Source organism: Lepidothrix coronata, unplaced genomic scaffold, assembly GCF_001604755.1.
Source record: "Lepidothrix coronata isolate B3197 unplaced genomic scaffold, Lepidothrix_coronata-1.0 Scaffold147, whole genome shotgun sequence".
In the NCBI taxonomy this organism is placed as follows: domain Eukaryota; kingdom Metazoa; phylum Chordata; class Aves; order Passeriformes; family Pipridae; genus Lepidothrix; species Lepidothrix coronata.
Window position 1 is genome coordinate 1,200,783 of NW_016690327.1, and position 69,025 is coordinate 1,269,807.

A 69,025-nucleotide genomic window follows, 5' to 3' on the forward strand; every position below is an offset into this window, starting at 1 on the left:
GTTCCCGGGTGTTATAAACGAAGCTGGTAATCAAGGATTCTTAGCAGCAAGGCTGTTTATTCGATAAGGAATGAGTAAAACAGCGCTGGGTGCCAAAGGGAGCCTCAGCTTCACCAGCACACACTTCACAGAGGGCTTTGCAGCCCTTTTATACGTTTGTGCCAGGAAAGTTACCGCCCAGTTTCGTTTTCTGGGTTGTGACGTCACTTTCGTTTCTCAGACCCTTGGCTCTTTATTGGTGGTTTTAGGTGTCCCTCTGGAGTTGAGGGACAAAAGCTCAAGTCTTCCCTTTCTTGTCCTTTGATAACCTCTTTCTTTACACATCCATGTTTACCCGTTACATACATAAGCGGTGTATTTTCAAGTCTTATTTGCCTATAGTGATATGTTTGTCAAAAGCATAACTGCATAAGCATATTTAGCGGTACACTTTCATTGCATATTTGGCAGTTTGAATAAACACTCTTTATTGACACGAATCATCGCACAATTCCTCACACGGGGGTCGGATCCTCGGGCTTCCCCCGCGGGGAACGCTCTCCCCTGTCCCCTGGAGGGGACGGGAGGTGCGGGGGCCGGGGGGCTCCTCACCCCTGTGCCTTCCCTGGCAGCTGCGGCTTCACGGGGCGTTTCCCGAGCAGGTTTGGGACCGGCGAAGCTGCGCGGTGTTGATGAGGAGCCCGGGCAGTCTGAGCAGCGCTGGGACTTCCACCGGCGGGCAACGGAGCTGCCTCCGCTCCACCGGGGCTCCACACAGCCTCAAAAAGCAGCCAAAGCCCCCTTTTGCACCACCCCCCCCCCTCCCGCTCCCTGCACCCTCTCCTGACCCCGAGCCCCCTCAGGGCAGGACAGCGGCAGCCCCCGGGGCAGCGAAGGTCAGCGGGTGCCGTGGCTCACGCGCCGCTGCAGCTGGTTGAAGGGGACCAAATCCAGTTGCAAGTTGATCTGGTTCCTTTTTACCAGCCCCAGGGACGCATCGTCTCTCCGGAGGCGCCGCCGGGACGGTGCTGGTGATGTGGAATCCTGGCGTGGGGGTCCCAGCCCAAAAATACATACTTCTTAACATTCCATAACGCCGGCCGACTCCATATGGGCATATGAAGAAGTATGTAGGGTTGGGAGGGAGAGGTGGGCAGTGCGGGGCTGGGGCTGCCCGCTGCTCCCAGCCGTGCCCACCAGCTCCACTGGGATCCTGGAAGGAGCAGGAAGGATCCAGGAAGCACCTCCTGCCCACTCCCAGACCCAGCCTCGGCCCCTGCCCGGTGCAGCCCAGGCAGAGGCAGGGCTCCTACAGCCCTGCTGTGCCCGCAGCCACTCTCAGCCCCGGGCACGGAGATCCATGTTCAGAGAGCGAGGCAGTGCCACGGCCAACGCCTGTGCCTCGGACCCAGAGCCCCTCGCCGGCCAGAGGATGCTCAGGCTGCTGTTTTGGGGGGCAGCTGCCCTTTGAGGGTGGTCAGATGCTCCAGGCTGTGACAGAGTTTGTGGCAGTGGGGGCACCTGTGGGGCTGCACCCCCGAGGAGATGGGGGCACAGCCAAGGGCCGTGTCCTGTGAGCCCAGGCAGGCCAGCACGCACGGCAAAGGTGGGCACCTGTGCTTGGAGCTAATTCCACAGCAGGGGCCCCCATCGGCCCTGGCTCTTGGCTTGGCAGGGATCACCCCTGCTGCTGCTGCTGCTGCTGCTGAGCTGGGTCAGGATGCACCAGCTCACCTTCCCCATCACCCCACACCACCCCAGCACCCCCCAGGACCTCCCGCACCCCACATCCCCCTGTCTGTGTGCCAGAGCAGCAGCTGCAGCTCAGTGCAGCTGGGGCCAGTGTTGGGGGAGACCCACCTCCCACAAACCCCACCCTTGCCCAGAGGAGGACCTGGGGGTCTGGGCCCTCCGCACCCCCTCCCCACACCACAGCTCTGGGCCGGGGAGGCTGGAGATGCCTCTGCCCACGGGAGGGAATTCAGCTGAGAGCTCAGGGGCTTGAGACCATAATGGGGCTGCAGGGAGGCTCCCTGGCCCCAGCACAGTGTGGCCAGGGCAGGGACAAGGGCAGGACATAGGGACAAGTGTCACCATCACCCAAATGCACCTTCACCCCAGTGACCTTCCTTCTGCTAAATTTGCAGCTGGAGAGGGGCAGCAGGTACAGGGAGTGTCCTGTAAATTTGCAGCAGGTACAGGGAGTGTCCTGGGGTTCCCAGGGCTGTCCCCTGGCAGGACAGGGGAGCAAGGGGTGCCTGAGGGGCCCAGCCCCGAGCAGGAGGGATGTGGGGCTGGCCAAGCGTGGTGTGGCCGTGACTCAGCGCCGGGAGCTGTGGCCACACGCGCCGCAGCTCCTGCAAGGAGCTGGTGGGTGCCAAGTACAGCCTCACGTCACTGGCCCCACTCACAGCACCCACAGGCAGCAGAGGTGCTGCTCAGTGGCCCTCTGAGCCACCAGCTATTGCCATGGGGCACAGAGTGGCTGCCAGCACAGCCGTGGTCCCCCCAGGATGCTCTGCCAGCACCCCAGGACCTTCTGCATGGCCAGTCCCCAGGGATCAGCCCTGGGGATCCCAGACACGGCTCCCAGGAACCAAGACAAATCCCCACTAAAGCAGCAGTGGTGGAGCTGAGTGTGTCTGGCTGGACCAGCAGCCCTGTTTCCCCCAAAAGCAAACTGAGGGGTGTCCTGAGGCCAGAGGCTGCAGAGATGCACCCCCTTAACCCTTGGAGCTGTGCCGGCCCTGCAGTGCAGTGGGATGATGCCATAAGGTTTTTCTGTGGAGGTACCGGGTTCCAGGGACTGGTGGGGCTGTTGGGGTGCACTGGGAGGCAAAATCCAATGGCTGCACCCAGTCCAAATCCCGAAAGCCAGGGCACGGGGTCAGCGCTCCTGCCTCCCAGCCCAGTTCAGCTCCAGTCACCTCGGCTGACCTTGGCAGCCTCCCAGGACTTGGTACTAGAGGTACCCCAGCCCGGGGGGGCCACACAGCACCATCCTGTGGCACAGTTCCCACAGCCCTAGGCCGGGCTCTCCCAGTGACCTTGGAGGGCTGCACCCAGCTCTGCTGGTGTTCTCTGCATCTCGGGCTCCCCATCTCCCCCAGCCCCACCACCCCTCCTTGCCCCTGCCCTGTCCCACAGCCCGGCTCTGCCCCACTGCCCTCTCTGTGGCCAGACATCCCAGTCATCACAAGTCCCTCTGCAGTCTTGGAAGTGCCCCATCACTGCAGGCAGCCCCGAGTCCTCCCCAGCCCCAGCGCTGCCCTTGGCGGCTGCAGAAACGTCCCCGAGCCGAAACCCACCAGAGAGCAGCCCCTCTCCCAGGTCTTCTCTGCACCCTCACGTCGGCCGGCAGCCCCCGACCTGGGCAGCCCCCGACCTGGGCAGCCCCCGTGTTCTCCACCTGCCCGGGAGCAGCTCCCTGTCCTGGGCAGGGTGGTTTGTGGGCACAGGCGTCTGACGGCCTTGCAGGGGGAGGCAGAGGAGCCGGGGGGCTGCCGGGGCCGGCCGTGGTGGCACCCACGCGCCTGCAGGCACCCAACAACCCCAGCCTGGCTATAAAAGGAAGCGTCTTTTTTCCCCGCTCCGCCGGCGCCGCGTGTCCGGCCGCGCTCTGCAGCCGCTGCCTCGCAGGGGCCCTTCCAAGTTTTCCCCTCCAGCACTGCCCCCCCAGCCGGCTCCCCTCGCTCATCCAACCCCGGCAAACCCACTGCAGCAGCTGCTCCAGCTGCCGAGGGGCTTAAAACATACCAAGAGGCCCAGCGAGGAGGAGGGAGGTGGGTGTGAGGGGAGCTCTGGCACAGGGTGCCTGCGGGAGCACCCCGGCTCCCGTCCGGCCGCCCCTTCGCCTGCGGCATTGCCCGCCTCGGGGCTGCGGGGCCCTGGTGCAGCCGGCCGTGCTGGCCAGCGCTTCGCCCCGTGCGTGGCCGAACTGCGATGCCGAGGTGCCCAGGAGTTGGGTTTCCCTTCCCGCCCCATCCCACCGGCGTGGGGTGTCCCCGCGTTGCGTGGCCGAGGGCACCCCGGCTCCCTGGGGAGGGGGTGACCGGCCCCGCTGCCGGGGGGCACAGACGGGCCGGGTGCTGCCCACGGAGCCGAGCACCCACCACCCAGGACCCCCCTGCAGCCGGGGGTGCCCCGCTGCCCCCCCAACGCCACAGCGAGTTGCTGCTGCTCCCACTCCTCCGCCTCCACCCGGGCTGGCCCCAAGCAGAGGGGGGCTGCGGGGACCCCCACCCCGGGATGTCCCCTCCCTGCCCACGCCGAGCCGCTGCCGGAGCCGAGCAGCAGCAGCCCCGGCCCCGGCCGGGCTCGCTGAAGGTTAAACGTGGGCGGCGGGGAAAGCCCCGCTGCCCCCCGCAGACCCCGCACCTCCCGCCCGCAAGGCCACTCACGGTCCTGGAGGTGACACCGGCCGCTGCAGGCTGGGCTGGCGGCAGGGGCTGCGGTGACACCCGGCACGAACACGCCGCTTCCCCGCTCGCCTTGACTTTGCCACAGGACTCCTCCGGCTCGTCCGCAGGAGCTTTGCAGCATCCTCCAGTTCAGCGGGAGAAGTTCCTCGCCAGGGAGGGAGGGAGGAGGGAGGAGGGATTTAAGGCAGACCCTGCCTGGGATGCAACGTCTCCGGGTGCAGTTGAAGCCCCCTCGCTCTCTGGGCACCCCGCAGCCCCCTCCTCGCTCGTCCCATCCCGGGCTCGATGTCCCGGGATTGGTGTCCAATTCCGGGGATGCTGTGTGAGTGATCTCTGCTGAGAAAACCTCTCCATCCCGGACAGGGCATCCAGGGCTGCCACCGGCATACAGACAGCGGGCCACCTCTGTCCTCTGCCACCTGCCCCACGTCCCCCGGGTGCCCAGCGGGGGTCCCAAATCCATGCCCCGGGGGAGCCGGCACGCACCGCTGGGCCCAGTGACAGCCCGGGGCAGCTCGAGGGCAAAGCAGAGCCCGTGGTGTGCACAGGAGGGTGAAACCTGTCACCACTTCAGCCACAGGAGTTCCCCAGGGCCAGGGGGACCCCGCAGGGATGTGGATCCCCGGGCTGCCCCAGGCCACCCGCTTGGGGCGTCCCCAACACCCTCGGGGCGGCTGTTCCAGCATCCGCAGCCGCAACGCCCGGGGGTGCAGGGCTGCTGTGCCCACCCCGGGCCCCGCCGGTCCTACCTCTGCCTGCGGAGAGCTGGCGGGGCGAGGGGGAGCCCCTGCCCGGGGCTGCGGCGGGGGCAGGATGCCGGAGGCACCTTAGCGTGGTTCCCAACGGGAAAAGCCGGGACCGGCAGCGCGGCATCCCTCCCGCGGCGGTCCCGGCGGCTCCCTGCCTGCCACGACGCCCTCCCCAGCCCGGGTGCGCTCTGTTTGCCTGCTATTTTTGGCAGCCTCCTAAGAGCTCCTCTCAGGCTATTAATAATGAGAGTGCGAAATTCGTTTGGCCTCTCCTATATAAGGAAAGGTAGAGGCTTAGAGGCAGCTAAATATACTGGCGCGTGCGGGAGCGAGCGGGGAGCCTTTGGCACCGCGTGTGGAAAAGAGATTGTTTGAACAATGGAAAGACGGACTCACCCGGCGCTCGGGGCCCCGTATGGACCAACGGGATGGACGGAGGGTGACGGTGCCCATGGGCCTCCACCGCAGCACCCGCATGGCCCCTGATGCCCCTCGGGGCTCTGCCTCGGCAGGAGGAGCGGCGGGAGAGGGGAGGCGGGAGTAGGGATGCTCTGCAAAGCCCCTGTCCCGAGCCAGCCACGCTCGCCCCAAAATGCCTGTCACAACCTCCCTGGAGCAGCAGTGACCCGGGGAGGGGCGCTGGGTCTGGGCCCGGCCAGGAGGGACGTGCAGGGTGCTGGTGCTGGGGAGCAGGTGGGCTGTGCTGGGGTCACCAATTCCCACTGGGACACGGCCAGCACAGGGTCGCTAATCCAGCAGAGCCCCCTGCAAATCCCAGCCTCTCAGGGCAGTGACCAGCGCTCCTGCCCGGCTCTGGGACAGCCCCGGGGGCACTGCCGGGGTGCCAGCAGTGCCACAGTGTCCCCAGCTCCCCAGGAGCCACCAGCACCCCTGCAGTGCCCTCTGCTCGCAGGGGCTGCCACACCCTCGGCACAGGGATAATTAAGGAGCACATCGTTACCAGAACCGTGTCCCCCCGTGGCTGCTGGGGACACGGGCGAGGTGTGGGAGCTCCTGTCGGTGCCGAAGACAGGGAGAGCCCAGCTGGAAGAGGGAAAGCAGAGTAATCCAGGGAATCCTAATGACAGGAAGGCGCTGGGGAGCCGCGCCAAATCCACACGGTCGGAGCAAGGACAGCACAAGCAGCGGGGTGAGGATGAGTGCAGGGAGAGGAAAAACTGTGCTCCCCTGGCTCTAGAAAGAGCCTTCTGCTTGTTTAACTCCTCCTAGCCCTGGGTGCTGCTGCGGGAGGGACAAGTGGTGTAGCTGCAAATACAGCCCCAAGCTCCCCAGTTCAGCCCTGATGCTGCTGATGTTTTGCTTTCCACTGGAACCAAGTCTTTGGTGAGAACCATCCCGCAGATGAAACTGGAGAAAGAAGCAAAGCTGGGCAGCAGCAAAACATCTTCCCTGTTTATTTGCAAGAAACATTTCGTTTTAAAAAAAATTACTTTTAGTTTTGAACCAAAGTAACACTGTAATCACCAAACACCGTTAATCAAAGTGCAGACAGGTTGGGCAACCCCAGCTACGCAGCAGGATGAGGAAACGATTTAACAGCAAACTATTTCAGAACCAGAATTTGCCCCGAACACCTTCACCGGCACTTGAATATGTTAAAGAAAACAAAACCGAGTGAAGCTGATGGTTCATCTAACAGATGTCTCAGCCTTTAACTTCCACTCCTGGGTAACTTGTAGCCGGTGCCTCTAATTGTGGAATCATAAAGCATAGCAATGCAGAACCTTCCCGAGCAAGGTCAGGCTCACAGCGCTCGGGGAAGGAACCACCAGCGACATCAGTGATGCCAGGGGAGGAGGGGACGGGCAAAGGGATTCCTAAATCCCACAGGGGCTTTGTGCACACACCTGGGCAGGGCTGTGCTCCCAAAGCACCACAGCAGACAGCCCACCCTGGGTGTGGGAGTCCCACCCAGGGCCAGAGATTCCCACCTTCAGCCTGGGGGGTCTCCTCGTCCCCGTCAGCCCCACAGGTCCTTGTGCCCCCCGAAGTTGGTGTGCAGAGCTGCCTGTCCCTATTTCTGAAAGCAAGGGCTTGGTGGCACCAAGGATTAACATGTGAAGAGGGAAGAGGCTGCACAGTCAGTGAATACCAATGGGAGCTCGAAATCTAATGGGAGCTCGTGCTGTGCTGTCACAAACCTGCACTCGGTGATGACAAGTGACTACGAGCTGCTGGGCACAGAGGGAAGACCACAGCCCTCCCCAAAGCCCAGCCCTGGGTTGGGGTGCTGCCCCTCAGTACAGCACCCTGACCCCAGGGGCTGTGACCCCAAGGTGAAACACAGGGATGAAGGAAACAACTGCAGCCGAACAAAGGTGTTGGAGGAAACAGCTGCACAGATTTTAATTCCCTCTCCCATAAGCAGCCAGGCTCGCTGGAAAGGCCACCCTGTGTCTGCTGTGGGGGGCACTGATCCCTGAAGCAACCAACACCTGATGGCTGAGCCCCCACCTGCAGCCAGGGGTCCTCCCCAGGACGGACCTCCCTGGGACGGGCAGGAGGGATGGGCTCAAAAAGCACAAGCCCCCAGAAGAAGAACCAGCAAGAGCCCAAGAGCTCCCCTCTACCAGCACAAACCACGCCCAAGTGCAGCCCCAGGACCACACCTGATCCACCCCTGCAGCTCCAAACCCTCCTACTCCCACTGTTTGTTCATCTTACACCCAAATGAAGGGAAATGCAGTGGGTGGTGTCACCCAAGAGTTAAATGTGCCACGGGACAGCCAGCGCTGGGCTGTGCCCTCTGAGCAGCATCCCAGGGTCAGCCCTCCCTGTGTGTGGTCCCTGGGGGAGCCACAGGCTCCAGTGCTGGGCCTGAGCAACAGCTGATTGCCCCAAAATCAAACTGAGCAGCAGCCACGATACATTCGGCGAGGGAACGTTCCCTCACATTCAATAGTGTTTAATCTTCATCTAGAGCTCAACACAAATCAGTAGTGCAGCAATATAAATACAACTGAGGAAGTTAAGAGCCTTTTGGCTTTCATAGCTCAAAAAGGAGAAGGGAAAAAAAAAGAGCCAATGAAACAAGTTCCAGTTTTTAAATTAAACACAAAGAAAGGCAATGAACTGCCCACCCATCCCCAGAGGAGCAGTGGCATCCTTCATGCCAGCACGAGGCTGAGTTCTGCCCCAGGACAGGGGTGCAACTCATGACAGCAGCACAGTGAGATAGGGGAGCAGGAATGGGAAAGGACCCTCCCACACCTGCCCTTGGGCCCAGGCAGCAGGGACACGTGCTGCTGGCACTGCCCACTGCCCTCGGGTACCCAGAGTTCCCTTTTCCAGCACTAAAGGACACCACGTGTGCTCCTCACACAGGAGCACACAGGGCTCTGCAGCCACAACACCACGAGGCAAGTGAGCTGCCAGCCCCAGGGAGCAGCCAGCTGGGAACTGCAGAGATGTGCCTGGGATGTGCAAATTTGAAAGGAAAAAAACAAACCACCAAACCAAAACCCCAGAGTATACAGTGTGTCCTAACTGAGATATGGTTACGGGCCAGCCCCACGGACGGTTTGGTGACCAACAGCAGGTGCTGGGGCCAGGGAACATCTCACAGCTTTGGAATGAAGCCAGATGTCGGACACAGGCACCAAAGGTGGGTGTCCACCCCCCCAGCTCTGGTACCCAGCAGGATCTTGCTGCAGGAGGGGTCTCCCAGCCCGAGCAATTACCACAGGTCAGCTTTTCACATCTGAGCAGGCACCAAGGCCCAGCACTCCCTGTGAGAGCGGCCTGACAGTGATTTAGAGCAGCCACAAACCCCCCTCCTACCTGCAAACTGACGGAGTGTGACCATAGTGTTTACATTCCCCTTCCTCTACACTCCAACAGCAGCCAAGTGCATGTGAAAGGACAAGCCTAAATTAAAATAGTGCTTAAACCATTAGGGAAGGTGGGAGTAAAGGAGAAGAAAGCTGCTGGACAGTACAAGTAGCCCGTGGTTGGCTACTGGAGCCTGAAGGGAGCTCAGAGCACAGCTCAAAGCCTTGACCTTCCTTCTCTGAGGAGCTCCCAAGGCAAGCGAGCTGGAAGTCCACAGGTGCTCCCTCCACTGCAGTCTGAGGTGGGCTGGGAGGGCCCTGCACATTCACAGTTGCTCCAAGTGGTTCTGTCCTGCCGCTCTCCAGATGCCAGCTCTGTCCTTCTCCAACTCTTCTCCTGGGGTTCACAGTTGCCTCCTCCTCCCTTTGATTTCCCTTGAAGTTCAAATTCAAGTACAACCAGTTTTAACTGAACAAAAAGAAACCCACGAAACCGAAGTTATTTTCTGTGAAACGAGTTAGCAGCGTTGTCCCGAACAAACCGGCCTCCAGAGGCCCTGGCAGGGTGGGGATGGGAGCAGCCTTCCCTGCTGAGCTCCAGCCCATGGCAGCCCAAGGGGAGCTACAGGATTTCCTCCCTCTGGCTCTTGGGTTTGAGTGTCACTTGTCCGTTGCGCAAGGAGCCGTTCTGGCTGCGGAGCAGTTTCCCTTTTTCCCGGTCAGGCCACGTGAAAATGGCTTCGTCGCTGTCCAGTTCGGACTCCGAGTGCATCAGGCTCGTGTTGAGGACCTGGGCTTTCTGCCTGCCACCTTGAAGGAGAAACATCCCCAGGTTAGAAATGCCTTTAACACCTTCAAACCACCTCACCTCACTCCATCCCCTCTAAGTCTCCTTTTCCCATCACGTCCAAGAGGCAGCCGAGTCTGACTTTCCTCTGCGTGTCTCTTATTCCCTCCGATGCTGAAGCCAAAGTGATCCTGTTTCAGACACTCTGGCATGTCAGAGGTCACAATGACACTCCAAGCCAGCACAAAGCACAAGGAGCAGGTAGGAAGGCAAATGCTGTGACCAGAAGGGGCTGTGAGTCCGTGTGGGAGCTCTGTCTCCCTGACCTTGCTCGGGGCATTGCCTAGAAAACGCTCCGAGGGCTCACGGCTGCAGTAAGAGAATATGCAGGTGTGTGAGGGAAGATCTCTGCCATCTCACTACCCTCTCTACTCTCCTCTCTGCTGCTCCTGCCTGCAAGGGAAGAGAGATAAATTAGCGGGATGAATTTAGATTAATGCACAAGGACAGGAGAGAGACATTTACTTATATTGTCAGCAGAGGAAATATTTAAATTTAGCTTTTCCTTACTGGAGAAATGCAACGTTTCCTCTGTTAGTAGAAAGCTCCCTGGACATATCTAGCAGGGAAAAAGACTTTAGTCAGCAGCCAGCCTCGGAAGCAGCAAGATGAGTTTAGTTACCAGAGAGCAAATGGCAAGGCACATTTACTCCACTTATTGAACAGTGGGCTCTGAGGTGACAGATGGTCTGATGAAAGCAGAGTTGGGTGCTGAGGGAGGGAAACACCCCCGGGTTTCCTTCAAGGGTATCCGTGTTTGAGCAGCTGGGACAGCCCGGTCCTTGGAGGAACAGCTGATCAGCCTGTCCCTGCAGTGCCCTCCATGCTGCTCTTGGGCACTGCTCCCTTTGCTGGAACACCATTAAATGGGATAATACCAGGATGAGCAGTTATTTTCCACTAGCAAACAAGGATCAGGGACTCTCTTCCACACACGGTTAATACAACCCCTCCTCTAAACAAATCCAGGACACACTTCAATTCAAAACACACACTTCAGCAGCTGCAGTGCTCCCTGGCCCTTGGTGGGGCTGTGCTTGGTACATCCTTTCCCACATTTCCCTCCTTTCCTGGTCAGTCAGCAGGTGACCACAGCTCGGTCAGGTATCAGATAAGAACACTCCAGCCTGAAATAACTCCCTGATCTCTGCAAAGCACTGGACAAGCACTCTCAGGACAGCAATGCAGGCAGGAAAACGCTGGCTAAGTACACTGAAGACAAATCCTGGCTCTCTGGAATGGGCCAACGGGCCTGTAGCCACACGGAGCACAAAGAATTCGTGGGTCTCCCTCCTAAATGCACCTGCTTACTGGAAACTACAGCATGAACTAAAATGGGAAATTTTCAGAGCCCGATGCTCACAAGGGCAAGAATAAATAAGTTTATGAACAAGTCATTTGTGGTGGGAAAGTAGAGGGGCAGAAATAAAGCTCACTCTCTCCAGTTCAGGTGTTGGTCAGCTTAGTGAAATGCTTAGTGCCACTGGATTCCTGCTTTGCTGTAGAGCATGGCCAGGGAATTGCATATTGGCATGAAGTGAACTACCAGAACCCAGTGGAAAACTTTAAAGCAGGAGAAGTTACAGTCAAGACCCAGTTTTGGGCTTCCTGGGTCAGGCTGTTCTGCACAGCTTAATGCATCCACTTACCACTTCTGTGATACCAAGTGGAGACATCAGGACCTGGCCAGTTTCAGCCCCAGTTTCCAAACCCAAGATTAGATGACTTCACTAAATACCCCTTACACAGATCTGAAACAAGCTCTTAGATCTTCTGAGACCCCTCTGTCAGTCCCCACATCCCATTTGTTTCACTCTGTGATTTTAAGTCCACCGAGGAAGAGTCCTCAGTCAGCACTCTGGAAAGTGCTGAGCTCTTCCCTCTCATGTTTTACCTGCTTTGGGATTTGGTTTTAACTCCAGGCTTTCTTGATCCGTTGCATCCAAAATCTTGTATTTGCTTTTTCTTTTGGATTTTCCTTTCCGTCTAAAGGGGAAGTAAAAGGAATTAAGAGCCAGTCCACTTCTGAAAGAGCCAGAAGAAAAACAACCCTGATCTTCAAAGCTAAAGCACTTGCTATTTAGGATTATGCCCACATTACAAAGTGAAACATTAAGATGTTGCTAAGTTGCACATTTATAGGTTAATCCAAATTTTGCTTTTTAACTGAACCCAGAGTTCTGGGACTTCAACGTTTCACTTGAAACACTTAAGTGACAAACCCCAACACCCCAGGGCTCAGCAGATGACCCACTGGGACAATGGCTTTGAATCTTTCACCTCCTACTGCAGCTACTTGGCTCTGAAGCAGGGATACAGGGGGGGTTATGGCCTCAGTCCCACCTCTTGCAACAGCAGATCACCATCCAGGACAAGATTCCAAGGGCAACCACGATGACGAAAGATGCGATGATCACATACAGCACACTCCACTCTGAAAGCAAAACCCCAGAGATAAACACGCTTTGGCACCTCATCCAGTTGACAGTGTGCATTTTAGGGGACTATTCTAGGGAAAGAAAAGGCAAGGCCTGACCCTTTGCAGAATTAGAGGCTGGGATCCCTCACTGAAGCACCACCAGCTCCCCCTGGGAAACCAGAGGCTGGAAATCCAGCATATGGATCCTCACCAGACAAGTTTTAGTGTGTGTTGACTTATAAAATTTGCTTTCCTTTGGCAGAAAAGCCTCTGTATGGGCATGTCAGAAAAGAGCTGAGCTTTATACAGCCAGAATGGACTCAACCCTTAGTGAGTCTTCACAGGGAGGCTCTGAGAGGAGTCGCTCCCCAGCCAAGGAACGAGCAGTGAGAGCAGGCAGGGGCCGTCTCCTCGTGTGGGCACCACAGCAGAGGAACTGGGACACAGCAGGAGCCTGTGTCCCTGCCCACCCCGGGTTTCAAACCCTGCCTTCTCTCCAGAGGTGCCATCCCAGGGAGGCTCACGCACCGCAGTTGCTCTCGCCGTCGCCCATCTGCACCCGCAGGAAGTTCTCCATCCAGAACGGGTCACACACGCAGCGCTTGGTGAAGGAGTCGCAGCGCCCGTGCTCGGAGCAGTTCAGCTGACAGGCTGGGGACCAAAACCAGCAGGGTGAACTAAATGACTCACAGGCGAGGCAAAACCGGGACAAGACAGTTCAGTACAGCCCAGGCCTGTAACACCGGCTTGAATCCGGCCCCTCTGCAGCTCAAACACAGCCCAGCCACAGTCAAACAATAAATCAAAACATAAAGCACCTGGGCCTTGTGCCAAACTAAAATGTCCCACTTCGCCAATGGCACAACACACATTTTGCCCGATAAATCCTGATTTTCATATACAAGTCACAGAATTCGTGTATTTGTCGAGTCAATGTTTTTGAACAAGGTTTTGATTTTCCCATTCAAACCCAGCCCGTGAGACAGACAAGAGACAAACAGATCCTACGAAGGGACCAAACAGAACTGAGAAGTGGCTTTTGAAGACCACAAAATCACAAAATCAGGAAGTACTGAAAATAATTACTTTATATAATTTTAGTTTAAAATCTCTAACTGATTAGCAAATGATCCTCCCAGGACTGTGCTCATAAAAGATAAACAGTGCTAATGTAAAGTTGTAAAAAAAATGACAGAAGGGAAATGTTTCCTGCAGACTGATGGGTGTGCTGCACAGGAAATTAGAGTGTTCACAGCTACCAAGATGGGCAGTTTATTGTTTTCAGGATGACACTCATTTCAGTGGCTGTAGTCCATTAACACTGTTTTAGTTTCATAAATATCAATCCACTTTTGGTTTTGTGAATTCTTATCTTCCCAACAACGCTACAAGTAAGCACATATAATAAGCTGAATGCTGAATATTGATGAAAAACTGATTAGTTTATAGTCTAACAGACTTATTTTCCTGTTTCCCATTTACTAACACGAAAGCTCCTGCAGTGAGTGCAAGTTTGTGTGGGACGTGTGTGTTTTTAGCACCCACGAAGGTCCTTATTCTGTCAGGTGGCTGAGAAGAAGGGAAAAGACATGAGTGTGTCCCCCAGAGACTCTCACTTACTGACTGTGTTAATCTCCAGGGCCCGGAAGATGAGGAAATCCGACTGCTGCTTCCGCAGTTCGTTCTTCAGCGTCCAGGCCACCTCTCGTCCTTTGAATATCTGATGGGGAGGCTGGTTCTGCACAAAGAACACCATCTTCGTGCTGGAAGACACACAGAAGTGACTATCTGCTGCTTCTCCAAACAGCAGGAGGAGAGCCACACTCCCCAGTCTGTCATTAGAGGGACTAATTCAGAATCTCATATTTATTTGAAGGCCAGACTTCTGACTCTATTTGAAAGCAATAATAGCAGACCTAATCCTACAGCAGAAAACCCTTCAGGATATCTGATCCATTCATATTTTCAAAGCCAGGGTTAGACTGTTTTTTGAGTTTGCACATCAAGCACATCTTTGCATGTTCCTACTAAGCACCAAATCTCTAAACTTTAAGGTCCTGCCCTTTTCATCATCTCCTCCCTCCCCCTCTGTGGGATCCTTAGACCTTATTACACCTGGGGGTTTATTTACCTGCTCAGCACAGAGCTCCAGCCACTGGCCTGGTCATGGCAGAGACAGAGAGATAATATTACAACAGAAAGTGCTGGCTCCTCTGTTCTGAGCTCTCCAGGTTTGCATGGACAATGAATTCTGATTTCCCAGCCACATCAGGCCACGTGGACACGAAGGAATCGATACATCTCTGCACTCAGGGAAATGTGAAGTAACAGCAGGTTTATTGCTGACTTGCTGCAGGACTTTAAGCATGTCCCTTAAATCTTCTTCAGTGCTTTAGCCACCTTAAAGCTACTCCACTTTCAGTAAAAACTAAGTGCAATATTGCACTTATTTCAACAGCCTGCCACTGGTGGCTTGTTGCCACCATCCAGGCAGGCAACATGACCCTGACCCACAGCCCTGCCCAGCAGCCAACCTCCATGTGTTTAAAAGAGATGCAGTTTACTGTAAGCCAAATAGCAACCAAAATTAGCTTTCCTTATCTCTTCAAACAAAAAATACACCGGCTTTCAACATTTTTTTGTACATTAGATTGAAGTAGTTGTGTAGGAGGCAAAGCTAATGTAGAACTAGTGGAAGGTGTCCCTGCCTGTGGTGGAGGGTTGGAATTGGATGATCTTTAAAGTCCCTTTCAAGCCAAACCATCCTGTGATTCCATAAACTACCAAGTTAGCATGAAGGTGAGGGTGAAAGGGATTGTTACACACCATCTCTGCTCTGGGGTCAGTGTTCCACCAAGCTCCTGCACTAGGCCCTATCTCCAGTTATAAATCACAGCTGCAGAACATCCTTCAGACATTCTCCACAATTCTCAAAACCAAATCAGATTAGTTCTTATTTTACAGGTTTGAGGGGAAAAGACATTAGCAGCAGCAGTTTTCAAGGACAATGCACCATCTCCAGAGGGGAAAGATACTCAAGACCTGCTTGGCAACTCTGACCTGAGCAGGAATATCAATGTCAAGCAACAACTCCACACGTTCTGATTGTCCTAACTGCTTCCCCAGAGGAAAGAGCCCTTGGTTTACCAAACCCTCTGTGCACCCTCCCAGATGAATCCCACCTTTGCTCAGTGTAGGGCTGGATCTTTTGCACTGTGATGTCTGAGTCCAGGACCCCCAGCAGCACCCCAATCTGCCGGATGAACATCCCCTTCTGCCGCTCCGTCAGCTGGCTCACGTTAACATCCAGGATTATCTCCACAAGGTTGTTTTTCCTGGGATCTGGGGAGAGCACAGATAATACAGATCTTCAGAGTTTCTATTTAACAGCCTGGGTAGAAGGCAGGTTTTTAGTACCTTTCCAGAATGTTTCTGGTTTACACAGCAGTACAGAATGGCACTGTAGGGAGGGATGCAAGCCTGACTTTCACAGGTAACATCAAGCAGTGAGAGTCAGCCCCCAAGAACCACAGGAAAAGAGAATCACACCCCCAAAGCTTTTGACTTTTACAGTTCTGAGCTGGACTAGACCATACATTTTAATCCCAGTACACTGTATCCAGAGGACTGTAGGCAAACACAGTACAGCACAAACCCCAGACCCACCAGGTTTGACCTCCACTGTGGTCCTTTCCACATCACTCTCTCCTTTGGCATCTGTTACTCTGAGGTGAAATGTGTAGGTCCCTTCCACCAGATTGGACAGGAGGAGGACAGGATGATGGTCTGAGTTATTTAAGACCTCCTGGAAGGCAGAACAAAGTAAGTGTGAGGAAATAAAGGATCAAACTAGCCTTACATATATATATATATATATATTAAAAAAATACATATATCTATATATCTCATACTAGTGATATCAGGATATCACCACAAGATAACAGCGCAACAATGAGCTTTACATTTCCTCAGGAGCTGTCAGTGCCCCCTTGCACTGACTTTTGTGATGCTTTACAAAAGGAACCTCACCCCAGCTGCAGGGCTGCCCTCGTCCCGTGTCCACAAGTAGCTGACAATCCCCTTGTCATCAGAGGACTTGGATCCATCCAACTCCGCCGTGTTTGTGGGCAAGGTGATGACAACGTTCCCAGCGATCTTTGCAACGGGAGGCTTGTTTATCTCTAAATAAACAGAGAGAAAGATCTGGTTATGCCCAATCAGAAATTACTGCACCAGATCTCCCGTGTAACCCTGAAATCCCTGTCTGACCCCAAGGAAGAGAAGGGAAGCACTGCGTGATTGAGCTGAAGGTACATTTCCTCCAGAAAAGGCAAACCTCTGACCCAGGGAAGTCCATTTCAGTGCTCTCCACATTATTTTCCTCCATTCCTCACTCTTACTGTGCCTCTGAACACAGGTTTTGCTGAACTGCCCAGAGACTTGAGCTCTGCTCGTGGCTGACGTACCTTCTTTGACGATGACGTTGACGGAGCTTTGGCTCTGCAGGTTCCTCTCATCTTTCACTGTCAGAGTGAACTCATATGTCCCAACCTGGAGGCCTGTGACAGTGGCAATGCTGCTGTTGGCATTCTCCAGCTTCACACCATCTGGACCCCTAACCAAAGCACAGGGGGGTTGTTCAGTTTTTGACCTTTTTCAGGGGTTTTGATCAGTTTAAACTTTGCACAGAGCACGGGAGGCAGCCTCACTCCAAACAGGAGGTTCAGGCTCAAGCAGAATTTGTGGGGATGCAAACAGACAGATGGCTGGAAATACAGTGTCCATGACAAAAAGCAAAATCATGTTCTCCAGTTACAGCAAGATAATCCAAAGAGTAAGTGCAGCATTCAGAGCAAAAAGCATAATTTCTGGTGGTTTAACACAAAAAGTGGTTCGTTCAGAAAATTGGCTCATGAACTGCACAATGAGTCAATTTTGTAAAGAAAAGGTGTAGAACAAAAATAGTCCTTCATTTATAAGAGCTTTGCACAGACTTTGCATTAGCAAACAGAAAAAGCTACTCAAGTTGCTCATAGGCTTTTTTCTGAATTCCCTAAAGCATTTCAGGGAATTTATAGTCTGAAGGGAAGCACGACAATGAGAAGAGAACGCTGCAAAAGCATCAAACAAACTGCAAAAGCATCAGTTTGGAGGCTCTGCAGTTCTTGGATTACAAGAGTCAGTCTCTCCATGAGACCAAGATCAAATTCCACTGCTGTGAAGAACATGGCTGAGCCACAACCACAATGAGAGTGGGAGTCAGGCCTAGAGATGAAGGCAAAGCCATTTCTCATGCTCAAACAAAACTCCACCTCTCTGCAATCAAACATAAATCCTTGTCTCATTCAGGTCACTGGCAAAGCTTGTCAGGCCCAATGTGACTGGGACTGAACACAAGGGAGGTGTGTGGGGGTGTGTCCTGTTTGAAATGAAAGATTTGGACACACAAGAACATTCTGGAAGGTGACACACACCGTGTTTTCTCCCAAAGAAAGGAGACTATCTTCTGGTCATCCGAGCTCTTGCTGCCATCTAGAGTGGTGCTGTCCACGGGAAGAGTCAACTCTTTATCTGGACCAGCATCTGCCTTTGGGGGCTTGTTGTTCTCTGAAAGAGGATGGGATATTTTTCATACACATGCCATAAAGGTGGAGCTTTAAACCCCTCCATTAAGAGTTTTTGCCATGATCCCCAGTATCTCTCTTGCCCACCATCTCCTACTTCAATAGTGAGGTTTAGAAGCAGTGAAGAATTCCAACCAGCATTTCATTCACACACGTGCAGTAAAATGAGACTGAAATCTAGTTATTCTGAATTGTGCTCTCACTCTCTAAGCACTGCTCCACTCTTCCTGCCCCTGTCCCAGGACCTAGCACTGTGGGCAGACACAGCTGCTTGGAAACACAATCCTGCAATTATGGTGGGATAACATCAACTAGATTACACTGTGTAAAATAAGAGAACAGCCTAGAAAGGCAATATTCCTAGAAGCTTTCTTTAGCTCATTTAGCAGCAATATACCAGCCCAGAATGGTCCTAAATTAGAGCAGCTTTTCTGAAAGCAGCACAGAGCTACCATAAGATCTAGAGTTTGCTGGCAGATTGCTGCTCACCTCTAACCCTTGGAATGGAAGCAGCAAAGGCAGGGAAAGGCAGCTTACCTGGCTGGACTATCACAGTGACCTCTGCAGTGGACTGGTGGCCAGCAGAATCAGTCACTATGAGCTGGTAGGTGTAATCACCTTCCTGCATTGCAGAGAGCTGCAAGACTGGTGTCCTCACCCCCTGAGAGAAAACATATTCATGGATTAAAAGCAATTTTCACTCAGAAGACTCTGATTCTAAAATAACTATTACCAGCAGATTCCAGGGGGTTATTACCAACTCCTGCTATGGGGGCAGGAGACTGTGCCACTTCAGCATGCAAAGCTCTTACAGCTGAATTTATGCACAGCTCCAAGGACACTGCTGGGGGACATCACAAGAGTAATGCCATACAGGCATTCAGGCCTTTTGGGATTCAATAGTTCCCAACTCCAGCAAAACCTCTGGGGAGCCCTGTGCAAATCCCACACACTGTGAACCCAATTCATGGACTTTCTTATTCTACACATTTGGCAGTAGTAATAATCTTTAAAAGAAAAATGATGACAAGGAAACAAGTTCCAGCATGTACTGTTGAGGACTGAGCAGTGTCTGGGCAATATCAGCAAAGTTTAGACTGCAAGATTCAATCCAAAAGTTCCCATCTCTCTCAATCCTCGTTCTTCAGCAGGATTTAAAACTGCACTGCTGAAGAAAGGAAACAGGGTGCCAGTGAAAACCAGTGGCTAGGCTGGTGCACCAGCTCAGCCAGGAAGCCAACACCAGCTCCATGTGGATTTAATTTTAAGGACACATTTAACCACCACGTGCTTGCTTGGTAGGATTATGAAAGCCACTTGCTGACAGTCAATTAAAAATGGTTTGATCATAAGTAAAAAGCCAGCTAGTGAGCAATCCAGGTGGAACAGAGCAGACCTGCACTGACCTGCATCTCCATGACCTTGCCCTTGCTGTTGGGGCTGAGCAGCCACTCGTAGCTGACGATGCTGTGATCGTCCGTGCTCTGGTTCCCGTAGAGCGTGATGGAGTTCTGGGGCAGGGTGATCACCTGGTTGGGGCCTGCATTTGCCACGGGGGGATAGTCCACTGCCTTGTTCACAGTCAGGTTGGCAGTGGTGGAGTTGCTGGCACCATCTGAGTCCACGACTGTGAGACTGAAGAGAGGGAAAAAGAAAAAGCAGTGAAGGGTCGTGGTGAGCTCAGTACACAGCGCTGGCTGGGGTTACCTCAAATGCAACACAAGAGTCAGGACTTAAGATACTTTTAAAGGCAGGATAGTAATCTTTTTCAGGAGTGAAAAAAACCTGTAGTTTGAGGCCACTTTGCTTTTTCTGAGTAGAAACTTCCCCCAAATGCCCAGTTATCAAGCCTCAAAATGATGCAAGAAATTCAACAGTCACATCCATCTCCCACTTGAAATCCACCAAGCAGTTCCAAGGTGAGACACAGAAGTTCTTTACTAATCCACAAGGGGCCTGGACACAGCATTTCTCCCCCCTGGTAGAATGGTAGCACAAAATAGAACTGTTTGTTGCTAAATCTAGATCTGAACATGGATCTGATTGGTTCACATACCAACTGCTCAGAAGAAAACAGTGTTCAGCTATAGGTACACTGGTTTATTTCAAACAGATCTACTATGCAGTGATGGACATCACACCAAAACGCAGGCCCAAAGGAAAAACACAGAAACAAACACAAAAATCAGCTGCTATCTATTGCATAAAACCATTAGGCCTCATTCACTTATCTGGGCCAAACACACTGCATTTAAAAACTGGATTTGAAGACTGCATTTCTTCCTAAGCCTTTACCCAAAGAGTTTAGATTTGACATTTCAAGAGACATTTTGCAGCCTGACAGACCATTCCTTCCCTTCTGCCTTCATCTTAAACCAGGGCTACAAGTTAAGAATAAGAAGTAGCTGGACAGCTTATCTCTCCTGAAGTGAAAAGCAACAAAACTCTACCTGAAAGTGCAGGAGCAGAGAGGACATCACAAAATGGAGTTCTCTCCCTGTTTTGTGCTGTTTGTTTTTTTTTTTTTTTTTTAAACCAGATGAACACTTCAGGGATCTCATCCATTTTACTTTCAGGAGATGAGAACTGCTGACTGCCAGGTGTGACCTACCTGAAGGTGTAATTGCCAGGCACCAGGTTGGTCAGTGTGAGGATGGCAGTGTCACTGGAAACCTTCTCCTCCCGCAGGGGACCCTTCAGCTCTTCCCAGTGGTAGCTGACAATTTTATCATCATCAGTGCTCTCTGTTTTAATTATGGAAGAAAACACACATACAAGGAGCTGGAAAATGCTGCTTCTCAGACCCCACATGGTCAGTCTCTACTTCAGTCCTGGGCTTAGTGGGCAAAGGTATTTTTGGTCCAAGCTCAGAGTCTCTGTTATGCTCAGACACCCAAACTGTAACAAATCAATGCTGGCTAGGGGTCAGACAACCTGAATTTATTTCAAGAAACTCCTGAAAAGCTCTAGTGTAGGCCAGGATTACTGAAGGTGATAGCTCAGTAACTAACATGTCTGAAGCTCAACGCAAGAGCCCAGTAATTCTGACGGGCAGTAATTATTTTTTTATTCTAAGCAGCAACCTCCAGAGCTTTTCCTTATTTAGGAGATTGGCTCAGGCCAGTGCTCTTCAAAAGGGAACACAGAGAGGTGCTGTTGTGTGTGTTCCCCTCTCGTGGCAGGACAGGCTGATTCTTTTCCCTGAACTGTGTTTGGGAGTGTCACAGCTTGTCTTAAACAAAGGGCCAGCCCAGAACCAAACACAAACCCAGCCTTAAAGCTGCTCCTAAAGCCGCAGGTACTCACGGCTGCCGTCGATTAGAGTGGAGATGGTTGGCAGTGAGATCTCCTGGAACTGTGGGGACACGATGGCAACAGGAGGCTGGTTCACCCGGGGCTCTGCAACAACAACAACAACCACCCAGCTTCACCAGGGCACTCCAGGCCCATCCCGACAGACAGCCCTGCCAAGGAGCTGCACAACTATCGGCGACTGTGATTCATGCTCTCAGCAAGTTCTACACCAGCCTGGGCAATCAATGCCAGCAGAAGGGATTTAAAGCAGCAGGGAGGTGAACTGCCACCACACCAGTGCTCTGGGAAAGGAGGCACTGCATCAGCTCGCCCATACTGGGTCAAGCAGTCCAGTACAGGCCATTCTAACAGAGCAGCACTTGCAGCTTCTTGCCAAAGTCTGGCTGCTGCTCTGAAAAATGAATGGTTTTGCTGCATGCTGCCAGCTGCAGGGTCACTGCTTATAAGGAAAGGATCATTCACAGCACCCAGAAGGCCAGCCATGCACTCCTGCTAATTTAGGGAGTGCAAGAGCCCTTCTTTGCCCACAAAAGCGGTAGAAAAAGAGTTGTTGAAGTGTGCAAAATAAAGGGGTTTTACTGCAACCTGTGGTTGTCTCTTTACACAGGCCATCTAAAGAGTGAGACAGTCAGCACAAGCTCCTGTATCTCCATCAGCTCATCTCCAAACCACGTCTTACAGTAAGGAATGAAATTTGACTATGGCTGGAAATGATATTCCTTACTGGACAGGGAAGAAAACAACCTCCAAAGGAGCTTCAAAGCTCTGGCTTCCCTTCAGTTTTCGCTGCTGCTGCTGTGAGGTTTTTGCCAGGTTGCAGGTAGTTTTTATGGAAGCAGTGGCCCTCCAGGGTGAGGTGTTTGCTGAGCACTTCTGTGTCAGTATTTCAGCTCTTTTATTGACTGGCAGGCCTGATGCAGTACAGCAGAAATAGCTGTGTGTTACCAACAGCTTCCCATCTCAGGAAATGACTTAATAAATATATATACACACTGAGTTGAGAGCACAATGAATTTTCACTATGTTAAACCACAGTCCAGTTAAATAAGCAAACTCCATGACACCAGTGTCATGGTTTGCCAGAGACAGGTGAAGTTAAGGAAAGATTCAGTCCCCCCACTCACTTGGATTCACTGTCACATTCACATATCCCTCTCCGTGGGCGTTCTCCCCGTCCACGACGACTTTGAACTCGTACAGACCAACTGTCAGCTGGAAGCAAACACAAAGGATTATTTACCTACAGGTTGGGAGCACCTTGTCAGGAGCTGTGGGAAGGTCAAGTTCCTGTGCTTTGGCACAGGAGCACCCAAACAATTATCCTTCAGCCTCTGCATGCACAGCAAAGGATGGTTTCCAGGCCAAAATGGTATTACACGTGTTTTAGTTCACAATGGCCATGCAGAAAAGACTCATATTTCTCTCTGCCATGGGATTGTCAGTCAAGCTTTATTTTCCAGCAACAACAGGCAAACAGAAGAGAGATAACAGAGATTAGTTCAGGTTGTCTGGCTACAGGGATCTGTACTAGCAGATTGCATTTGAGATGAGAAAGGCAGCATGTAAGAAGAAAATCTCTTTTTGTGTGTTTTTATAAATGAAAGTGTTTCTTCTCTTCCTTCTATGAGCCAGTGAACCCTTCCCCACTCACTGCTGAGCCAAAATGAGAGGGGGAAGGACCAGGTGCTGGCCAACAATCATGATACCCTAAAGGTTGAAATCCTGACAGAGAGAGAGGCACACTCCTTTTGAAGGGCTTTGCTCTGCATGATATCCTGACTGAAGCCTGTAGGTTTTTTTTACAATGCAGCAGAACCCAAGATGCTCAAATACAGAACTGTATATTCCCAGTACTAAAGTCATTTCCTTGTTAAGAATCCCCGTGTGCAGGAACTGGCAACCCTTTCCCTTGTGGAGCTTTTCTAAGGGCAGAGCCAGGGACATGCTACAGGATATTCCACTTATTAATGGAAGCAGCAAGTTCCCTTTTCAGGGGGCAGTACAAGGCTCAGACCTAACCAGACCAGCACACAGTTCCAGGAACATTCCCACCCCTGTGTCCCTGCTAAATTGTGCCATTTGTGTGCCTTGTCACACTGCTTGTAGGCAGCTTGTTACATCCTGAAATCAATCGATTCTTTCCCTCGTGCCAGATCAATCTCCTTTTTTTAAGAGCCTTAGAAGAGGGCTCACAGTCAAATGTTGGCTGCCTGCCCATCATGCAATTTCCTATTCATCCTGAAATCCCATACAAGTCTTTTCCTGGCTGCCAGGGTCCCCATCTCCTCCACTTGGCATTTAACACAACAAGATACGAAGAAGCAAAAGCTTTACCTTAGACAACGTCAGGGTCTGGGAATGCTTCCCTGCCATTTCTCCACTGTAGTCTTTTGGATGAGTAATCAATTCCCACTCATAGGAATACGTGGTTCCTTAAGAAAAAAAAGGGCCAGATGTTTATTTTCAAAGCCTGCCTTTGTGCCATGCTAAAGAACTGCAAAGGTATTAAACATTTACAAGGCACATTCTGCTGCACTATGGAGAAATGAGACAGCTTGGAGTTTGGGCTGCGGCTATTTGGGAATATACCCAGGAAAAGAGACAATCTGTGCTTCTAAACTCATTTACTCTGGAGCCAAAACCCATCTTTCAGCCTCTAAGGCCATAAGGAGCTTTGGAACAATCACAGCTCCAGGATAGTAAGAGAGAAAAGCCTTATCACGCCCTCCAATCCTGCAGACACAAAGTAACACTGGTTTTGGAACGGGAATGAATCAATCCCTGCTGCTGCACAACACAACCACACCTGCCTCTCCTCTGCAGCTCCCACTGCCACCGTGGGCAGAGTTAAGATAAGAACTTTACAAACACCTGCCAACAATTTGCATGATGAAATGAGGAGTGTACAGAAGTGTGTTCCTCAGCAGGCCAACCCCCCAAAGCAGATTTACCAATCCACCAAACTTGCTAAGACAGCTCAGTTCCTAGCAGCAAATATCAAGAATAGGTGCTGAAGATCCACTGCTTCCTCACACACCACTTTACAAATGTGCCATCTCCCAAACCTAATGATTTTGTAGCCCTTTCCATTTCTTTGTCTCACTCTTTCTTTAAGAGGCACCACGGGGTAAGAGCAGAGAACGAAAAATTTCTACAGCAAAGTGTTCCCTGACAAAAGACATCTTCAAGACTGTCCTTATTTAATGCTGTATGCAAGGCCTGTTTTCCATCTCCCATTCCAAGCCCCCAGCAGGTTCCCAGGGAAGCCTTACGAGGTGGTGGCTCAGGAAGCACGAAGGCGTTCAGCTGCACTTCGTTCTTGGGCAGGGTCACCTCCACGCTGTCTCCAGCAGAAACCACCAGTTCCTTCACAGCTGACAGGGACAAACACACAGTTGGAACAGGAACAGGAAAGAAATCACATGCATGCATAAAACCACTCTGGTTTCAGAGTTTATGGAATAAAACCCAGCTAGCAATGGTGTATTTTGTAAACATCCTGTCCCCCAGTACAGCTCCCGTTTCAGGGTTTGCTCTCCTTGTTAATCCAAAAGGGGGTTTATAATTTTAAGAGAAGCCCAAAATTATTCAGTCATCTCTCTCTTTGCAGATACTGAAATGTGACCCTCGGGCCCTGCAGAGGGGAATCTCTTCACCCAGTCCAGCAGGATGGGGAGGGTTTTACCTGACAGGTTTTTGGCCCAGAACTCGGCTGCAGACGCAGCAAGACAAACACTATTTCCAAACTGCAATTCCAGAGCTCCATAAATATATGAAGAATCCACAGCATTTCTTTTCTGAAGAACTGCTTGAGGGCTAAGAGAATTTTTTAAAACCTGCATAGCTGCCACACTGACTATGAAAGCTCGAAAGACAAACCTGGTCCTTTTATTTATATTTTCTTTTCCACCCCCGCTTAGGAATTTTCTTGCCATCCCATTTCAAATAAGCTGACAGGTAGTTTGTTTCAAAAGACTACAGAGTAACCTTGAAAACTATGGCTGGTGACATACTTTTTCTGCTTTTTATTAGCATTAAGGTAACCAGAAAGTAGAACACATTTCTTCTTAAAAGTACCTCTCAGCCTCCTCAGCCTCTGCCTCCCTTCCCAATTGCTTTATGTTTGTCTTTTTATTACTGGGCTTGGGAATTATGCACAGAAAACAAGAAATTCAAGTGAAAAAAGCTGGGGAAAAAGTCCTTAAACATTTAGCTTTTCTTCCATCTTTATTATCTATTAACTATCTACTTATCTATTATCTACTTCCATGTTCATTAGCTACTGGAATTAACCATCTCTTTTTCCACCCTCAATTATTGCAGACTGTGGGACATTATAACTCCATCAGTCTTTCAGCCACAAAGAGTTCCAAGGCAAAAAGAAATCAGATCTCAGTAGGAAAAAATAAAACCAAAACCCAGGTAAACAGACAAAAACCCTTGGAAAAACTGCCTTTTACATCATCTTTGCATGGGTTAGCAAACCCAGGAGACCCTGGCTACGTTACTCTTCCAGCACAAGGCAATGAAGATGTTTAAAGTATATTTTCCAGTTTTAACTGGGGTAAGCCCTTAAAAAAAAATATTACTTGTTAGCACAAGCAGCCAACGAGCTTCCTACCAAACACATCTCTGGATTCAGTGCTTCCCTTACACTTTCCATTTGTTCCCTTGTAAGGGAAAGGAACCCTAAATTCAGAAGAAATTCAGCTGTGAATACTTCAGCAAACTGGATTAACTGAATTCTGAGCCACCACTCGCCCAGCACACACCGTTCCCTGTCCATATTCCATCCCTACAGGGAGAGCTGGTGGCCTGGGTGAGGGAACAGAGCTGCCAAAGAGCATTTTGGCTTTCACACATTTTCACCAGTCTGTTTTAGGAAATAGCAGTGTGAACAGAAACATCCCTGTGCTGCAGAGCAGAGTGTGGGCTGGGAGCCAAGCACACTGTTCTCCACGGCTGAGCTGTGCAGTGACACTCCAGGGACACAAAACCATCAGTTACCCCCCTTTTGGAGCAGACTTGGAGATTCCAGCTCGACGTGATCGACAGCAGCGTGCCAAGGCTACCCGAAAAACACTGCCCAGGACTCTGCCCTGCCTCACCTCTCAGCTTTCACTTGGGGAATTAAGACATCCCCACCACTTTCCTGCTGTCCTCAGATGCAGATTTATGACGCCCAAGTCCCATTCCCAGCCCTCAGGAGTTACTGGAGCTGACACAGGGATCTCAGTGCTTTCTCCAAGGTACCAGAGTTACCTCCTGTTTTTCCACGCTGCCACAGGTTGTCACCAAACCCTCAGGAGGTGACACCTGCTGCAGCCCTGCGTGTCCTCACCTGGCGTGGTGGCAGCAGTGCTGGGGGACACAGCAGTGCTGGGCTGGGCTGTGGGGACACTGCCATTGGTGGGAACTCCACTTGGCACAGAAGTAGCTGCCTGAGTCTTGGCTGTGCTTTTCACTGGCACGGGGCTGACCGTGGGCAGTGCCCCGGAGGGGTGAGGCTGGGCCACAGCACCATCCCCGGGCTGCCCAGGCTTCTCTGTCTTCCCTGGGGATGTCAAGCCCTGGGCCACAGGACTGGAGGACGTAGCCACCACTGATGGTTCTGGTGCAGATGTTCCTGGGTGGACCTGTAGAGGAAAAAGTTGTCTTATTTTGACTTGAACATCAAACGTCAGTTCTAAGTTGCCCTTCACCTCCTCCACACTTGGGGAGGCTGAAAAGTCCCTCATTGTTTTTTCCCAGAAGCAGGATTTTTTACTGCTTCCTTTTCTGAACTGTTTCTCCATGTTATGCCTCCACAGCTAACAGGACATTTCTAGCTCAGCTGAACACCAGTTAACACCACATCTGACTACAGCAGTACCAAGGCTGTTGATGTGGCAAATACAACAGAAGATCCATGTTCAAAACTGCAGCGAGTGGAGCCAAGAGAACAGAGAGGTGGGATAAGACAGACCCCAAAAACAGGGACCAGGAACTGGAGTTCATTTATTTTGGCTGTGATCCCCTTTTCCCAAAGCTGTGCAGTTGGCCAGCACGAGGCAGGAGGATTGCAATGGCATTTTTATGTAATAAGGGGATCGTTGCAGCAAGAGGAAATTTATTTCCGAATCCCTCTTCAAAGCAAGGTGACCCAACACAGCTCCCTGCCTGCAGGCCCCAGGAGATGCTGCTGGGCCAGGGAGTGCAGCAGGAGGGCACAAAGTTTCCTCACGTCCCCACAGGATGAGCCACTTGATTGAAAATGATCAGAGTGGCAGCAACAATTTCCTTTCTTTCATCAGAAAAGTCCTGTTACAGTACCTAGCCCCATTCCAGTTCCTTGCCTGACAGGCAATACTCTTGACAATTTACCCTCCACCACGAAGTCCATGTGTGTAGCACATTTCACTGCTCTAACTCTATTTTGAGAACATCTGCTAAATATTTAAAATGGAGCAATTTACCATCTTTGACTCAGAAAGTGCTTTGGAGCTGAATTTCCCACCACTACTCCCCATTAGAGGAGTGATCAAAAGCTCATTTTGGAGGAAATACTCTCAAGCTTGTTGGCACTCAGTCCAGGAAACAGGAACTGGGAAAGCACTTGAGCCCATGGTGGGCAACATCCTGGTCAGTAAATGGGCTGGGCTTTAGAAAACACTAAATGTTGGTTGTAAAAATAAAGCCGTGGTGCCCACACAAAGAAACCACACCAGGAGCAGCAGGGAAGGCACTGAAGGCTTCTCTGCAGGTTTGTTTTTTCTTTCAGCCTTGGGTAAATCATTTTCTCTTGCTATATTTCAGCTCACTTTCAGTCTAAGACTTTAAACCAATTGTTTGATTACCATCTGAGCTTCATGAAGCAACAGACCAAACATTATTTGTTAGTATTACAGACACAAGCTGTTTTTCTTTATTTGGTTACTTGTTAATGGGCTTCCTTTAACAAAAGTGTGGATTCTCTGGAATCCATGCAGGCAGAGTCTGGCAGGCTGCCCTGCATGGGCAGCCTCAGGGCAGCTGGCTGTCCCAGGCTGTATCATCTTCCACCCACCCTTAACTGGCCAGCTCAGGGGACTGACTCCCTTTCACCAAGATAAAGCTGGAAATGGCCGCAGGACGAGAGGGGAACAGCCAGGCAGGAACTCAGACACACGAGACAGAGTCTTTAGGAAAGGCACAGGAGAACATCTCCATGATTTCTCACCACTACAGAACCTAACCCTTTTCCTTCTCAAGAATCAACCCAGAAGGGTCACAAGAAACACAGACACCACACTGGAGACCCACATCCACCCACTGGCCACAGCAGAGTCCCCTCTTTGCTTGGTAATATTTCCAGTGAGCTGGAGGCCTCCTTAACTCACTCCTAATGCCTAAAACCCCCCACTTTACAGTTAAGAGAGATCCTCTTCCTTCCAAAAGTCTCAGGATGAATTGACAGCCAAATGTCTGTGGAGAGCTGGAATTAGATAAGCTTTGCCTGGGGCAACATAACAGTCAAAAATGCCTCTAATGCTTTCGAGCTGAGACATTTCTTATCTTTGCTCCATAACTCGGAATTCTTTAAAGCAAAGAACAGGATTTCATTCTTGGGGATAAACAAGAAGGAGACTAGAAGTTTGCCAGCTGTGCTGTCTTATTAGCTTAGAAAATAGAGAGGAGTAGCACATTGGCCTGAGTGAATGTAGACTGTTGATTCCAACCCCTAAATGCCTTTGGCCTGGGACAAATGACCTGATCTCCTTTTCTAAGAGTGCTGTGTCTGTAAGATGGACTAGAGTGGGATGTGCATCAGAACCCACACTGAGCCTAGGTTATTTGAGAGAAAAATACCTGTGTGCCAGAATTTTCTTTTTTTTTTTTAAATTTAAATGGGCCTGGTCTGAATTTACAAAATAGGCTCTTTTTCAGCTTAGATGGTTCCACACCTGTGAAGACACTTAAGACACAAAAGTGTGGGTAATGTCACAAACCAGCAGAGTTAGTGCTGGCAGTGAAGAGAGACCTTTCCTTGTTCCTCCTGGACTAAAAAGCACCCAGCACTAGCAGGAATTGTGACAGCAGGAGCCCAACAGGGGGTTTGATGTGAGGGCAGGAATGAGCTCTGGCTCTGTTGCAACACTCGTGGCTCCAGCCTTTCCCAGTGTGCCTGCAGAGCTGCTGCAGTGCTGCTGCAGCCCTGCTCACCAGCAGTGCTGCACTTCAGTACTTCTCCCGACAGGCTGTTAAATGTGCTGCTATATTTTAAAATTGACAAGTAATTCTACAACGAGGCAGAAAAAAAGTGCCTGGAAAATGTCACTTTAAAGGAAAAGCAGAGATTTCTCTTCCTTAGTCAAAGGCTGATGATGCACTGTGGTTTATCCTGGTTCCAAAGCAGGGGTACAGTAAAACCACAAATTAATGCTCACTGCACATCAGCAAAGCCACTGTGGATGGCTGAGGAGCAGAACTGCAAGAGCAAAATTAAACCCACAGGGCAATGTTTTCCCCAAACTTTCCCTTGCCTTCTCCCTGAGTCTGTAGGAGCAAAGGAAAAGATTTGCCTTCCACACATTCAATGCTCAGCAGCAGCAGGGGAGAACATGCACATTCATTTCTCTCTCCCCTGTCAGGGAGGAGTTAAGAGCCACTTTGATTTCAAATGTCCTTCCCACTTCGGGTGTTTGATGCTCCCAGGTTCGAACAGTCAGTATGATCCAGAACTCTCCCCATGTTCCAAACCTTCCCAAAGAACAGAATTAAACACCCAGCATTCACCTCCGTGGGTGAATGGGCTGAATTCTCCTGATGTCAGTGTGTGTGTAACTTTATTTTGCCCCATAACCAACCCAACTTGGAAAGCCTCCCTCCTGCCAAGGCTGGCTGTGTCCCAAGAACACAGCTTCCAATGTTATATCCTTGGCCTAAATTAAACTGCTCCTGGATCAGGAGTGCAAGGACAGCTGCAGAGCTGGCTTTGTATCTTGCAGGTAAAGTTGGATGGTTCAATAATCCAGGAATTAGCCCAGGTGGATATTTTAATTCTTCCACCTCCTCAAAAACTCTCTCCTAAACCTTAAAAATCTGACTGCCTGGAATTCCATCACAGCCAATATATTTTAGTAAGTGTTTATTTTGATGAAACCTGCATTTTGTTAAGAGATATGGACTTTCTTAAATGCAAAAATCACCAGGGAAAATAAAAACCTTTCCCCAGCACACATCCAACAGTGCACACTAACGACAATGGGAGCACTCCCTAAAGATGGCAAACCCTGGATACTCAGCAATATTCAGAAACTGATTATTCCATGTAATTTAATATTTGCACCCAGTTTACTAGACAGGCACTGGACAGTAATAAAACAACTCAAGACTGCAATGCTGACAGGCAGGGAGATAAAACAGCCATTACCCAAGAGCAAGAGAAGACATCTGAGAGTGGCTGCCAAGAGACTCCTCACACGTGTAACAGCTGAGAGAATGGGGTCACCCTGCACAGCTCAAATATTAGCAGGAGGAAAGAACAGGGAGGGTGGAAATGCTGCAGCGTTGCAGGGGAGAGAGAAAACTGAGCTCTTGAGTCAGCCCCAAGTGCTGTGGGGTTCTGGAAAATCAAACATTTGTGAAGTTTTAGTGCCTGATTTCACACAGCACCCAGGCTGCCCTGGAGCTCTGTCCCTTGGCTGCTGGCCACATCCTGCTCCAGGGTGGTGGCTCAGGCCAGTCCCAGCCCTACCTGCAACCAAGGTTTGAATACAGGAGGAGAAACAAATTCAGTCACATCTCCAGAGCCAGAGGCATCAGGTTGGTACAGTGTCAAGTCCTTGAAACATGGTAAAAGCTATTTAAGGAACAGTTTCACCAAGAAAAATTCTTTTTACTTCACCACCATGAGTGCACGGGCTTTTTTGTACGATAAGGCTCAAAAAGTTACTTACAGATGTAAAAATACAAACATCACTTAACAATTCAAATGTGCCAAATTCTCTTCAACATAGAGATTTACTGGCTTAACACCGTGTGTGTCTGCAGTAGAGACTAAACTGATTTCATTCACCCAGTGCCAAGGTAAGCTTTGTTGGATTTCAGAAACTGAAGCACTCTTCAAAAAGAGAACAAAAAAGTTGGCAGTAAGAGGACAACTCCAGCGAGCAGACTGACATCAAAGTGCACTGGGAGCTCATGCATGAGTCTATAAAATAATATATTTAACTGCCTCATTTCAGCACTCAAAGGAAAACAGCTTATTTTATTGTGTGGGGCTAAAGAGGTACTTTTACAGGTAACAGTTTTTAACTCCCAGACACTTCCCACTGGCATCACATCCCACCTTTTCCTTCTCCCCTGGCAAGCATGTTGTGTCTTTACACAGAGGACAAGCATTACTATGGACCCCATCTCCCCTCACCTTCCCAAAGACAACTTATTCCAGATAAGAAAATGGGGGAGGGGGGGAACCCCACCCTCAAAAAACCAAACAAACCCCCAAACTGTTGGCCTGGCCTTGTTGACAGAGCACAGGTATCCCGAGAAGGTATCCCAGCACTTGGGCACTTTCAAGTCAAAGTCTCCCTCGAGCCAGACAATTGCCCCAGGCAGCCCCAGCAACCACACTTACCTGGGGCACGTCACCGTCGCCATCCCTCGACCTGTTCACATTATTGCTCTTGGGAGGGAACGGGCTTTTGGGGTTCTGCTTTCTTGGATTCTCCCCATTTTTCAGCAACTCTTGCTTCTGATTTTCTTTCTCAGGAGCAGCTCTGGCTGCCACTAAGTGCCTCAGCACCTGATCCTTCAAGTGCTCCGCTTCGCTCCGGCGGCTGCGGGATTTGCTGCCCGGTGCTCCGGCTGCAGCCTCGCGGCTGGAGCTCACTGCTGGATCCCTGCTCAGGAATTCCACCCTGCCACCCGCCAGGCTCCGCTTCTGGAAGGATCTCCGCAGTCCTTCCTTGTCCCAGTCCAACCGCGTGTGAAACAAGGTCTTCGCGTCACCTTCCATTCGAAGGTCTGACGAGCGCTCTGTGCTCTTTGATTTCTTTAAAAACACCAAAGCAGAGTCCGACAGGCCGGTCCTGTTGGGCTGGCACGTGCCAGGCACAGTGCAGTTCACCTGGATGCACATGTTTTCCAAGAACCAAAAGGCATCACAGGTGGGGCGCTGGCAGCAGGCGGCCTGGCAGGACTGCAGGGTGTGGAACCCTTCCAGAAGCTGCAAGTGGTGATCTGCCCACGATCTCAAACGGCCACCAAGCAGGATCTTCCCCGGCTCACACTTAGATCTGTTCCACTTTGCTTCTGGGAAATGGAGGGAAAGACAAACACACAATTCTCAGTCCTTCAAAGCAGTGGACAATGGATTCTCATCACTCGTGCCAAGGGGAATTTAGGGCACTGGAGTAACGTGGTAAAGAGGGTTCAGGAGAGGAAATGGGGCTTCTCAATCTACATCTGGCCTCAGGATCCAGTAGTTACATGAGGTTTTAAGCAACAATCTGCTGCTCCCACCTCAGGGACCACCACCCTTCCCCACAGCAATGGAGCTACAGCATCTACAACAGAACTGAAGACAGAAACACTCCTGTCTCAGAGGAGACCGAGGCACGGGTTGAGCAGGCCGAGGTCACACAGCAAGTTCAGAGCCAGAAACTGAACCCAGAATCCCAAGTGCAGTTCCTCACTCTAACCAGCCTTGCCTCTCTGCCTAAAGCCTGCCTTGAAGAACTCTGGAAACAGTGGTACAGGTTTGCTACACAGTACAAAGGCATTTTTAACTCTTCCATGCTGATACCTGAGAATTTGCTTGTTTTGACTGAATTTGCTCCACTCGGGAAGTTGTTCCACCTTCTAGAACAGGGGTCTGCAAGGCACAGCCTCACCACCTGCTCCACCATAGTGTTTCCCATTACAAAACCCCAAATATTTGACATAATTTCTATTAAGAGTCAAGTTACTCCAGGCCTCAGCTCTGCAGTAAAGCAGCAACTGCTTTGCATACGGATTTTTTTTCGTGGCATGAAAATTTAGAGTGCTTGCAGGGATCAATGGATTAAAGGCTTCCAAAATTCAGAGCTCTGCAGATTAAGGACTCCCTAAAAATAGCCTAATGACCTATGGGACTGTTACACTTGTGCTGTGTTCAGCATCCAAGGGATAATAGGTCACTGGAAGATTAGTTTACAAACCATGTGGCTGGACTGGGAGTAGTGCAGCTGGAGAATATTGCTCCAGATCTGGCTCCCTGCCTGTCAGGAACGGAGTTCTTGAACACAACACAAATGGGAAACTATTAAAATAAAAGTCTGAATTTAAATTGTAATATCCTGATTGAGAATGCACTCAGCATCAGTAACCAAGTCATGGGGGAGCAGACAGGGAACCTCACACCTGAAATGTTGGACTGACAGTCCCTGGCAGCCCCGTGTCACAGGCACTGCCAGGGACACCCACCTGGCACCAACATGATGGGTCTGGAATCAGAAGGGAGTATGGAATGTGTGTACACACCAAACCCACGTGTATGTACACACACACACTCTCCACACTTGGAGAAACAATAACAAATACAAGAATAACACCATTCCCCTTAATTTCAACAGGATCTTATCCACTCAGACTCAGTTTTGCCTAAAAACCTCACTTTCTGTTAAAGGTGAAGCACTGTCCCTAATATATCCTGTGCACAAGGGAAATGTGCTGCTTCCCACACCCCTAAAATCCCTCCTCCTTCTCAACTACTGCTCATCCATCTCTCCTCAGATGTCAGTCTTGGCTCACACTCAAATTAAGGCTTGACACAGAGTCAGTGAAATTCAGCAGCAGTTTCTGGTACCAGGCTTAGAACTGGAGCACACACAGAATGGGGCATATTTAAGAGAAAAATGTTCCCAGAGAAGATACCCCTTGTGGGAAAATCACTACCTAACACAAGTATTATATTTATTCCTTTAAAATGTAAGGCCTGAATCCCCATAAGCATCTCCTCAACGTGCCAGAGCCACGACTTAGCCCAGATGACACAACAGTACCACGCTGAGAGCATTCTGCTAAAACAAGATTTGAATAATATTTTGACCAGATTTCATTTCCAGAACTCTGCTAATGCCCAGCTGGGATGTGTTTATTTGAAATTAGCCAATATAGTTTCTGAATTGCTGTACACAGACAGCTTAAAACTCAAATAACTCTCAGGAATGACTGAACCGAAGAGACAACTCCCAACACGCCAGCCCAGCATTCCAGAAGTGCATTTTCCACAGAACTACACGGATTTTCACTTCTCATTTTCAAGTTTCATGGTCTTTGGTGGGCATCAAACATTCAGACAGCTCTAAGTGCCACGGCAGAAGGCAGAGCTCCTGAATCTACACTTGCACTTCATCTCTGGAGAGTAGGAATTTAATTTAATCTCTGAAAAGCAGAAATGTCCCCGAGGACGAGTTCCCCCCTAAGCCCAGCACCACAGAAGTCACAAGACACACAAACTGTGGGTGTGCTCAGTCACTTCTTCATATTGCTTTTGTCCTATCAGTGCAGAAAACACTGCTCTTCCCAGGAACTCAGGAGTTCCTGTCCCAGGCACGCAGCTCCCAGCTCAGCTGAACAGCAGGGGAATGGAACACACGGGAACAGCTTCTATTAATAATCTCAGGTTCACAGACCTGCTCAGGCAGTTGATCCTGCCTGATATCAGATTAATGATTAAAGACTCGACTCTGTGGACTTTTTAAACCTGCCCCACGTCAGCCAGTTATGTCAACACAGCTCCCCTTGCGTAACTCCAGACGGCCCCGCTCCTTCCTAGGCAGCCACAACTCCTCCTCAGTTCCACAGACTGCGCTGCCTGAGCCACACAAGCAAGCCCAAAACAACAAAAACTCTGCAATGGAAAAAGTGTCCACATCAGGGCAACTGTGCCCATAGAATTATATTTATTCCGGCACACGCAGCGGCCTTAATTTAACGGAACTTTCATTCATTTAAGGGTTGGAATTGATGATCTCAGAGGTGTTTTCCAACCTTAACGATTCTGTGATTCCTGGTGTTAACTCTCCCAAGCAGAACAGCTCTCAAACACACCAGCATGTTCTGAACACCCTCTAGGAGTGACACAGGAGCTCCAACTCTGAACTTCCAAGAAATTACTGAGGACAGGAAATGCACACAGGACAAGGTAACACACACCATCCAAGCACACAGTGCTCAGAACCCTTTGCTAAGACCAGGAACACAAATATGTCTTTCCAGGTACTAAATAAGCTTATTAAGGTCACACAGCTGGTTAGCTTAATTAAATCTGCCACTGAGAACTGTCCAGGAAGGTCCAGTGAGACAACAGGGATGCTGCAACAGTCTGTAGAACACGTCCACATCACTGGGAAACAAAGCAAAATCCCCTTCCCAAACCAAACACCACACAATCCATTAGGAAAACCTCCATCCAAGCCACTAACTTGGTTATTTACTTGAGCAGGAGGTTGCTTACTCAAGTTTGAGCAGGAAATAAAAGAAACAAACAGAACCATTGCCTGAAGGCAAATAAAGATTATTGACACACTGTGCCTGGGGAGAGAGTTAAACATCTGAGGGCCAAAAAACATTCCTGCCTTTCGAAATTGCTGTGAGTGTTCCTTAGAATGTTTTCCAGATAATGCTTTGTTCCATTTGCAAAAAAAATAAGGTCAGGGAAAGCTCTCTCTGAGATATGGGCTACACTTTAGAGAGCTCATTTAGTAACTGGTAAGGGTGAGGTTTTGACTGGTTTTGGTTTAAAAAAAAAAACAATGGTTTTGTTTTTTCGTTTAAAAAATCAATTTTAAAAAAATCAAAAAACCAAAGCTACAATGTTTAACAACAAACCATTTCACTTTCAGAATATTTTAAACGAGTGAGAGGGATAAATATCATAGAGAACCACATGCCCAGTCCCAGAGAGAACAGCAGACTCACCTGCTGAGGAGCACAAGGCACACAGGCAAGTGCACAGGCAGAACAGCTGCACAATTCCCAGCTCCCTCACAACTCTTCCCAGGCAGTGTCGTGACAGGAATCGGGCGCTGATGCTGGACTTGGCTTCCAACCTCTTCTCCATGGCCTCTGTGGGCAGCAGCGGGGTTCTAGAAACACAGAGGGCATGAAACACAAACCGTCCCCTGGCAGCTGAAGTGCTCCTTCACAGATCCAGCAGTCTGTGGTGGAACAGGAACGTCTAATCTGCTGTGATTAGTCCAGCTGCTGCTAAGGAACTATCAATGTCTGATACCAAAATGAAATCTGGGCTGGCACAGCTCCCAGCGCTGAGTGCAGAGGGCCTGTCCCTTGTGACTTCCTGCCCCAGACCCCACTTTTCCATCTAATACCACAGTCCCCTGGATTGCAGGCGGGCACCGGGGAAGTTTCAGTTTCAAACACGCCCCAGGAATGGAGAGAGCAGCAGCAGCAGCACGAGGGTAACGCAGACAAGCCCAGCACATCTGCCCAGAGATGTCACCGAGTGTGGTGCTGCCCGGTGCCAGCCAGAAACAGGGACCCACAGCCCTGGTTTGCTTCTTATTTTGCTCCACAGGGCAGGGATCACCAATCGGCCTTTCTGATGCCAAAGGCTCTTTTACAGCCTCGGATGCTAATAAATGTGTATCCCCTCTTTGAGGTACCAAAACATTGATTATACCATAGGTATTAAATATCACCTGTTTTTAAAGAGTAACGGAGCACCATCTGGCACTAAGCTGGCATTAAACCTGCCAGCTCTGAAGAATCCAGAGGGAATGCTGTTACAGGGAATGCTGTTACAGGGAATGCTGTTACAGGGAATGCTCTAACAGCGAACCAGACCCACCAGCGCTGCTCAAACACAGCGCCTGCTACACCGCCAGGAATCTCACTCAGCAGGGCAGGGACGGGCACGGGAGCGAAACTCCACGGGGGGAGACGCGAACTCGCGGCCGCTCCGCCAACAGGTCCCCGAGGAAACTTTCCGACCCCCTCCAGCCCCCGGTCCCACACCCGCCCCGGAGCCCCCCGGCCGGGCCCGGGCCCCGCGGGAGGCGGCAGCGGGAGGCTGGTACGTACCAGGGGCTCATGGCGAGGCGAGGCGGCTCCTCGGCGGCTCCTCAGGCGGGCGCCGGGCTCCGGGCGCGGCTCCAGCGCGGCGGGCCCGGGGGCAGCGCGGCCTCCCGCCCCGCGGCCATGGCAGCGCCCGCGCACCCTCACCCGGAAGCTGAACCGCCACGGCAGCACGGCTGGGCCCGGCCGTGCGCGGGCAATGGAGGAGCAGTGCCGGGGCCGTGCAGCCGCCGGTGCCGCCGCTCGCTCCCCCGCCGCCCTCCCCGCCGGCCCCGGTGACACCGGGCGGGGCGGGTGCGGAGGCCGCGCAGCCACAGGTGATTTGCCCACAGTTCGGCCGCGGAGGCGGCGGCTTCGGGCACCGCCCAACAAGGAGGCCGGCGGTTGGCCGGCGGTGCGGGGGCGGCGCGCGGATTGGCTGGAGGGGCCGCACGCGGCTGTGGGCGGGGCGCCGCCAGGGGAAGGGCAGGAGCCGGGAGGGGAAGGGCTGAGGGGAGGTTGTCGGGGTTTTACCCCATCCCCTTCCTTCAGCCGCTGCTTTCCGACCATGGCCTCGGACTCCGGGGACGGGCACGCCACGCTGAAGCGGTGCCTCGGTGTGCTCAGGGACGCGAGGAACGACAGCGAGCAGTTCGCGGCGCTGCTCCTGGTGAGGAACCGCGGCATCGCCTCGGGGGCGGGCAGATGGGAGGCCCAGTCCCCCACTGGACACCGGAGTGCCCGGGAGACGCGGGCGGATGGGGATTGGGAGATCTGAGCAAGCTGCGTCAGTGCCTTGGGATTCCCAGGAGCAAGGCGAGGGAGCCTGGCCTTGGCCTGGGTGTGCAGAGGGTGGGTCAGAGCTGCCACACTGGAACACCCTGGCAAACCTCTGAATCAGCGCCTGGACCAAGTGCCCGCTCAGGGGATGCTTCCCTGTTCGAATTAAAGCTGTTCAGGCCTCTGATTTGCCCGTCCAGTCCTGTAAATGTGCAAACCCTCCTGCTATTCTCACTCTCACCCCTGCTTTGCCTTGCAGGTGACCAAAGCGGTCAGAGCCGGGGAGGTGGACGCCAGGACCCGCCGGCAGATCTTCGATGCCATCGGATTCACGTTCCCAACCCGGCTGCTGATCTCGGGGCAGCCACCGCCCGGCTGCCCCCCACACACCTTCCGTGCCCTCGGCCTCACGCTGCTCGCCTGCTTCTGCACCGACCCGGAGCTGGCTGGGCACTCCCAGGTCCTCAACAAAATCCCCACCTTCAACGAGATCCTGCTTTCCCCCTGCCCCCCCGACAGCACGTCCATGGTGGATGATGTGTACCAGTGCCTGAGCGCTGTCCTGGCCACGGCCAGGGGCCCCAGGGAGCTGGTGGCCAAAGGGACGGTGTCTGCCCTGTGCCAGGCCTACCTGAGCGGCGGGCACGGCTCTGACCGTGCCCTGACGCTGCTCCTGGGGCTGTTGGCCGTAGCAGAGGCCAGGTGCTGGCAGAGGGACTCTCCACAGCTCCTGGCTGTGCTCAGCAAGCTCTCCGGTGACTTCCTCAAGGCTGAGGACATGACCAAGTTTGAGCTGTGTGAGGTTCTGCCTCACTTCATCCCCCTGTCAGCTCCGCTCACGCAGGACTCGCAGGGCTCCGAGTGCCTCCACAGGGTTTACAGAGGGCTGGCTGACATTTTGGGCAGCAAACTGAGCCAGTCGCAGCGGGACCCCGCGCTGAAGCTGGCGGCCGGCCTCGTGCAGGCCTGTGGGGCAGAGTGGATCCCAGCAGGGAGTGCTGGCAGCAAGTTCCTGGCCTTGCTGGTGAACCTGGCTTGTGTGGAGGTCCGCCTGACCCTGGAGGTGCCAGATCCCGTGGAGGTGGAGGGCAAGAAAGAAGTGGTGACAGCCTGCTATGTCCTTATGGAGTTGGGGATCCAGGAGTGCCTGAGGGAAGAGAACCCACTGCTGGATGAGGTGCAAAAAATGCAGCTCATGAGGATTATGGAGGAGGCATTTGGAGCTGTAATATTCTACCTGAGACAGGTAATGCAGGGCTTTGAATGAAAAGCAGGTTTTGGGGGTGCCTCTTGGCCCACTGTGGCTTCCAGACCTGTGGTGGTTCGATGCACAGTGACCCTAAAGTGTCACTTTGCTTTCTTCATGCAGGTTAAACAGGAGGAGCTACAAGATCCTTTCATATTTGCCTCTGTTCGAGTCCTTGGAGCCTGGATGGCAGAGGAGACATCATCCCTCAAGCAGGAAATCTGTGAGCTCTTGCCCTTCCTTGTTCATTATGCCAGGAAGCTTTTCAAGGAGGGCAACCCAGCTGTGAGCCTTCCCCAAGCAGAGCTGGGCAGCACCGAGGGCCCTGCCTTACCCCAGGATGCTCTGAGGTGAGTATTTTAAGCACAGAGCTGTTGCATTTTAGCACAGCCCTGCTCAAATATTTTTCTGTTTTCCATTCTCCCCTCAGTGCTGATTCCATGGGGGTTTTTCCCCCCCGGATGGATATAAATGCAGGACTTAGACCCATTCTACCTCATGCTTCCAATTTCTTTCCCCTTCCAGATTTCTGCTACCTGGTTTTTGCCATCTGACAGCAGAGGACAGGCCCCGGGCCATCCTGGTCTCCCAAGGGGCACCAGCACTGCTGTGTGAGTACTTCCTCCATCAGTGGCAGGTTCTGAGCTCTGAGCCCACAGCCCCAGCACCCCTGACGAGCACTGAGATGAGCCTACAGACCTTGTGTGGGATTTTCCTCAACCTGGTGGTGACTGCTCCGGACCTGGTCAGGTAACAGAGCTGTGGGAAGGAACTGAGCTCTGAGGCTGGCAGTGGGAATAAAAAGGAGGGTGCCTTGTGCAGTGTGCCCGAGGATCCGTTAACACTCCATGCTGAAAAGGGATGTTCCTTTTTCAACCCCAGTTTCATCACATTTTTGGTGCTGCATTTAACCTTGACATTTTCGGGTGCCTCTGGCTGTGCTCAGGAAATGTCTCGGGGTTTGTTTTCTCTCTAGGCGAGACAAAACCTTTTCCTCCTTGATGGATGTGTTGCTGAAGTCTCTCCCACTGCTGCTGCCCCAGGAGCATCACCTGGTTCTGGCGGCGAACGTTGCCACTCTGGGGCTGATGCTGGCCAGGATCCTCGCAGGCTCAGCAGGTAAGAGGAGCTCCCACTGGCAAAGCCCACATTGCTCTGCACGGGTGGGTGGCCTGGAGAAAGAAAATAGAAGGGAAACTGGTCCAGTTTATCATTGGAAAAGTGACAAAATAAAAATCTGGGGGAGCAAGGAATATGCAGAACATTCAGCAGGTTGATGTGCTGGGATTAAGAGATTTCTAGGGCAGGAGGATGTTGTCCTGCTCTCCCTGGAAGCCCTGCTGCACACAGACCTGCCACAGGACCCCTCTTTGACTGGGCAAGTTCCATGTTGAGTTACTAATTCCCTTTTTCTCCCAGCCCTTCAGGAAACACAGTCCACCAAGGAGTTTTTCGGAGCCGCCCTTCGGTTCCTCTCGCAGGCCCACACGGCCCAGGCAGATCCCGGCAGTGACAGCCTGGCTGTGGCCGTGTCTCCTGCCTACACGAGTGCCTGGGATGACATCCAGGAGCTGTGGTTCCTGGGAATGCAGGCCCTGGCCAGCTGCATCCCGCTCTTCCCGTGGCTGCCACCGGCCGTGCTCCGGGCGCGCTGGCTGGAAGGGCTCTCGGAGCTGCTGTCCCGTGTCTCTCCAGCCTCCCTGGACTGTGAGCTCATCACCGCCTTCCAGGGCGTGCTGGTGGAGCTGGCCAGAGCCAGTGAGCCCTGCAGGGATGTGATCCTGGCCCACCATGGCACGGAATGGGCCAACCTGTACGGAATGGCAGCTCTGGAGCAGTGTCTGGCTGAGCAGTGAGGAGCCACCAGCACCCTGGGTGGGAAATGAAGCCAGACACCTGCACGAAGTCTGTTCAGCACTTCTGTGCCAGGTGGGCACAAAGGAAACCATTTCACTGACCAAAACCAAAACTGGAGTCATGCAGCAGAGCCTGGCAGGATTGGCACTGTCCACACCCTGGTGTGCAGAACTGCTGCTGCCTCAGAACGTTTCACCCCTGCTTGACCTGCTGTCAGGATTTCTCTGTAAAAACAGCCTGTTTTGTTATTAAAGATATTTTCTGTCGCTTTGTTTTTCAAACTCCTCAGTGCTGGGATTTCTTTCTGCCCAAGGCTCTGACAGGTTGCCTGCTGCTCCCATTAACATTCTCACAATTTTGTCACAGTAAACCCTGCAGGTTGTCACCTTGTTTTCTGTGGGTCCTGCACATGTTAGTAACTTGGCACTACACATAGAACCCTACAAAAGCCAGAAATGGGAAAAGCTTCAATATTTACTGATAGTGAGAATAACTGCCTGTAACTTGAAGATGTTGTGCTGCAGGATGACCCCCACCACTCATATCCACCACTGATACCATCATCCCAAATTCACACCTAGAAAACCTTCCCAGCACCACTTGCTTTGCCTGTTTTGCCCCACAAAACACCTGCACAAAGCACATCCATGGGGATTTGTGTTTGCTCCCTCTCGCTGCCAGGATGGGATGTACAGGGGGAGTTTCCACTCTTGCAAGGTTAGGGGTTCAACCTGCAAAGGAGGTTCCACCCACCTTGGCTCTTTTTAGGGTGTGAAAGTAGAAATAAGTGAATTCCCCTCAGTCCCCACACATAAGGAATACTCTGTATTACGGAAGAGAAAGGCCACGTGTACCGTGGAGTAAATCACTTTGCAGCCTGGGCTGCCAGCTCCTGGGTACTCCGAAATCCCGAGGATAATTCCCAGAAGGAGCAGCCGGACCGGGTGGCTGACACGGCTGCTGGATCCATCCGAGCGGAGCTCCCTGCTCCTACTTTTCCACCAGGTGTCAGCCGAGGAGTTCTCTGGGAGCTGCAGCCTCGCCGGGACCGGCTCTGCTGCCAGCCCAAGGCGTTGATCAAAACTCCTCCCGGGGCGCTGTGCAGTCGCCTCATCAAGGGAAAATCAAGCGAGGAGCCGCCTCAAACGGAGGGCTGGCTCTGGCTGTGTTCCTGCTTTACACCATGTTTTTGTCTCACTGCTTTACCAGAGCAAGTGCCTCACACAGCTGGAGAGGAGGCTGTTGCTCAGGGAAAGTATCTTCCTCATGTTTCCAGCTCAGCCCTGACCAGTCAGCACAAGCTGGGACAAAGGCAGGTGCTCCCAGCAGAGCAGTGCGAGCCAAACAGGCAAATGAGCCTCCTGGCCTTGGAAAAGAGCAGAACTCTGTGGAGTGTGGGCTGGGAGAGACTCCCCATCCTGCCAGGAACACATCCCTGCACCACAGGGAAACATCAGCGTGTAGGAAGGGTCAGGAACACGCTGCAGAGCCAGGGGAAAAAAAACACCCAAACCCTCAAATCCTTTACCTTCAAGTGTTCCTGGTCCTGTAGCTCTCCTGCCTCTGGTCAGGGTGTGTGGGCTTCTCATCAACAACAGCACTCATTAGTGCTAATGAGAGATACAATCCATGTCAGCAGGAGGGTGCTCTGCTCTCCCCAGTGTGGTGCTGGGCTCACTGTGGGCAGCTGATCTGGCTTGGCCTGGGTTCATCCCTGCAGGCAGAGGTTGGAGCTCCCACAACACTTGACCAGAAATCCAGCCTGGACCCACAGAACCCCAACCAACACCTCCACCTGGAGGCCTTTGGCTGCTGGATTTACTTCCCAGAGAGGCTACCTGGGAGCAAATCAAAAGCCCAGGGAAGTTCTCCAGCTTTATCCCTCCCCACATCCTGTGGAGGGGGGTTTGGCCACCAGCAGGTGCCTGGAGACGAGCCCCCGCCCCTCATTCTCACACTCTTCCATGCAAAGTCCCATCAGGCAGGACCATCCATGCCCTGCCAAAGCTGGAGCCTCCCAGAGCCCCTGATGGCTCATCATATACTCCTGTCTTTGCATGACACAAGACACACTCCTCACAAGCTCCTCCCAGATGACAGAGGAAGGGGTGAGACACCCTCCTTGCTCTGGGATGTTACTGGGCTGAGTGCCAGAGGAGCTCCTTGAGCAACACCAGCACCTTCCAAACCCATTCTCAGACAGAGCACCCCTAAAGGGCTGTTTTCTCTTCCCGAGACCGGGCTCTGACGACTGTGAGCGCAGCACGTTCAGGAGGGGAGGGCACTGAGCTGGTGGAGGCCTCTTGCCACGTGGGCACCTCCTTTGGCTCCGCGTGTGCCGCTCGGCAGGCCCCGGCACGCCCGGGCGGCTCAGCCCACGCGAGGGAGATGGTGCCCTGGCAGCCTGGCCGAGGCTTCAAAGGCTGCAGGGTGTCCTCAGCCACCCCGAGCCCTGCAACCCCAACCACAGGTTCTGCCGCTGGCACCCACGGGCACTGATCCTCCGGTGCCAGAGAGGTGGATGTGGCATCACCTAATGCCCCCTCTCTGCCAGAGATCCCAGCAAGGAGTGGGATTGCAGCCAGTACACCCTGAGTAAGCTGTGCTTCATCTCCCAGTGCACTCCCAACACCAGGACGAGCTCTCCAGGAACAAGCTGATCCTTCACTGTGCTCTGACAAGATGGACAAGGCCCCAGAGGAGCAGGTTCACATTCTGTTTTGCTTTGACAGCTTAAATGTCATAACACCATTGCAAACCCAACCATGGCATATGTTAACTTACAGAGTTCATTAATCTCACCCCAAAAGCACCGGCAATAAAATTAAATATGTCATAAGGTTGTTATTTGGCTGCTGCACTGCAGGAACCCAACACAGCCCCCTCCCTCCTGCTGCATGATGTAGCTGGGTGGTGAGCGTGGAGGCCTGAGCAGAGAGGGGGGTGCCCTGTTCCCTGCCCACCCCTCAGCAGGGTCCCAGTCCTCCCCAGGGCCCTGCCTGGCTCTCCAGACCCATAGCAAGGAGATTCCTTCCCCACCTAGATTCCTGGGAAAGGGACTTGGGAATTGATAGGAGCAGCGTGCATTTCCCTGAGGTCTTGGTGGGAGCTGGGCTTCTGGAGAAGAACTGGTCCATCGTTGGCTGGGGAAGAGCTCTGCTCACACACTCCTGTCTCTGTGCTCCCACTGCTCTGCTCGGTTGGTATCTTTGTTGCTGACCCCCAGGAGCAGAGGTTGCTGCCTCAAGCCCCTCACATGCTCCTGGAAGTGCCAACACACACGTTGATCTCCTGGGAAGGAGCTCTGGGACCTTTGTTACAAAACCAGTTTTTCAGAGATTTCTGGCTTGGGTGCAAACACGACGAGTGGTCCCTGGGTGGGGACCTGGCCCAGATCCACAGAAAATGCTCCCCATAGCAGGGGGGCAAGGGGGCAGGTCTCGTGTTGAGGACCTCAGTAGGATCATGTCACTGTCAGCAAACACAAAGGACCTTTGGCAGAGCAAAACACAAGCACAGCTGGGTAAAGAGCAGGTAGTGGGGAGCCACGTTTGAGTGTCCTGTGCTCAGGTGACCCCAGCAACTGCTCTGGCCAGGCTGAACCAGTAGCAGAACCAGGCAGCTGCTGGGACATCGTGTGTGCAGCCCCCTGTGTAACAGTCCTGGGCCCTGCCTGGGGCCCTGGGACAGCAGGTTAAAATGAGTAATTGTTTATTGTCACCACAGGTGGCTTAAGAGGTGCCTCCTGCCATGGGAGACCCAGGGGTTTGGTTTGCCCTCCTCACCAGGTGGGTGCTGTACAGAGGGGCTGGGGCAGGGAGGGACTAGGTCATCTTGCAGGTACTATTTGGGTGCTCTCAGGTCCCTGTCTCCTTCCTGGGCACCGCTGCCCTGGGCTGGGGAGGGTGAGACCCCCTGGCAGCCCCACAGCCCCACAGCTCCCAGCTCCCCACCCCAGCCCACCGTGTCGCCACGAGCCCAGTTTGCCCAGCGTGTTCTGTGGGTGGCAGTGGGGCAGCTTTGCCTTTTGTTTTTCCTTCCCTTTGTCTGTGTTGCAGGTTTCCTCTGCTCTGTCTCATTCTTGGGTGGAAACACGATTTCCCTCTGAGCTGCTGCCAGGGACCATCCACCTGCTCACCCACGGTCCCACAGAGGTCGGCTCACAGCCCTTCCCACCTGGATTTTGCACAGTTTCACCTCTTTCAGATGAATAAAGACTCAACATTATACGGACTAGACGAGTGAGGGATGTTAAGAATGAACTGGAACATAACTGCAAAATACAGCATATCCAATCCAATTTTTCCTAGCAAATGAAACGGATCTGGTGGAAAATAAATACAGAACTTCCAGGAGCAGCGTCCTTGAAGAGCATTTGAGGGGGATGAAGAGATTTGAATGGATCAACCCTCTACACCTCTGCACATCCCTCCTCCCTCCCTTAAATGCCATCTTTAACAGAAATAAATTAGAATAAACGATCAGCTCTTGCCTCCTAAAGACAGGTGGCAGGGTAATATTAAAAGAAATGAATAAAAATTCATTTAATGAGCATTGTTAATTAAACCTGGAAATCAAAGAGGTCTGAGTTGTGGGAATTCAGAGGAAAAATGAAAATGAAGGGAGCTGTAGCTCGGGGCGGGAAGAGTGGAATTAAATTAACTGCAGTGTGGGGTTGTGTTTGTTGATGTCGATCACACGGCACAGCGTGTTACAGCTGCGGGTGAAGGGTTTGTGCTCTGCTTCACCCAAAACCCGCTGCCAGTGGAACCTCCCGCCCAGCCACGGGCGCCCCGCGGGTGGCACGGTGAGACCGCGGGGACCCGCCACCCCACAGCCCGGCCACGGCGCCCGTGGGCTGCGGGGAGCTGTGACCGCGGGTGTCCGAGCGCCGCGAGCGTGTGTCGGGGTGTGAGAGTGGGCGAGTGTGCCCGTGCGGGTGGGCATCCCCGCGCAGGGCCGTGCGGGGCACCACCGCCCCGCCGTGGGTCCGTGGGGACACGCCTGCGTGGGCGTAATATGGCGGGGGGGATAGGTTGTCATTGGGGTCACTCTGTGCCGCTGGCGGGGCCTCCTCGTCCCCCCGGTTCGCCCCGCCGGTGCTCCGTGCCCAGTGCCGCGCGCAGGGACCCGATGCTGCGGGCCCGCCTCGCCCTGCCCGGCCCCGGAGGGAGGGTCCAAAAGCGAGGGAGGGATGGAGAGGAGGAGGGAGGGATGGTGGAGGGCGGGGAGGCAGGAATGCTGCCCGTCGGTGCTCCCCGGTTTCCCCTGGCTCTGTCGCAGCCGGCGCCCGCCCTCGGGTAGGGAGCCAGGCCCGGAGCACCCCCAGACACTTCTCTCTCTCTCTCCCCAGTCCGGGCTGCGGCTCTCTCGCCTCGTCGGGGACAGTCTCAGCTGCCGCCGGGGCCATCGGTGCGCTCCCGGCCGGGGCCCCGCTCCCGGCTCGGGCTAATAAAGTCAAACCGTAGAGCGTCGCCACCGCCCCACACCCCGCCCGCACCCCTGGACTCTTCCGACCCTGGGGGCTCGGTCCTGGGGCGGCCCGGGGCTCTCTGGGACAGGGCTCTCAGTCGGCGCGGTCCGGGGCGGGGGGCCCGGGGGTGGCACCGGGGGAAGGGTGTGCGGTACCGCGCGGCGCGGGAGCGGTGCGGGGAGCGGGGCCGCCCGACGGCGCGGGGGTAGCACCGGCTGCGCTCCCAGGGGGCGGCGGGCGCCCCTCGCCCCCCGCCCCGGCCGCGTCCCACCGCCGTCCCGCTGTCGGGAGCCGTCGGGGCCCCGCGGGAGCGGGCGGCGCGTCCCCGTCCCCGCGCTCTGACGCGCGCTCCCGGGGCGGCGGGCGCGCCCCCGTCGCTATAACTGGCGTGCATGGAGTCGGGGCCGGCGCAGAGGAGCGGGCGGGCGATGGGAGACGTCGCTTCGGCGGGATAGAGGGGCGGAGACGGGGGCACCCCCGGGGCCCGGCCCGCCCGGGGCTCGCCGCGGGCCCGCACCGATGCTTGTGCACAGCTACCCGGGCATGGTGAGTGCGGGACGGGCGCGGGCTGGGCGGGACGGGACGGGACGGGATGGGACGGGGGGTCGGGGGTCCGTGCTCACCTCACCTCACCGCCGCTGTCTCCGCCGCCGCAGGACCGCACCGAGGGGCTGCCCGGGGCGCCGGCCGGGGCCCGCCTGCCGCAGCTGCCCTCGCTCAACCAGGCTCCCTACGGTTCGGCGCCGCCGCTCTGCCACACGCCCGCCGCCGACTTCCAGCCGCCCTACTTCCCCCCGCCGTACCCGCAGCCGCCGCTGCCATACCCGCAGGGCCAGGAGCCCGGCTACCCGCACCTGGCGGACCCGTACGCGGCGCTCAGCCCGCTGCACCAGCACCAGCAGCCGGCCTGGCCCCCCCAGCGCGGCCGGCAGGACGAGCCGGGGCTGCTCTCGCAGACCCACCGAGCCCTGGGGCTCGACCCCCGCCGCGAGTATCCCGCCGTGCCCCGTCTGCTCCACGGGCTGCCCGACGGCAGCCACGGCCTCGCCGACGGCCCGCTGGGCCTCCACGGCCTCGGCCACCACGGCATCGAGGATATCCAGGTACGGGGGGACGGTGGGAGAGCCGGGAGGGTGCCCGGGGGCTGGGGGGGGAACGACCGATCCAGCCGCCTGTGTGCCCGGGGGCTCCCGGCCGGGACAGGTCAAGCCCCGCGGCGTCCGTACCCCCGGGCAAGCAGGGCCGCCGCGCTGGCATCCCCGTTACCGGGGCTCGTTCGTGCCACAACCATTCCTCCTGGCCGGGGGCAGCGAGAGCACCGGGCCGAGGCCGCACTGTCCCGGTGCCCGCCCGCCCCGGGAGCCGCCGGCTGACGGCTCTTTCCTCGGTGCTTTCAGGCCGTGGACGACGGCGGGATGAACCTTCTCGATCAGTCCGTGATCAAGAAAGGTAAGAGCGCGGCGGCTCCGCGGGACGCGCCACCGGGCCGGGCTCCGCGCCCGTTCCTGCCCTCGGGGCTCCCCCGCGTCGGGTTCCCTCCGTGACCGCCGTCCCGCGAGGCCGCCCCCCGCCCGTCGGAAAGGACTCGCTGCCGTTCCCGGTGAGACTGAAACGAAAGCGGCGGGTCCCGGCGGGCCAGCGCGCCCACCCGCCCCCGGCCCGCGGCGCTCCCCGGGGCGGTACCGCGGCCGCCGCTCCTTCGCGGTACGGGGGGCAGAGGGACCCGGACGGGCGGATCCGGTTGTCGCGGAGCCCCGGGGCCCTCCCCGCCGGCGGCCGCGGACGGTTTGCCTGGAAAGCCCCGGGGATGCCCCGGCGGGGCTTGGAGCAGCTCCCGGTCCCGCCACCCTCGGCCGCAGCCCCGCGCCCGGCGGCGGGGGAGGCAGCGCGGGCCGCGCACCGCTTCGCACAGCCCCGGGCCGCAGCGGATCGGGCCCGTTCGGCGGGGCTTCTGCGGGGGAAAGACGCTTTTAACGGGGGCGAGGAGGTGGCGCAGCCGTGGGGGCCGGTGCTGCCCGTCCCCGCAGACGGGAGCGTCCCGCAGCCCCCCAGGCGGTCGCCCCCCGCCTCGGCAAAACCAGGCCTACGGAGACCCCCCCGTCTGCAACTCCAGAAACGGGGCTTCTCTCTGGGACCAGCGGAGGGAACGGCTTCTCCCTCCGGGACCGGCGGGGCTGCGGGCAGGGGTCCCGCATGGCCTTCGGGGTCTCCCATCTACAGTTCTCCCCCGCTCGCTGAGCAGCCCCTCCGCTTCCCAGCGAACCCGTGGGTAGAACAGCTCAACTCCCTGAAATATTTTTGTACTGAACCCTCCGCCGGGGTGTTGCGGGAACGGGGTCTGGGCCGGGAGCGATCGGTGCGGTGCTCTGGGTGACCCCTCCTATGGAATATTCCAGCGCTGCTCTTGGCTTCTCCCCGCGATTTTACAGAAATGTGTGGATGGGAAGGACGCGTTGAATCGCCGCCGCCGGGCCGGGTCCGGTAACGCGGGCCCGGCGGGGGCCGCAGCCCCGCAGTCCCGGTGCCGGTCCCGGCCGCAGCCGAACCCCCGGTGACTGCCCGGCCTCGGCGGTCCGGGAAAAACATCCCAATTGTGCGACTCTTCCCCCGCCGCCACCGATCGTTTCACGGGGGGAGCGGCGCTCCCGCTTCGCCGCAGCCCCTTTTCCCTGGAAATGGCTGTTCTAGGAACACGCGTCTGCCAGCGGGGCATTAATGACCCGCATTAATTGAGCTTTAATCAGAACGCAGGAGAGGCGTTTCATCAAACCCCCGGGAGAGAGGAACGCTCGCGACGAGCTGCGGGGTGCGTGGGCCGGGAGCGGCCGCTCCTCCACGGCTTGGGCCGGGCAGCAGCACCCAGGAGCCCTCGGGAAACACCCCGCAGTGCCAATATTTGTCTGGAAGTTCGGTTGGAGTTACAGTGGTTTGTTGGGGTTTTCCCCTCCTTTTTCCAAAAGCGCCATTAGTTAGAATTTTTCTTCTCCTGTCGAGGGGATTTGTTGTTGTTTAGCGCCAGGTTTGTGCCTAGGGATTCTCCAGTCCTCTAGTCTTGGAAAGAAGGGGAAAAAAAAAAAGGAAAAATAAAATTTAAATATCCCTGGATGAAGGCGGGCACGGTGGGAGCAGGTCGCCCGCATCCCCCGTGCCCACGGACAGTTGCTCTTCTCACGCCGGTTCTCGTTTGTTTTTTTTCTTTCTTCCTTTTTTTTTTTTTAAATATATATATTTCCCCCTTTCTTATTTTTTCCCCTTTAAAATTATTTTTATTGTTGTTGTTTTGTTTGGGTTTTTTTAAATTATTTTTTTCTATTATTATTGCTGTGTTTGGAGCGCGAAGCCCCGAGTTCGCCGGAGAAACAGATAAATCCAAAGCCAGGCGGGTGTTTGCAGGGGGACGCGGGCGATTACCCCGGGAGGGGCGGGACGGAGGCACCGGGGGTTCCTTGGGGCAGCGGCAGCACCGTGGGCTCTGTCCCGGCACCGCTCCGGGGCTCCAGTCCTCGTTCGCCCGTATTTCTGTGGCCGCTCTCCTTCTTCCCTACTCCTGGAAATCCCAAAACCGACGAGTTCGGCTCACAAGAAAGCTGAGGAATTATAGAAGCTGCAGCCGAGAATGCCCGATCAAACACCGCTGCTCTCTGCTCAGCCTGGGGAACAAATTCCTTTATTTTCGGCTTTATTTAATTTTTTAAAATATGTAGTGCGTGGTCGTTCTTACTCCTCTGGCTCTTCCAGCTTTGAGCTCTGTCCTGGAGCCCCAACGGGGCCGAGCCCGGGGCCCCGCGGGTGAATGACACCCCCGGAAAAAATACAATTAAATTAAAACCATCGGAGAGTCCTGGGTTGTGCAGGAGAGGGCAGGTGGGCAGCGAGACTCGGGGACCTCCTCTCTGCAAGGAGTGAGGGTAAACCCTAAAAAGCGCAGTTTTGTCCTAAATCGCGTCGAGATCTCAAATACCGATTAATCCTGGAATTCCTGGCGGAACGGCCGTCGGATAGAAACCTGATAGAAATCTGTGCCTGTGAAAACAGATACATCTCTCCGTAATTAGTTGCCGAGATACTGTTGTCCTGGTTCAACAAAATATTAATCACCTTCCCCAAATCCCCAAATCCCCCTTTAACTCCCGTCCTTGGAGGCGAGTTTAGTCAGGAACAGCCCGGGACGGGAGGGAAGCGGCCGCAGCCCCGCGCTGCCCCCGCAGCCGGTCCCGTCCCGTATCCCGGGGCTCCAGGACCGTCCCTTCACGGAGGGTCCCTGCCGGTGTCCCCCCGCACCGACGGGCCCCGCCGCGGGCGGGGAAGGAGCCGCCCGGAGCCTCGGAGCGTGTTGCGGGAGCATCCCTGGCTGCGTGTCTCTTTTCCCCCCTTTTCTTTCTTAAATAAGCTTCCACGGTTCCAGCCGTTAATATAATTCCAGGGGTTTTGTGGGGATCTCAGAGACGCGGTGTGCTGACAGCCCCCCCACCCCGCCGGGGTGTTTTCCCGAGCGCTCCTGGCTGCTGGTAACCCGGACTTTAGGAAGCAGCGTGGGGAGAGAACAAGGGATGTTCGCCCCAACACGGGCTCGGGGACTCCCCCCGGGGTCCCCGACCCGCAGTCCCGGCAGTGACCGAGCAGCGCCCAGAGCCGGGTCCCGGCGGCGGGGACAGCCCGGGGAGGCAGATCCCGGCTGGAAACAGGCGCTCAAAGCTCCATTTCCACCCTTGCCCTCGGGACCGGCTCCGTTTCGTTATCCCCGCGGACGTCCCTTGGGGTGAAGGGTGATGTGCGGTGTCCGGGTCGGTTGCGGGGTGAGGTGTGCGAGGGAGGCAGAGCCGGGAATTCGCTTGGAGCGGGGAGAGATGTGACAGAAGAACGGAGGATGAGTTCTGCCCGTGCTGTCGTGACAAATAGGGGATAGATCTAGCTCGAGAATTAAATGGATAAAATCTTGGATAGGGCAGCAGAGCCTTTATGAATATCTCGTACCTACGTTTGTTTGTTCTCCCTCCTTTCCATAAGTATTTCAGAAGTATTTGTGTCCTGTTGTTGTTGTTGTTGTTGTTGTTTTGTTTGTGTGGGTTTATTATTACTGTTAGTATTAATTTATTTTTTCCTCCCAAGAGTTTTTATAAGACCAGGGAGATATTTGACTTGAAAACATTAAAATTAACTCTGAAAAAGTTTAGTCCAGGGCTCTGGCTGCTTTAGGTTACGGCAGCTCAGGCATTTTCTGCTCCATTCACCTGCTTCCCTGGTGTTTAGTCGCCCAGGTCAGCTACTGAGGTCCAGCTGTGAGACCCCCCAGACATAAAATTGGAGGCCCAATGAGCCCCGAGCTCCTGGTGCAGGTCCTTCCCTCAGCTGGGCGAGGAGAGCGTGACTTTCTGGTTATGAAATCAAGCGTTAGGCCCCTGCACTCAGCAGCAAAAAATCCTGCAGCTTGGTTGTAAAATAAGGAGGGGTTTTATTGCTTTCACATCCTTTCGGGATCAGCAGAAAGCTTCTCAGAGAGCCTTTTTATTACAAAGAAAAATATAAATCTCTTTCCCTGGCACCCGGAGACACGCTGGGGTGCGGGAGCAGCCGGGGGTCCTGCCAGCGGTGGGTCAGAGAGAACCAGGGCCCTGTGGCAGCGGGAGAGGGGTGAGCCACAGGGGCCTGAGCACCCGCTCGCGGGCACGAGTTTTGGCTGTGGCATTTTACAACCTGGAGCAGAGACAGAGCAGGGTGGAACCAGCGTGGGCTCGCGCTGGCACCCTGGCACGCACGGCACATGTCCCCAGGCTTCGTGGTGGGGCAGCGGGACCTGGTCCTGCCCCTGTGCCCTGTGTTTGTGGGTCTGGTCCTGCCCCTGTGCCCTGTGTTTGTGGGTCTGGTCCTGCCCCTGTGCCCTGTGTTTGTGGGTCTGGTCCTGCCCCTGTGCCCTGTGTTTGTGGGTCTGGTCCTGCCCCTGCGCCCTGTGTTTGTGGGTCTGGTCCTGCCCCTGCGCCCTGTGTTTGTGGGTCTGGTCCTGCCCCTGTGCCCTGTGTTTGTGGGTCTGGCCGCTGCCGCTCTCCCTCATGTTTGGCGAAATCGTTCCGATTTCCACCCGAGGCTTTCGAGCTGCTCCGAGTGGCAGTGCTAGCTGTTTCTGCTCAGGAATGTGGACCTGTTTGGCTGGATGCTGGACAGACGGATGGAAAGCTGTGCCTCAGAGCCCACAGTCAAGAATATTGCAAGAAGTAGCTGTCACTACTAAGGAATGCGGCAGAGGAGGGAGATTAAGACCGAAATCCTTAGATCCACTCGCCACCGCACGCGAGCTCCAGGTTTTGATGAAAAATCTCCCCATGGGCTCCGTGTGCTGGTGGGACCAGGGCACTGGTGTGGTGGCAGAGGTGCCATTTCTCCTTTGTTTCGGTGCAGGGAGGAACTGAGCTGCAAGAAATGTAAGAAACCAGATGTGGCAGAGAAAAAAAAAAATCCTGAAAGAATGGTAGATTAGATAAACATCATTTCCTGTGATGAGCAAGGTAATAAATGAAGTCATCCTGTAAAACACCTGGGGCTGCAAAGACAGGGCTTGGAAAGGACTGTCCAGGGCTGTGGGTGGAGGCACTTGGCCTCCAGTCAGCTGCAGGGTGCTGGGCTCAGCCAGGAGCTCTCCCTGCTCTCTGCAGCTTCATCTGCGGTGGAAGTTTGCCTGAGTGGGAAAAGGGGCTCACTCAGGACAAGCCGGGTCTTGACTGGTAGCTTTGCTGCCTTAGCACCGCTCGCAAATGCTTTAAAGTTTTGACAAGCCCTCACACACACCAGGAGATAGAGCAGCGTTCCTCAAAACACGGTCCCACCTCCCCATGCCGGCGCTTCCCCCTCGCGCGCACACGGCAGGAACACCTACTAATCAAACAGAGGGACTTGAAAGAAAGTTTTTTACTCTGAACTGCATCCAGATCACCATTCCTCCATTAAAATTATATTTTTAATGTCCTATAATTGCACCAGGATAAGCCCAGGTGTGTGTTCATGTGAGATAACACACGCGGGTACCGGTGAAGGCGCTGGGCTTTGTCTCAACCTCCCCAGTGCCTCCCAGGCATGTGTTATCTCCAAGTTTCATGTACCTTGTCATGACTTACTGTTTAATTAGATGTTTTTAAATGAATTTTTTTTCTTTGTTAGAAATAAAGAGCAGCTCTTAAAGGGTAGGTTCAGAAAAGCCAGCTTGAGTTGCTTTTTGGCGTGTGGCGTGAGTCAAAACAGCAGCACCTCTGCTCCAGGAGTTGGACTCCAGGGGAGACTTCTCCATGGACAGCAGCAAGAGAGTACTACAGACAGACACGCTGGGCTGGCTCTGGAGCATCTCCCCCTCCATTTTGAGGAGGTATTTTTTGTGTGTGTGAGGTATTTTTGCAGCTCAGTGGCCGCTGTCACCACCCTGACTCCCACAGGAGCTGCTTCTTTCACCTGTGGGCTGGCAATGGGGCAGCCTCGGCCAGGGGACACCCTGTGGTGTTTGTCCCTGCAAAGGAGGTGGTGCCAAGATCTTATTTTTGTAGATTGTGCCTCATCACAAGCACCTGCCTCTGTGGGGTCCCACAGGTCACCCACCTACTGCAGCACAGACACAGGCAAGACCCACAGGGAACCACCCATGTCCCCCCAGCCCAGGTCACACCAAACCTGCAGCAGAGCAGAAGCAAACACAGACCATTGCTCTCAGTTTAGTAATATTCCAAGATATATGATCTCAGGAAAAAAAAGTTTACAATCTGTCTTAATTATTCGAAGAGCTTAAATGAGGTTCTCTGAAGTCCTAGACTAGCACCCTAACCACTAAACCATCCCACCCTTTCCTGTGTGATCCAGGGAATTACTCACCCTTACTGTCCTTCCATTTGTTTGTTTATTTTAATTCTTAATGGAGGAACTAATTAGCAAATGTGGATGCGATGCTTGGAACTGCTGCGTGCTCAGCTCTCGTCTCTGTGCCCTGTCCCAAGCCCAGCTCTGCCACGTCCAGGTATCACCTCCTGGTTGGTGAGAGGTGAAGTGCTGTAGGTCGGTGGGAAAGGGAAGAGAAGAACAGGAGGTGAGAGGGAATTGCTGGAAATGAGCCCAAGGTACACACTGTCATTAAACATCCCTGAACACAGCGTGTCACGGCTCAGGAGCAGGATCACCACCTGTGAGCAGGTTCACCACCACAGCCCAAAAATCCATCACAGTGTGTGCTGTGCGTGCCTGGGATTCCAGCCGGGCTGAGTCTCCCCACCCTCTATCTCAGGCATTTATCTGGCATCAGTCACCCCAGTGCTGAGGCGCCAGGGAACGAGGGATGGGGTCAGGCCCTGTTCCCTGCAGACTGGTCAGGCAGGTCCCAGGGAGCAAGTGGTGTCCCCAGTGAGGTGCCTGTGTAGGGATGGCGTGTCCCCAGGGCTCCCTGGGAGCCCAAAGGTGGCCACATGCATGGGAGAAAGCAGGGCCACCAGCCCAGGGCTGGAGAGGTGTGAGCAGGGGATCTGACTGAGGGTGTTCAGGGTGACTCCAAGTACAAGTTCCCAGCTAGTAAGAGATGGGGCACCTACTGAAAAACCATCATCAGAGGGTTTGTCCCACCAACACACTGGTTTTAGAAACGCAAGGCATCTGAGCAAGGAAAAGTAAAAGCATTTTCTCTGTGAAAATGGGTGAGCAGTGCTGTCCCCAGAGGGACTCCTGGTCAGGCCGGTGGCTCCGGAGCAGCCGCTGATTCACGTTGCTGTGGTCAGACCCTGACCGAAATCCTGCCAGCTCTGCAGCCTGGCACTGAGCTCTATATGAAGAGAAGATTTTTTTTTAATTATTATTCATGTCTAATCTTTGCTGAAGGGTCTTTTGCCCTTCAATAATCTAAATACATTTAACAAATTGACAGGAACATCACCGTGGCTTCCACAGGATCCGCCACCACTCATCAAGACACCACAGCTTTGTTCTCCCCTTTTAGCTTATGTAGATCCCAGCCACACATTCAGGTGCATCTACAGGGAATAGAGGGGAAAATCTCTCAAGCATGATACTGTAAAGTGGATTAAACTGTTTAAACACATAAAGATCCCATAGACCGGGTGCCAAAATGCTTTTTGCTGCTGAAGGAATAAACCCGGGGTGGTTGATGCTACAGGCAGAACGATGGTGTGTGCAGGGCTGGGAGCACTCACTGCTGCACAGCCAGGGAAACTTCCCTTGGTGTCACAACGGAGCTGTGTGGGTTTCCAGTTCCTCTGGCTTAAATCCTCGGGCTCTCCAGCCTCCCGTTTCTGTTTCTTGCCTTCCCGGGACCCGCGTGGTTTGTGCCGTGAAACGTGAATTCTACACAAGCAGAATTTGAGCTGAATTTTAAGTGGTTGTTAAGTAATTGAGCTGAAATTTAAATAGTTGTTTTTCTGGTGTAGATACGAGAGGGTGTAGCTGCAGGTCCAGGAAAAAAAAAATTTAGAGTCAGGAGGAGGGAAATAATGTGAAATACCAGACTGACTTCTCCAATGAAGCCGCTGTGTCAGGGCAGCTTCTAACCAACAGCACAGAAAACAGGTGCCAACACACTTTGACATTCAAAAGCAGAATCCAAATCCTTTTCATTCATTCCCTTCGAAAGTTCAGACACTTGGGTTTCACTGTTTAAGGGCACATTTTAATCACCGATATTTTGTGCTTTCCAATGGGGTGTCACTGCTCAGGCTGCAACATCAGGGGCTCCCCAGACAGCAGAACCCACTTCACAGAATGAAGTGTGGAAGGGAAATGTGTGGGAACCCACCACGAATTAATTGTGAGCAGCTTCCAAAAAACTGACCAACTATTCTGAACAGCAGCACATTTGAGGCCGAGTCATTCCTAAATGAAGGAATGCTGCTCTAAATGATAGAGCAGGGAAATGCATTAGCTGAAATTATTAATTGCAAAGCTCTTACTAATCCTTTTCCCAGCCCTGCAGAAGCACAGGGGCCTGAGTAAATTTTAATATTATATCAGGTGGCCATTCCTATCAAGACACAATGCACTGTGCAGGGACCATCCTTAACCAGGACATGGTACCCAGTGATTCAGGGGAGGCTGAACCTTCCCAAAAGCTCCCAAAGCTCCCCAGGAGACACCTGCAGTGACACACGGCCAGGGCTGGGTCAAACAGAGGCACAGAAAGAAAAATGCAATTAATGTCACATGGCACCTTCGCATTTCTCTCCCAACCTGATGAATTGATTTGCATGGGAAACAAAATGTTAAATATGGGAGCTTTGCATAGGCATGGGACCTCTCCTGATCAGCTTTCTCATGGGAATAGTTTGAGGCGCTATCCCTGTTCTCCTGAGAGGGTCCCAGATCCATTTCCCTATCAGGACTCAGCAATTTGGAAAGCACAGAGATAAACCCAAGATTCTTTCCATCCTTCCATTTGAAAAGGCCGATGACGGTGGTTCCTAGAGAGGCTCTTTGACACGGGGACTTGGTTCAGGTTGTGCATTCAAGATAAAGAAAATACCTGTATAATCCCCTCTGGGAAGAGAGGATAATTACAGAGTGCGGGTTTGAAATACAGCTGATGGCTCTGACCTCCTTCCCTGGACCATCAATAAATACCTCTCTGCTGAAACACCAGGAAATTGGAGCAGCTGAACTCTGCAGCACCTCCTCCTCGAAAAAGGGCTTTTAGAGGGATGGCGGGAGCAGCTGCCCCTGGCTCACACCCACACCCCGATATTCTTTATGTATGTACCTCCATCTTATAATTTACATCAGAGACATTCAAAAGAAGGTTAGGTGAGCTCACTGGCAGCTCTTCCTGGAAGACAACAGCAATCCCTCACCTCTGCAGCGCTTCCATCAGGGGCTGCACACAAACATCCATCAGCCAGAGCTTCCCCCGCCCAGCGCGGGGCAGAGCGGCAGGACCCCCGTGCAGGGAACAAACAGCTCGGGGCTGTTCTCACTGCAGCTGCAGAGTCGTGGAAGCAAAACCTCGGCACCTGCAGCAGGTTTGGAGGGTGCCGGTGTCCCCTGGCAGCGCAGAACGGCTCCGGTGTCTGTCCCGCAGCGATGCCCGAGGCAGCCGAGCTGACCGGGGCACGGCCCCGGAGAGGGGCGGGGGGGCTGAGAGGCTTTGGGGGGCCTGGAGACAGCGCTGCGGTGCCTGAAGATGAGCGATTGCTTTATCCCAGGTTGTCTCCTGGGGCTATTCACTGATACCTCTTTAAAATGCAATCTCAGCTGTAGCACACCCTAACTTTTAAAGGGATGTCTCAACAAAAGCTCCAATATTCCAGGGATGCCGCCTTCCTGAGGAGGAGAATTTACCTGTAATGCATCTGAGGAGAGAAGAAAACTGACTTGTAAGACGGGCAGCGATTTGCATGTTCCCTCTGGACTTGTTTTTCCCCTCGCAGCACCCCGAGCTCCAGCTGGAAATGGAACAGAACAAATACCACCACGATAAGCAACTCAATTCCCAAGTACCACAGATTTTCCTGCTTACGAATCATTTTGCAAGCAGGCAGCACATTTCTCCTGTGGAAATGAGTCAGTATTTTTTTTTTTTTTTTGGTAGGCAAAATTTCTTTTCCCTTAAACCCAGAGGTCGGTGTTGTGCTGCCAAACCCCGAGCACTGGCACAGGCGCCTGCAGCTCCCGGCAGCACCTGGAAATGAGTTTTTTTTTTTTTTTTTTTTTTGGTAGGCAAAATTTCTTTTCCCTTAAACCCAGAGGTCGGTGTTGTGCTGCCAAACCCCGAGCACTGGCACCGGCGCCTGCAGCTCCCGGCAGCACCTGCACGCAGAGCCCGAGCTGCAAACGCACCTTTTTCACTGAATATTTACATATCAAAGTGGCCATTTCCAGGAATCACAGGGGTAATTTCAGCCACAAACTTTTGTGAACACAGATGAGGAAGTGGCGGGAGAGCAGGAACTTGGGCATGGAGCATCCTCAACCCAGAGCCTGCGAAGAAGGAGGCACAGGGATGTGGACTGGTCTGCACTGGAACTCCTCAGGGAAAAGCACGAAGTTCTCCAAGCCTTTCTAGGTAAAAGCCTTTGAAGAATGGGTTTGTTTTGCTCCTTCTGTGTGACCTGGAACTTAAAAGCCAAGGGACCCACCTCTGCAAGCCGGAACAGAAGTGGCAGAAACTTTGTGGTTTCTTTTGGAACACTTTGAAGGCACAAGGCTCCTTGCTCCATCCACAGGATTCACAGCCGAGGGATCCATTCAGAAGTGGTTTTAATCTTTCTCCTGGCTGTCTCCTGAAAAACCCTCACAGAGACACGGCTGTGACATTCCATCCCACCCACAGCATCGCCAGAGGTGCCAGGACCTCGTGTTGTTCATGGGAATTGCCTTTCCACGCTTGTCTGCTGCTCCAAGGAGCACATCACATCCTGTGCTCAGGCCATGGACCAGCTCCTCCTGGCTACATTTGCCACCCAGGGAATTCTCACCTGAAGAAAGAGATCACTTGGCAAGTTTTAATTGGGTATCACAGCATCCCTCCCAGGTAGACATTATTATATTATATTGTATTATTATCTCCAATTTGTTACTGGAGACAGTCAAGCCCAAATTGGGGTGGTGACCTGCCCTGTGCTGTAACACAATTCCATGCTGGCTGTGCCAGACACACGGAGACAATCCCAGGTAAGCAGTGTCCTCCAGCTCAGGGAAGTCAAGGGATGAAGCTTTTGGTGTTCTTGGGCACCATGAACTGTTTGGAATCACCCTCTTTCTCTGTATCAGGGGCTTTTGTGCCACAGCAGATGAATTGTTTCCCTTCCCACACTCAGCAAAGGGTTGTACACCTGCTATTGCCACACTGCCCTTCCCAGCAGCCAACTCCAAAACCCCAGAGCACCACGGGCCAGGACAATGTGGTGACAAACAGCTCTACCCCACAGCACCAACAGAAAACCCAGAGCCATAAAAACAGAGGCTGTGCTTGATCAGTCTGCAGCACAGACCCTCCCAGCACTTGGGCAGTAGCTAAAGCCTGGATTGCTTGGAGAGGCATCCCCACAGACTGGAATTGCACACACACACAGGTCATGCCCATGTACCTGATCTCTGGTAAATCATTTAACTTGCTCTGTGCCTCAGCTTTCCCCAGCTGCACTAAGGAGCCGGCTCAAGCCAGGAGTGATTTTATGGCTTTGGTGGCTGGTGCTGTACCAGCACCAGGCTGAGGATTAGTAATGCATGCAGCTCTTTGAGGTCTGCCAGAATAACCTTTTTCCCAAATCAGTTTTCCGTTTCCAATCCAACCCCCCTGAGCTGTGGCTGCCCCACAGTGCTCACCTGCATCCAGGAGCTCAGCAGGTCAAAGTGCTTCACAGGGGCTTTAGTTGGTGAAATCTGCAGCCAAGATCACCTGGATTTGCCGAATTAGAAGTAGCAGGATTAATCTGAATAAACAACCATCCCAAGGGAAAAAAACACTGGGCAGCTAAAGAAGAGAGCAAAAAAATTTAGGGGGACAGAGTGAAGCAACCAAGCCTCAATAAATAATAAGTGCAGATGGCAAAGATGACTGCGAGAGAGAAAGACCTTGCACTTCCCAGAGGCTTTCTGAGCAGTTGCTGGTGGGCTGACATCTCCTTCCCCTTTCTTTGGCTGAATCAGCCCAAACCCAGTTTGTACCCTGCCCTTTATACCTTCCTGGGGTGTGGTGGGGTGACCCAGGTGTGCCCCATCCCTCTCATCAGGCAGGGCCTGAGGGGCACTGGTTTGGGCACCAGTATCCCACCCTTCCCTTGTCAACCTGTGTAAAGTGTGAACGAGCATCTCTGGGATGTGTTTCTGCTGAAAACCCATGGTCAGGGTTCAGGGTTCAGGGGGATGAGCAGGGTGAGAGCCGGTGGGAAAGGTCCTCCCCCACGCCAAAAATGGGTGTCTCTTATGGCTGATCACAGAGAACCTCAGAGGGGGTGACCAGTGCAGTGACACGATGTGACATTTCTATTCCCAGCTGCAAAGCACCCCGTGGGGTTTGGGTCCGTGCCGTGCCCGGCTGCCCCCCTGCCCCGCGGGGCCCCACTCGTGCTTGGGGCCGTTCAGTGCCTCAAACCCCGTCACCAAATCCCTGTCTGGCACCTGTGGGTCGTTTCTCTGCGCCGTGGCCGGGGTGACCCCTCGGCACGAGGCTGTGGGAGCAGCACCGGCGGGGTCAGGAGCCTGCAGCCCCCCGGCCCGGCTGGGAAGGGCGCAGGGGGTCGGCGCCGGGGGCGTGGGGCTGTCGGCCGCGCGCTGAGCCCACGCACCCCTCTCATGCTTCCTTCTTGTCTGCAGGCTGGCTCAGGTGCTCCGATCACCTGCTGCTTGCGGGAACGGGAAAGCAGCAACTGAAGATCGAGGGGGACTTTTGGTTTACTCAGATGACAAGAGACAATTTTGGTTCCCCAAAAGCCAAGGAAACAAAGCTGTCAGGCTTTAATGGTAGCTTGTCTCCCTCCTGCAGCATGTTTATGGGCAAACAAGCTGCAGATCAGACCAGGCAAACAGCAGCAGGTGAGGCCAAATAACAATAATTCATAATTAATGGCGAATGTGGCTTTGTTTATTCTTGTTGTGTTGAGGCAATGCTAATGGATGAAGCTGTTACAGGACTCCGGGGACCGGCTCAGTTCCCAGCGCTGCCGCCTGCTCTGCCCCTCTCTCACCCCTCGTGTGCCCCGTGAGGGCACGAGCTCCCTGTGACAGAGATGCCCTGTCCCACTCTGCACGAGCCCAGAGTGATGGGGCTGTGGCCTCGGCTGAGGCCTCGAGGCAGAAGAGCAGTGCCAATATCCATGCTCAGTGCCAGTGCCTGGCCCCGTTTGCTCGTGGCCTGGAGCGGGGCCGACCCCACTGCACTGGGTCCGGGGCACAGCTTTCCAGGGGATTTGTTTCTCACAGTAGCACCATCCCTAAAAGCTCCAGTCCATGTTTGCCAAGTGTTGTGGTGTCTCCATGCTGCACATCAGCATCACCCGTGCCTCCCCACCGCCTGCTGCTGTGGGGCGACCAGCAAATGCACCAGAGACGCACCCAACCCCTCCCCAGCCCTGTTTTCCATGGGCTCTGGTGTTAACTCGCACTGGTGCCAGATGGGTTTGCCCCTTCCCCAGACGCCGTGTCCCTCGGGTGTGTGGTGAGGCACAATCCCTCTCCCTGCATGGCTCTGCCATCCCTCGGTGTGTGCAGGTCCCTGGCCACGCATGCGGCTCCAACGCGGCCCCCGCGTGATCGCGGGCATGCCCAGAGACACCCGTACAACACGCCTGGCAGAGGGGTCACTTATGCAGAGCCCTTCATATGACACTACAGGCAACACCTTCCCCCCTGGGGGGCTGGCCTGGGGGTGGCCCTTGCTGCAGCAGAACCCCCACACTGGGACTGGGACCTGCAGGGCCTTGGGTATTTGCAAACCACGCTGTGACTTTTGATTCTAAAGGATCCCCTGGAGACTGACCTAACCTGTTCCAGGACCGTGGAAGAAAGCTTTGAAGTCGCTGCTTCCTGGAAATAGTTTTGGTTTCCTATGTCTCATGGGGATGTTCCTGTACTTGTTCTTCCCTGAACATCCCTGAACCAGCCTCAGTCATGGCAAACACCCACTGCAGCTGCTGGTTCCAGCAGGGCACTGGTGCATCCCACCCTTCACTCCCTGACTTTGTCTAAGTTTCGTGTTGGGAGGAAACTCCACGTCCTTCAGTTCATTTCCATTCATCCTTTAGTCTTAAAACATGAGCCATTTTTATGTAAAGTGCTGATTTTTGTTGCCACGCTAAAAGTCATTGAGCTGGATTTACAATGTGCTGATTGTAAGCAACCCCTCACAGGTCCAGTCCCTGCACCCTCCCCTATTAATTCTGGGTTTTCTGTTTCATTTTGGCCATGTGTGTTTCCTCTATAAACCCTGCACCTCACCCTGGCATTCGCTGCTGTGTTACTTGCAGGAACCATCTGACTGTGGAACAGTCATTCCCGAGGAACCACAAAGAATGCCAGGGACAAAATGATCTTTGGATTCCTTCAAAACCTGTATTGTTCCCCAAGTTAAATTGGTTATTAGTTTCAGAACATAAAAGCCAAAGAGATTTGGCACAAGTCTCAGCCACGGTTTTAACCTGTGAGGGTTTATTGCGTCTAAGAACGTTTCTTATGGAATGACAAATGGGAAAACTGAGCCCCTTCATCCCTGTGTGACGCCACGGGCCTGATGCAATGCTGCAGTCACCAGTGCCTAACCTTGTGTTAATTGACTTTTGCCCATTAAGTAAAGGGAAGTCTGTGCTGGATAAATTGGGTTTGATCTTCTCAAGCCTCCTTTAAGGGAGGGATGATGAAAGTTCAGGGCTGCGGCTGGTTGTGGGGCTAATCCCAAAGCTGAAGACAAAGAGACTCTCTCCCCTGGTTCCCAGGGGTGCAGGCTGGAAGCACAGCTCTCAGCCAGCCCAGCAGCTCCTGGGTTTGGGGCAGGGAATGGAGGTGGTGGCTCAGGGGGTTGATCCTGCCCGGTGGGACACAGCGTGTGCCGGGCAGAGCTGGGATGCAGCCGAGATCCTGGGAGGGGATCGGTGCCCCAGACAGGGGGACCAGCCACACTTTGCCCTGCCAGCCACCTCCACAGAGCACCCAGAGGGGGCAGGGAGGGGAGCTGCTCACAGGTCCAGCCAGTGACACTGTGGACAGTCCTCAGCCTTCCAGGAGACCAGCCCAAAAGCTTGGCTTTAATTACAGCCGAGCTGGGAGGTGTGGGAACGCAGGCAAGAGCAGCATCCAGGCTTCTTCCTTTCTGTGACCTTTACTTAGTTTAGTTTCATCACCCCACATCTCTTCTTTCATTGAGGAAAACAGGGAACTAACTGAGACATCCCAGCAGCTGTTCTGCTGTTTGTGGATGGCAGGACGTGGTGTGGGAGGCTGCAGAGCTGCCCAGAGTCACCGCTCAGCGCCCCTGGCCCCGGGCTCTCTCAGCCACAGTCTCCTCTTCTCTCTCCCTTCCTTGTCTCCCAGTGCCCATCCCCTCGAAGGCCAACGGCACCACCATCTCCAGCCTGTCAATGAACAAGGATGGCCTGGTTGGAGGGGTGACGAATCCCAACGAGGTGTTCTGCTCCGTGCCCGGCCGCCTGTCCCTCCTCAGCTCCACCTCCAAGTACAAGGTGACGGTCGGGGAGGTGCAGAGGAGGCTCTCGCCCCCCGAGTGTCTCAACGCCTCTCTCCTCGGCGGGGTCCTCCGCAGGTGAGCTGCCCCAAGAGCCCTGGGATCTGTGTTCAGCACCAGCTCTTACCTCTCAGATAAACAGAGAGGAGAAATTCTGGTGTGCGGTACGTTGGGGAATAGGATTTCTGTTTCTTCTTCTTCTTTCTTCTCAAACCTCAAAGCTTAAACTGGGACCATGGTTATTTTAACATGAATTACATTGAATTCCCCCCCCCTTTGTTTTCTCTTTTCAGAGCCAAATCAAAAAATGGGGGTCGGTGTTTAAGGGAAAGGTTAGAGAAAATTGGATTAAATCTACCTGCAGGAAGGCGCAAAGCTGCCAACGTCACCCTGCTGACATCCCTCGTGGAAGGTAAGAGCTGCTCCCACAGAGGGTGGGAGTGCCAAAACTTCCACTCCCTTCATTTCCAGCTTTCCACAAACCAGAACACCTAAAGTATGGGGCAGTCACCACCAGCTGAGCCTGGGAATGTGCCCTGTGTAAGCCTCTAGGCTGATCCAAGCACACGTCCTTTAAAATGAACAGACCCTTGGGAAGGCAGGGGGCTGAACACAAATTAAACCAGGACAGCAAATGTCCAAGACAATGTCCAAGCACGGTGGCCCTGCCCATGGCAGGGGGTTGGAATTAAGGTCTATTCCAACCCAACCCATTCTATGGTTCTGTGTCTGTTTTCCAAAACTCAGCCATTTCTGTCAGACCAGCCACAGCCCGTGGGAAAGGCACCCCCATGGATGCTGAGTGGGTCTGGCTGGAGCTCAGGGTACCCCTCCTTTCTGTGAGCTGGTGCTAAAAGTTGGGTCACAGAGGCTGAGAACAAAAAAGCTTGAGCAAAGCTGCCAAGACTCCACAGCTGCTCTGCAGCCCCGTGCCCCCACTGCGGACACAACGCTGACCCCTCCATCAGGGCTCCATCCCCACCCCGGGTCTGTGCCTCTTCTCCTCGTCTCCTGTAAGGAGGAAATGCCCCTCATCCAAGTGCTTCCCTCCTCCCTGGCACAGCAGGGGGTGAGTGAGACATCAGGGAGATGCCGAGCAGGTCCCAGGTCTCTCGGGTGGAGCTCAGGTGTGCAGCAGCCGCCCTGCCCTCGGAGCGTGGCGTTAAGGGCCGAGCTACGGAAAATGTGCATCCATCCCCGCCTGGACGTGTGAGGTGCCCCTGCCCAAAGCCACTCGGTTGTTTCCTCCCCTCCTACTTCTTTGCGCCGTGGAAATGATGATGTCTCCGCTGCGCCCTGGGAGGAAAGGACACGGGACACAAACAAATGGAATGACAGCTCCGCCTCCCTCCGAGCTCCGGAATCCATTGTGTCCGTGCCCGGCGCGGGGCAGGCAGCTGCCTGCGGATCCTGAATAGAAAATCATCCCCATTGTCGCCGGCAAATTAAATGACCCGCTTCATTAGGCCGAGGTTGTTACCGAGGGCAGTTGGTTTGTGCTGAATGAAAGGCTGATTTCCATGAAAAGAAAAGAAAGAAGGAAAGAAAGGAGGGAAGGAAAAATGTACAGTTTGAGTTCAGGTGGCTGCTGATGTTTTGGTTCCTGCTTGCCAGCTCATAGTAAATAGGAGTGGTGCCATGTGTGCTTGGTGGATGTAATTTCCTCCTGAACGTGTGATGGTACCAGGGATGTTCCACCCAGAGGAAGGTGCTGCTGCTTTCCCTGACCCCTCACACAGAACTGGCTTGTGCCCCTCTGTCCCAGGCACCCTCTTTCCTGGACATTTGCTGTCTTGGCTTCTTTTCTCCCCTCTGCCTTCCCAATGTCTGACCATTTAAAAGAGCCCCTGAGTTTCTCTTTGAACGCTGATGATATATTTTTTCTTACACTGACCCACTCACACAGATGGGGAGGATGTTTCTGGGGAACCCAGGAAGCACCAGGCAGAAACAGCTCCCTTTGGAGTCCTCACCGAGTACACAGAGCACTCACCTTCTCTTGAGCAACTCCTCCATGAGAGCAGCTCCAGTCTGGACCCAGGGGAGCAGCAGGGCTGTATTTGCACTCCAGAAACACCCCTAAGTTCTCAAAAGAACCCCAGGCAAGCTCCTGTGGCTGCTCTGCCCACCATGGCCCTCGAGTGCTCTCCTGCAGCCTCTCCTCCCCAGGCTCTGACTCAGTGTGGCTTTAACATCTCTTCCCAAAGCCAGGTTGCCCTGTTCCCCCTGATACCTCCCTAATCCAGACTCCAAATTGCCTTTAAGACATTCACATATGCAGCCACTCACACTCATGGAGGAAATAAATCCTGGCTCCAGCCTTGTCTCTCACCACGGGCTCACTCAGCCGTCTTTTATCATCCCAGTAACAGTTTTCCAGCAGTTGTTCCTTTCTGACTGTCTTTTGACACACAAACAACTGCAGTTCTGATTCTGTAGGTTTACCTTATTTGCTCCTTCTTTGGAGGAGGAGCTGAAGTGGGAAGTGCTGTCCTTATGTGGGAAGCACGGGCAGTTCCCCCTAACTGAGCTCCAGGATCCAGGCAGGGCAGGCTGGGATCTGGGTTAATGCTGTTAGGATGGATGGCCTAATACGTGTGAGCAGCAGGGGGGCAAGTCAAATTAGCTCTGCCTGCCTGACCTGGATTTTGGGTGTTGGGCATGATCAATGGCCATCAGCTCTGATTATTTCCACGGGGACGACTGGAGATGGATCAATCCCATCAATGGGTGGGCACTTCCACGGGGTGATGGATACGCTGCCTGCACGTCCAGCCCGAGGGCCCCGGCTCACTGTGGGAGGATGTAACCCCCTTCCTCCTGTCCCTTCCTCACAGCCCTGCTTTGTCCTGTGGTCACAGGGCTGAGGTCGCTCTTTCACCCTCCAGCCCCCATTTCTGCTCGGTTTGGAAAAGCCAAGCAGGAAATCTGGGAAGAAGAAGGGAGAGGAAGATGCAGCAGGGGATGGCCCCAAGTGAGAAACGCCTCTGCTGCTCTTCCTTTCGGAGCAGGTGCCCAGAGTCACACCTCACTCTGCTCCAAAGCCAGCACCTTCCTGATGCTCTTTTAAAAGGCAGTAAAGAAAGGATCCAGCTGCTGTTTAGAGCAGGCAATGGCTCATTTGGCCCACATGGACTAATTGCCTCACAGAGGAGAATGAGAAACTCACAGTGGTTTCTACACCAAGAGCTGAGGTGGGGAGAGCTCTTGGGCGGTCACTGCAAAGGGAAGCAGCCCAGTCCCACCAGAAGTGAACCCCCCCAGTGAGATGGCTGAAGCTGCTGCAGAAGTTTTCCCCTCGCCCAGGGCATGGGCTCAGTGCTGATGTCCCTCTGTCCTGCCCACAGGTGAGGCCATTCACCTGGCTCGGGACTTCGGGTACGTCTGCGAGACCGAGTTCCCGGCCAAGGCGGCGGCAGAGTACCTGTGCCGGCAGCACTCCGACCCCGCCGAGCTGCACACCAGGAAAAACATGCTGCTGGCCACCAAGTGAGTGCAGATGGCAGAGAGCCACCGGCGTGTTCGGTGCCCACAGCCCAGGAGGGCAGTGTTGGCCCCCAGAGCTTCCTCTTCTGAGGGGAAGAGAGGGGCTCACGCTGCAGGAAGATGAGCAGCAAGGTGAAGGGCCTGCAGGGACTGAAGGGCTGGTTCCTCCATGGGAGAGGGTAACACGACCACAGGGGAGCATTTTGGCACTGCCTCATGTGCCCCTTCAAAGCAGGAGCAGTGGCAGTGGCTCCAACTCTGCGCCCAGGAGCTTTGCACAGGCTGGAGCTGAAAAATCCTGGTGGGGAGGAGGTGGCTGTTGATGCAGGGAGGATGAAAAGAACCCCCACACACACCCAGAGAAGTTGTGGCTGCTCCATCCCTGGAAATGTTTAATGCCAGGTTGGATGGAGCTCTGAGCAACCTGGTCTAGTGGAAGGTGTCCACGTCAGAGGGGTTAGAACTGGATGATCTTCAAGGTCCCTTCCAACCCAGACTATCCTGGGATTCTATGATTCTGTGTCCTGCAGCTCTCCATGAGCCACCTAATGACCAAACCCTCTCTCTTTCAGACAAATTTGCAAAGAGTTTGCAGACCTGATAGCCCAGGACCGGTCGCCACTGGGGAACAGCCGCCCCTCGCTGATCCTGGAGCCCGGTGTCCAGAGCTGTTTGACTCATTTCAGCCTCATAACCCACGGCTTTGGGGGCCCGGCCATCTGCGCCGCCCTCACCGCCTTCCAGAACTACCTGGTGGAGTCCCTCAAGGGGCTGGATAAAATATTCATGAACAGCACGGGGAACGGGCACAGCGGGGACTCCAAAGCGTCAGACAAGGAGGTGAAGCATCGGAAATAACGCGCTGCCTCCCCCCGCTGGGAGCTCCCCCCGGGCACCGGCGGTGGCACCGGGACGGGGCGGGCAGAGACGAGACCCCAGTGCACTGTTTTCTGAACTGCTGCGTTTGAACGTGGGAGGAAACTCGTGAAGCAAAGAGAGAAAACACAAAAAAAAAAAGAAAAATAAAAAAAAAGAGGATTTAAAGAATTTAAGAAGAAAACAGCTCTAATGGACGTAGTGAGATTGAGGGAAGCCAGGCTGATGGCTTTGGGGTTTTGCCTTTTTTTTTTTTTTTTTTTTTTTAAATCGTGGATGGAGGAAGCCAAGTCATGTGCAATTTGAGTTTGTTTTGTTTGTGTTTTTTTTTAAAAAAAAACCCGTAGTGAAATCCTGAAGTGCTCCAGGAATTTGCTTCAGCTGAAAAACTGAGAGGAAAGAGGAGAAGCCTCGTCAGTGCCAGACCCAGAGCAGGAGCTGCCAAGGGCAGGGGATGGAGCGCTGGCTGCACCCGGATTTATCCACTGGTTTTGAGGCAAACACACAGGAAACCTTCCCCCTTCCCCACCTACAGCCCATCCCTAATGCCAGGCCAAGGAAAATTGCCAGAAGAACTGCTTTGGATTTAAAGCAGGTTCAGACTCCGTTTACAGCTTCAAACTGAGACTCACTGTGGATTTTCCCATGGGCTGAGGAGCCCCAAGCCTTGGCACGAGGGAGGAACAACCACCCAGCCAACAGGTCCCAAGGAGAGCCCTCCCAACTGCTGCCCTCACGGCTGGGGACAAGGCAGGTGAAGTTAAACCCAGGACTAATTAAACCTCCACAACCTGCAGATAGCAGCACACAAGTTTCTAAAACAAACAATAATAGTTAATAAAGCACAAGGAGCAGAACTTGAACCAGGCCAAACTGAACTGTTCTAAATCTGTATATATTTATTTATGTGTAATTAAAATCTGAAAGTTTTAAAATGTCCAGTGCAAGTTATTTATATCAAACTGAGTTGGTTTTTTTTGTTTTGCCTTTTTTGTTGGTTTG

At 53.6% G+C, this 69,025-nt stretch overlaps 3 protein-coding genes across 4 annotated transcripts; 2 read left to right on the forward strand and 1 right to left on the reverse strand.

The window, feature by feature from the left end:
- Positions 1-8,035: 8,035 nt before the first annotated feature.
- KIAA0319L (KIAA0319 like) lies at positions 8,036-37,275 on the reverse strand. Of its 2 annotated transcripts, XM_017828275.1 has the most exons (22): positions 37,193-37,275; positions 36,071-36,237; positions 31,743-32,419; positions 26,487-26,781; positions 24,418-24,519; positions 23,480-23,577; positions 22,270-22,357; positions 21,137-21,229; positions 20,442-20,574; positions 19,237-19,465; positions 18,368-18,491; positions 17,681-17,813; positions 16,673-16,821; positions 16,236-16,387; positions 15,873-16,011; positions 15,389-15,548; positions 13,827-13,969; positions 12,735-12,857; positions 12,131-12,221; positions 11,682-11,773; positions 10,054-10,180; positions 9,635-9,750 (listed from the first exon to the last, which is right to left on the reverse strand). In XM_017828275.1, the coding sequence occupies exons 2-21, from the start codon at positions 36,210-36,212 to the stop codon at positions 10,071-10,073; spliced, it is 3,273 nt and encodes a 1,090-aa protein (XP_017683764.1). In that variant the 5' UTR covers positions 36,213-36,237; positions 37,193-37,275; the 3' UTR covers positions 9,635-9,750; positions 10,054-10,070. The 2 variants fall into 2 exon arrangements, with proteins under 2 accessions (XP_017683763.1, XP_017683764.1); XM_017828274.1 differs by lacking the exon at positions 10,054-10,180 and having other exon boundaries at positions 8,036-9,750.
- Positions 37,276-37,638: 363 nt separating this feature from the next.
- Positions 37,639-41,314, forward strand: NCDN (neurochondrin). Its single transcript, XM_017828284.1, has 6 exons — positions 37,639-37,835; positions 38,205-39,191; positions 39,315-39,541; positions 39,717-39,941; positions 40,168-40,310; positions 40,611-41,314. Exons 1-6 carry the CDS (start codon positions 37,734-37,736, stop codon positions 41,045-41,047), a joined length of 2,121 nt encoding a protein of 706 aa, XP_017683773.1. The 5' UTR covers positions 37,639-37,733; the 3' UTR covers positions 41,048-41,314.
- Positions 41,315-47,040: 5,726 nt separating this feature from the next.
- Positions 47,041-68,283, forward strand: TFAP2E (transcription factor AP-2 epsilon). The gene is made up of 7 exons (XM_017828286.1): positions 47,041-47,067; positions 47,178-47,624; positions 47,919-47,970; positions 63,511-63,739; positions 63,955-64,073; positions 67,009-67,150; positions 67,720-68,283. Exons 1-7 carry the CDS (start codon positions 47,041-47,043, stop codon positions 68,003-68,005), a joined length of 1,302 nt encoding a protein of 433 aa, XP_017683775.1. The 3' UTR covers positions 68,006-68,283.
- The last annotated feature ends 742 nt before the right edge of the window (positions 68,284-69,025 follow it).

Coding starts and splice junctions, on each gene's coding strand:
- KIAA0319L (XM_017828274.1), bottom strand. CDS start 36,212: ATGGAGAAGAGGTTGGAAGCCAAGTCCAGCATCAGCGCCCGATTCCTG. Junction 23,578..24,417: donor GCTTCCTGAGCCACCACCTC/GTAAGGCTTCCC, acceptor TTTTTTCTTAAG/GAACCACGTATTCCTATGAG. Junction 16,012..16,235: donor AGGGCAGCCCTGCAGCTGGG/GTGAGGTTCCTT, acceptor TCTGCCTTCCAG/GAGGTCTTAAATAACTCAGA.
- NCDN (XM_017828284.1), top strand. CDS start 37,734: ATGGCCTCGGACTCCGGGGACGGGCACGCCACGCTGAAGCGGTGCCTC. Junction 39,192..39,314: donor TAATATTCTACCTGAGACAG/GTAATGCAGGGC, acceptor TTCTTCATGCAG/GTTAAACAGGAGGAGCTACA. Junction 39,942..40,167: donor ACTGCTCCGGACCTGGTCAG/GTAACAGAGCTG, acceptor TTTTCTCTCTAG/GCGAGACAAAACCTTTTCCT.
- TFAP2E (XM_017828286.1), top strand. CDS start 47,041: ATGCTTGTGCACAGCTACCCGGGCATG. Junction 47,625..47,918: donor ACGGCATCGAGGATATCCAG/GTACGGGGGGAC, acceptor CGGTGCTTTCAG/GCCGTGGACGACGGCGGGAT. Junction 67,151..67,719: donor AACATGCTGCTGGCCACCAA/GTGAGTGCAGAT, acceptor TCTCTCTTTCAG/ACAAATTTGCAAAGAGTTTG.